At 35.3% G+C, this 72,089-nt stretch overlaps 1 non-coding gene across 1 annotated transcript; it reads left to right on the forward strand.

Annotated features, from left to right (window-relative positions):
* Nucleotides 1-26,051: 26,051 nt before the first annotated feature.
* Nucleotides 26,052-26,122, forward strand: LOC142875427 (small nucleolar RNA SNORD56). The gene has a single exon (XR_012922781.1). It is a non-coding gene; the product is annotated as a small nucleolar RNA SNORD56 (small nucleolar RNA).
* Nucleotides 26,123-72,089: the final 45,967 nt, after the last annotated feature.

A 72,089-nucleotide genomic window follows, 5' to 3' on the forward strand; every position in this document is an offset into this window, starting at 1 on the left:
GTATTTGTTTTATATACAATGTCTAAGAGGTTTTGTTGCACTTAGTGAAAGGAATGGAGAAAACTACATTTACTTTATTTTCACAAAAGTGGCAGTTTCATAATTTACATTATAAAGGTCACCCAGGTTTTTATGTGAGGAATAGACTATAATGGAAATAGAGCAAGAGAATACATACACTAGGCTACAGTAACTATTATACAAAAGAAGTTCTACAACTTGTTAGCTATAGCCTTTGGCAAGATTTTTGATCCTTTGACATATTAGCTAAACATATTACTTGATAAATTATTTGATATGTTTCAAAGGTGAAGGCAATGGGATTTTGTGACATATTAGTTGTAGAGAATGAAGGAAAGAGAAAATTGAGAGATAACTCCTGCATTTGAAACCAAATGGTGATGCTATTGACTGACTTGGAGATGACAGAGGCAAGAGTATGGAGAATCAAGAGCTCTATTGTAGATATAATGAATGTCAATATAAACATCGTTGAATATTGAATAAGCAGCTGGAGCCCAGGGCAGAGGTTGGGACTAGAGATACAAATCTGGGATTCATCAGCTTACAAAATATATAGTATTTATAGCCATACAACCAGATGAGTACAGGTAAAGAAGAGAAAATTATCTACCAGCCTGAGAATAAATGATGTTCCTTTGAGGTAGTTGTGGAAGAAAAGCAACAGAAATAAAATGATGTATTTGAAAAACCAGAAGCATTATCTATGAGAGAAGCCATAGTATTCTCACCTCTCAAGGTATCCATGGGTGTCGATAAGGGTCACATTGGAAAACCCTGAGCCACCAGAAAGCCTTCAAACTTTAAGGAATAAATCTCTCTCAGCACCCATGATCTGTTGAATAGTTCCATGCTGGACTCTGACATGCATCCCCTCCTTCTTCCCCCCACAATGATCTCAATATCAAGTTATAGTGAGCTCAGCTCATTGCCAAGCAAGCACTTTTCCTGAGGCAGCACTTAAAATATGCTAATAGGAATGTAAAAACACTAAATTTATTTTACATCCATAAGAGTCATGCTGGAATATTCATCTTCAGCTGTGGATCCTTATCTTAATGTTTAATTTAATGAAACCGAAGGCATCTGAATAAAAAGTTGAAAAATTTATAATAAACAACTGCATGTCAAGACAATTTATTACTGGTACACTATATGCCTGCAGATGTAATTTTATGCAGTTTAGATGCAAACATCTAGAACTATCTTTCATATCTATAAGGACTAACTATTCTGGCTTTCCTCTTCTCTTCAGGTGCTTTCCTGAGCCCTTTGTTCCCCATTCAGCTGTGAAAATTGGTAGGCACTGATACCCTCTTACAGCTGAGCCTTTAACTACAGATTTGACTTTTAAAGAGCCATCAAGCATAATTGATAAGGTAAAGAAAACCAACATACCTCAAGAAGTCTCCTCACTCCTGGGCAGATATAGAGTCCCAGGAAATACTCAGTAGGCTATCAGGCTATCCTTAGATATCACTCAGAAGTAATTGCTGGGAATTTTCAAAATATTCTCTTGATAAATAAACATCTTCAAAATTAGACTTCAACAGTGCTCTCCAAAATACATGAAACATTCCAGAAGAAAGTACCTTAAATATAATTACTCAATCTTTGGCAGAAAGTGAATGAAAACTTTTTAGCATTCAAGTTATGAAGTGTCAGGGATGAGTTTTGGATGAGGGGAGTATAATAGGCCCTAAACTCTTAAGGTCAATAAATGTCTAAAACCAAATTTGGAGTAATTGTGTTTCTGCCTTGCCCTGTTACTATAAGTGGATATGTCAGCTTAACACACCTAAAGTCATGCTTGAGCTGCATGGTTATTGTAATATTTAAAGGTTCCTGAAACTTTCACATATAAAATTAGCTTACAGAAAAGAAAGATTTTTCTTTTCTTTTAAAAGCTTTTTCTTTTCTTTCTTTTTAAAGCTTCTCAGAAAGAGTGGAAATATTATTGAATACTTGGGTTTTATTATATCCACCATGATAGATGAGATATGATAGAATTCTCAGCACTTAAATGTGCAGTATTTAATTGAAAGATAACTCTACTAAAAGTAATAGTTCAGTGACTTAGACAAATTATTTCAACTCTATTTGCCCTGTAATATTTGTTTATAAACTAAAAGTATTTTATAGAGGAGTCCTAAATCCTCTTTCTCCATTAAAATCAGAAAAAAATTGTATATAAAATAAAAGCTCTTAAGATACAAGACTTGAGATACCATTATCCCTTGAATTTTGTAGGCATATAACCTGCTATCTTAGTTTTCTTTTAATAGCACATATGGTAGATTACATTTCCAAAATGGCAGCAACAAGATTTCCCACTCCACTTGCACTTCTTACAATGTGTTGTAGGCATTTCTACAACAGGCCTGTAACATTCCTCCATAAGTTTTGGCAATGTGATTTATCTTAGAAGGGTTTCTCCACTTGAAGATCAAATATACATTCTTCTATATTGTCTTATAATAGTTTTATAATTTACTTTTAAATCTATTTTTTATTTATTTTGAGTTGTATAAATAAAAAGCAATACCTTATTATTTTTATAAAATGTGTACCAACTTATTTTCTTATTTGCTGAATATTCTCCCTGCTGATTTAAAATGTCTACCTTATATGTCAAATTCAGAAAGAGGTAAAGAGTTGGGGTGTTTCTAGGCTCTTTATTCCATTTATCTATTAGCTATTATCTTTTCAATTAATAATGGCTTGATTCCTATGTAATTACTATGGGTTTTTTCTAATGTGTTGATGTTAATAGGGCAAGTCCCCACCACTATTTTTTTTCCAATATTGTCTAGGCTATATTTTTACATTTATTTTTACTTATAAATTTCTTTCAGCTTTTTGAATTTGATGGGGAAAAATCCATGATTTCGAGTGGTTTGACTATAAATTTTAGATTTGCTGAGAATTGAGATATATATATAATAATAAATATTCTTATTTCCAGAAGAAACATTTCTATTGCTTTATGTATGCAGCTATCCTAAAACTTCTTAAATAACATTTTAGATATTTTAGAATGTTAAACCTAAGTTTCTTGGACATTATTTGTTGGTCTTAGGTACTTTATGGTTTTCTGTTTTTGTTGTTGCTATTAGGTATTTTTATTTGGACTTTTAATATTATATTTCCTAGTTTGTTAAGATCACATAAAGAAAAGTAATTATTTTTTATGATGCTATCTAGCCACCTTGTGAATAGGTTTATGAGTGCTGAAAGCTTGTCAGGTGATATCTTGGATTGTCTATGTGACAATTACAAAAATTATAAAGAGCACCTCCTCCCACCATGTGGTTCAAACACACTAATAAATATGGTTAACTTTCTGAGTGTATTTGTAGTGCAATGTTCATTGTGATGCACTTGTATGATTATTATAGATTTTACAAATTTTTATATTACAATCATTTGTATTCATTTACTCATTCATTCATTTTCCAACTCATGTATTCCAGTTCAGGGTCTTGGGTGATTGGAGCCTCTCCCAGTAGCTCAGGGGCAAGATGGGAACCAACCCTGGACAGGACACCACTCCATGGCAGAGGACACTCACACATAAACCCACACTCACTCAGACAGGAACTATTTAGACATGCCAATGAAACTAATGTGTACATCTTTGGGATGTGGAAGGAAACCATACCTGGAGAAAAACCATGCAGACATGGGGAAAGCATGAAAATACACAGACAATGGCTCTGGCCAGGAATCATTTTTTTTGTGTTATAATGAGGATTTGTTATACATAAATTCACTCTTCAGCTTCGGGAGCCATTCCTCTCTCCTTAGCTCATCTGTTTTGCTATTATGTGGATTAATCAATTTTTAATGTAATATAGCTGATTAACTTTTAGTTAGCAATATCCTCTTGCAACTCTCTGTGCTAAAATATACCATAATAAGAAAATCTTTTCTTTTTGTTCTAGACACTCTCTTTCTTTGGGTTTGAGTTCTGTTTATGGCCTTTGTTGTCTCCCTTTCATAGTGATGAATTTTCCTGCATACATGGTGAAATTTTATTATAAGTTCCCTTTTAAAGGTGAAATTCTCTGTTGGAATATCTCCTATAGTATTAATACTTCATTCTTTTCCTTTGCTGTATTACAATTCTACATTGCCCCAGCAATGAAATTTAATGCTGACTGGCAGAACAGCAATAGAAAAATAAGCTGTATTCTGTGATTCACATGCTGTCATCTTTAGCCTTCTGGAGAATGTGGCCTTAAAAATTAGATAAACAAGTAGAAAAGAATGTTCACTCTGCCTGGAAGGCAAAAATAAATAATTTCTTAGAGAATTTTAAGTAGAATATTACCACTACCAGATTCTAGTATAAAAATGGCAGCTCAAAAAAATCCTGCTTTAAGAGGAAAAAAACATTGTGAGGATATTTTGCTTTAGAAGGGAGGGTTTTATTTCAAGAGATCGTTTTTTTCTAGGCCATTCCATGCAAAAGAGTTTGGTAGGAATAATGTTGTCCATGACATTCAGAATCTTATCTCGTAACAATGTCATGGGCACTAAAATAATTTCAACATCAATTATTCTAAAATTAAATGATATTTAAATTTACAAGAGACACTGGATTAAGTGGCTTAACTTCTGTGAACTCCAAGTGACTTATTTGAAAACTGAGATCGATCACAGTAACATATACCTCACAAGGTTTTTGTGAAAATTAATTGGGTAAGTATATCTGATTTTATTTTATAAACCACAAAATCTTATAAAAAGTCACTTGTCACATGTGGCCCTCACTATGTAGCAGCCTACCCATATTATTATTATTAAGTGAATTTATAACTCATTAAATAAAATTTTGAAATTTGCTTTCACTTTTGTGTGTAATCATGTCTTTCTGTCTGATCCCTATTCCGTTTAGAGATGGATAGTTAAATATTCCCTTGATTCCCTTAATATCCCAATCCAAAGTTTCATGGGTAAATCATGTGTCTTTATTGTGCTTGAACATAAGAATCTCTTCGGTTGCTTGTTATGTGAATAATGTTTTCTAGGGTTTTCTCTGGAGATTCAGATTCAGTAGGGGTCCAGAAAATATGTTTTTAACAAGCACCCAGAGGGAAATCTATGCTCAATAATATTTGGAAATCATTGGCTTAAAGTGTGAGTTAAAAATGATTCTCTAACAAGAGCCAAATTCATCCAGTACTAACGACAAAAGATAAAAAGTTATAATCCAGTGATAAACTGTCCCAAATATGTATAGTTTTTTGTTTTCATAGTCTCATTCCAATAAAGAATAAGTCAAAGTGCTTAGCAGAAACTATTTGCAGGTCTCTAGTCTGTGTTCCATGTGTGTTAGCCCAGGTAGTTAAGACTAAATCCTATTTCCTAACACTTGAAAATAAGAAACATTTTCCTCCTTTGTGACATCTATTCCAATATTTTTTTCAAGGGTCCAAAGATCTGTTTTGTATCTGGCATAAATACTTAGCACACATAATTTGATTGTTAATAGATTAGCATTACCACTGAAATGCAAACAATTTTATCTTAAATCTTAAGTAAGCCTCCTACAATATCACAAAAATTATAAACTACCTTTTACATACTAAAGCTTATTTCCTGCTAAGAGGGGCCAAAAAGTTCAAAGAAAAGAAAAAAAAGTTGTAACTCTACATCCACCTAAAAATCTATGAAATATGCTGTCACTAATACACACATGGAGGCAGGAAGGATATGTTTTTTCAAGAGGAACATGATTAGCATGAATGCATCATGTTCAGATCTTCAGTAAAACAGAATAGCCAGGAAGGCCTAGAAAAATTATGCAGCCATTTACAAGATGTTTTTATTTACAATTCATGGACAGTGCACTTTGCAAAAAAAATGTCAGTTGAAGGTACACATTCATCTGCAAGATTGCCTTAAGGTACCGTCTGCAACAGTGATCACTAATGAATATGCAAAACATTTTTTAAGGTTCAAGGATTTTAGATAGGCTAGTGATAAACAACTTTCACTGCATTTGCTCTTAAGGACTTATTTGGAAGGCTAGAGCCACTGACATAGTGCCAGTCTTGCTGGCACAGGAAGAAAACTGCCTTAATTGTGTTCTCGTCCTGCTGAAATAGCAGTTATATTCAGACCCTTTCCCAATAGTAGCCTCTTCAATGGTTTGGCATGAACCAGCCATTCCAAGAATGAGTGTTTAAATCTTAGACTGATGAAAACTGGAAAGTAGACTGACTTATTATTAGGACATGTGGAAATGGTAGGAAACATTAAAATTAAAAATAGTGGGTGTGCACATATGAAGTTTCATTGTAGGATTTTGGTTACTGAATATTTGGTTTGTATTTTATTTCATTTTTTAAATTTTTTTTTTTTGAGACAGAGTCTCGCTCTGTTCCCCAGGCTAGAGTGAGAGCTGTAGTGTCAGTCTAGCTCACTGCAGCCTCAAACTTCTGGGCTCAAGTGATCCTCCCTCCCTCAGCCTCCCAAGTAGCTGGGACTACATGCGCGTGCCACTACATCCGGCTAATTTTTTGTTTCTATTTTTGGTTGCTCAGCTAAAGCTAAGTTTTTCTATTTTTAGCAGAAACTGGGTCTCACTCTTGCTCAGGCTGGTCTCCAACTCCTGACCTCAAGTAATCCTCCTGCCTGGGCCTCCTAGAGTGCTAGGATTACAGGAGTGAGCCACCACACCCAGCTTCATCTGTATTTTAATCATAAATCTTTTGTACAGTTAGATATAGAAATTTGCCATACACACGTTGAAAGATCCATGATTGTGGCCAGTACAGCTTATTGATTTTTTATAAACGGTTTTGTATTATGGTTTATAAAGCACATATGAAAAGTGCAAAAATATAAGCATACAGCTCAATGAATGATCACAAAGCAAATTCCTGTGTAACTATCATCAAGTCAACAAAGACAATTGCTAATCCTTCTTGTCCTCTCACAACCACTGCTGTTCCCCATCTCCTCAAAGGAAACCACTACCCTGCCTCCTAACACTATAGCTGAGCTTTGTGATACTCGAGATCAACGAAATTACAAGTATATAGTATACATTTATGTGTATCTGACTCTTACCCCAACACTGTAATTGTGAGATTCATCTTTGTTGTTAGGTGTTATAGTCCTTCATTTCTTTTTCAGTTTATGAATCAAACACATTTATTTATCTGTTCTACTATTTGATAGATATTTATGTTTTTCCTAAACAGGAAAACTATTATGCATGATGATGCTATGATGCTATGAATATTCATGTATGTGTCTTCTAAGACATACATAAACATTTTTCTGTTGGATATTTCTAGGATTAAAATTGTTGGATTATAGCATATGTAAAAGATCAGCTATAAGAAATACTGCATAGGAGGATTCCTATTTTTCCACATTCTCAGCAAACCCTAGTGATGTTGTCTTTTAGAATTTTATTTGTTCTGATGAATGCATAGTGGTTCCTAAAGTGCCTATGATCACCAATGAGATTGAGTTCCTTTTAATATGTTCATGTAGTTATTATTCAGACAGACTCTTTTGTGAACTTCCTATTCAAATATTTTATCTATTTTGCTATTAGGTTATCTGTCTTTATCTTATTGATTTGTAGAATTTTTTTTTATTCTAGCTGTGCATTCTTTGCTGGTTACTTGTATTTAAAATACATTCACTCTCTGGCTTAGCTTTTCACTTGTTTCTGGTGTTGTTTTATTAACAGATGTTTTTAATGTTAATACAGTCCAGTGTATCAATCTGTCCTTAATGGTTTGTGTTTGTGTGTATATGTGTGTGTCTTCTTTAACAACTCCAACGTCATGAATTGTTCTCCTATATTAACTTCTAGAAACTTCATTGATTTGCCTCTCAATTATGTGAGGTAGGGTTAATTTCATTTTTTTTCTTTTTACAAATAGAATCTATTTAAACAAGAACCATCTATTGAAAAGATAGTTCTTTCCTCATTTCTCTTTTACTTAAATCAAGTGTCCTTCCAAATAGAATTGCAATTCTGAGCTCTCAAATTTCTTCCACATGTCCATTTGCCTGTTTTGTACCAATTCCATACTTTCCTATTAGTATAGCTTTATCATATATTTTGATATCTGGTACAGCAAGTCTTACCACTGTTTTTATCAATAGTGCTTTGCTTATACTAGCATTTTGTATTTTTATTTAACATATATAATCAGTTTGTCAATCTCTAAAAAAAACCCATTGAAATTTTTATTAAGATTACACTAGATCTATAATCCATTGGTATAGAATAAATAACTTTAAAATGATTTAGCCCCTGGATTACTTGCCTTTTCTTCAATTTCTCCCACTATTTTTTACTGTAGAGCTCCGGAGTTTTTAATGTAATGGTCTCTCCCATTTTTACAGTTATTTCTATATATTTGGTATTTTTTTATGCTGACATATATGATAACTATTTTACTGTATTGTTTCTATATATGTGTTACTTTTACCTGTAAATATCATGATGTTTTTCTATGAAACTTACACCTAGCAAGTTTGCTGTATGGATTTATGAATTCTAGTAATTTATCCTATGAATTTTCTACATAAATAACCATATAATCTACAAGTAATGACAGTTTCATTTCTTCTTTTTCAATATTTATATTTTATTTATATATATATATATATATTTTTTTTGCCTAATTTCACTGACAAGGACCTCCTAGATAATAATTAACATCATTTTGCTCTTACCATTTTGAAAGGAAAAATTTTCAAAATTTCACAATTAGGTTGATATTTGCTGTAGAACTTTTAAAAATCTACTTTATAAACAAATGTTTTACTTTACCAAATGCTTTTTTAGAATCCATTAAGATAATTACAAATTTTTTCTTTTTTGTTTTGTTAGTGTAGCAAACTATATTCTTTTATCAATAATGTATTTTTAATAATTTTATTGAGATATAATATACATGCCATAAAATTCATCCATTTAAAATATACAGTTCAATGATTCTTAGTGTATTTACAGAATTGGGCAACCATTACCATAATATAATTTTAGAACATTTTTATCACCTCAATAAGAAAGCTCATGCCCATTAGCATTCACTCCTCACCCTCACCTGCCCATCCCTAAACAATCACTATGCTACTTTCTATTTCAATAGAGTTTCCAATTCAGGTCATTTCAAATAAATAGAATCATACAATATGTGGTCTTCTGTGACTGACTTCTTTAATTTAGCATAATTTTTTTAGTTTTACCCACATTATAACATGTATCAGTACTTTATTCTTTTTTATTCTTTTTTACATGTATCAGTACTTTTATTCTACTTTATTTCTTTATTCTTTTTTACACAATAGTACCTCATTTCATGAACATAACACATTTTGTTTATACATTCATCAATTGATGGGCATTTCAGTTGTCATCACTTTTTGCTAGAAACATAAGAAACTGATTCCTGTTGGGAACCTCTGATATATAGGAAAACTAATTAACTTCTGTATATTTTTAAGCCAAAAAAAACCAAGCAATTTTCTCATTGGTTTTCTTAATTTGATTATAAATTATTTTCTTTCTACTATATTTTTTGAGTCTTCTGAGTTTTCTTTTCTTTCTCTTCTCTTTTTATTTTTCCTGTCTTCTGTCAGACTAAGTTTTCTTTCCTTTCTGCTACTCCTTTCTGGTATTGATCTGTATAGGGAGTTTAAGTAAATTGCCCAAGGCCACTTAGTTTGTAAGTAACAGAGGTGGAATGTGAACCTGAGCAATGTGACTCTAAAATCAATGTTTTTAAACTACCCTCTGGAACATTAACTAAGGAATAATTGACAAAAGTCTATGCCACCTGTAATATATCATTCATTAACAGCACATGTTTGAAATAAGAATGCATGAATATTAGTACTTCTCATAATGGCTTATAATGGCTAATTGAATCAGAAAGCTAAGATCAGGGAGCTAAGGCCAATCTTTTTTTTTTTTTTTTTTTTTTTTCTTAGAGGGCAACTTTCAGGCTGATAAGGCCAATCTTGAAGAAGCATTTTAATTGTAAAATCTTGATATTAACTTTGTACTGCATTTAAAAATTTCATTGTTTTTATCTTCAAACATTAAATTCAAATTTAATGTTATATTTAGACATTCCTTTCTTTAGATCTTCAAACATTACAGTATCCCAAAATACAGCTTTTGTAATCAAGAAGTCACAAAAATAAATACTCTAGAGTTGCCAAGCTTAACTGTAACAAATCTATGTATAGATTTTTATGTATACTCACACTTGCTCCAGGATCATGCACATACTCACTCCAATTTGGACTACCTGAACATTCCCCTTCACTGGCATTGGTCCCCCTGAAGGGGCATAACCCCTTATTCCTAAATTCTCACATGCATCAAACTGTTGAAATAGGTTTCTATGCGGCAAGAAAGCCAAGTAAATGACAGTGCTAAATAGGAGACCCAAGTACTCAAATAAGCCCAGCTCCAGCTTGATTTGACAGCCTCACTCTCCATGCAGTAATGTGAAATTCAACTCAAACTCAACCACCTCTATGGGAAGCTTCCAACTACACTATTTCCCCCAATTCTGTCTGCTCTGTGGCTCAATTCAGCTCTCAGATGACATACAGTCTTATAGTTTCAGATCCTTAGAGACCCAGGGAGATCAAGTATTGTCAAAGAAGTTGGGAATGTTGAGAAAACACACACTTGAGTTCCTCTTGGTAAAATAACACACAATGAACAAAAGGAGAAGGTTCAGTTGTGTAGAGCAATCTGCATCTGAGAGGTTGTGACTCCATTTGTGTCTATTACCTTTCTATTCTTCAGCCTTCCAATTTAAAACAGCACCATTTCCAGCCAATATGCTTGAAGAAAAACTCATGCACTTATTTAAAATAATTTCCAGATATATTTATTGCTCTAAAATATTCAAAAAGATTTATTTCCTTTCTTTCAGAATATTAAATCTCTATTTTATGTACAATCAGGTATTTCAGATACATTTTGGTGCATGTTTGGCACAATTTTGAATATTCATATTATCTGACAAGCCACTTATTAGAGTTTTCATAAAAATGCTTTTTAATCTCCTACACAACAGCATAAATCCCAAGTCTTTTATATGAATTCACTAAAGTTGTATTCGAATAGAGTAATTATCCTTAAGTATATATGTTTAGAATATATATTTTTATGTATTAAAGCTGGAAGGTTCTGATTGCCTTTATTTTGATAGTGAGTTATGAATCCTCTACATTTAAGAGAAAATGTGTTTTCAAGCCCCAAAGCCAGAAATCTTTTTAAAACATATTGAAAATGAAGTCCAATTTCCCAGGTCTATCTAGTATACAGTACTTTGTAAAATAAATACTCCAAAGTGGTTTGACTTCATAATAGCAATTGTTTAAAAACTGCCCCCAGGTTAGGCCTGGCATTGCATGTTTTGTCTAGTGGCCAATTATTATGGTCCCATTAATGCTCTAAAACACGGTCTATAATGGAAATGCCAACTTTGCTGTAGACATTTGAATGAAATATTGCAAATAAAGTATCCAGTTGATGTGCAGTTTCTCCTATGAAAGTCAATGATTTCTATTTGCCAATAGATTTTGAAAACATATATGAGCAACAAGATTGATATAAATGCTTAGGGACTACAACTAAAAGTATTATTAACTTCCTTATAATCCAATCTTTCATTATATGGATGCATTTGCTGACTAGTTCATTATGAGTTACATCAGAAAGTAACATAGCTCCCCTAACTCAGTGACATATGATATACTATAATTATTTTTCAAGGGCTTTTGTATACTTACCCTGTGATTCTTTGGTGGACATTTTAAACTATAATTTATAAAGGAAACAGAATTTGAAATAGTTCATTTAATGAAGAAATGTGGGAATGCCAAGAGCACCATGATGTCAGAAGCTTACTGACCCACTCCAAATGCTGACCAGTAAAAAGAGTATATTGTGGCACCTTCCCCAACAACCTTCCCCAGGGCCAAGGCAAAAGAAACAGGAAGATTTCTGGGGAAACAACATCGTATGCAACTTAAGCTTACCTCTTCTAATACTCTGTTCTGTCTTTTCCAAAGTGACAAGATCAAGCTGTATATGTGCATGGAAGGTATCTTCAGGCATCCTCAAACTACAGCCCATGGGCCACATGTGGGTGGTTTTGCCCGTTTCTATTTTTACTGCAAAATAAGATATGTGCAGTGTATGTAGAAATTTGTTCATAGTTTTTTTTAAACTATAGTCTGGACCTCCAATGGTCTGAGGGACAGTCAACTCCCCCCCTGTTTAAAGAGTTTGAGGACCCCTGATCTAAGTAATACCAGTAAGTCAGGAGCACTCTTTCATTTATATTGTGTTATAATCAAAGTGCATAGGCTTAAAATTCTGAGGAATCATATACCTAATATATGTATTGCTATGTGCTACAAACTGTCACATAAAGAAACAGCATTAACTGCATTTTTAACTCTTTCCTGAAAACGTTCTTTTTATATAGAACATGTTTGAAATCAAGTTATCATTTCTTCCCCCAAAAATTGTCAATCGAGAAGAATTTATTCAGCATCAAATATATTGTAGTTACTGTGGAGGTGTAAAAAAGAGTGAATATGTGTGATCTCTACCACTAAAGAATCATACCTGGTTGGTTAAAAAAGACATACAAATGTAATTAGAAAATAATTAAAGTCAGTGTATTGAGACATACAGAATGTTTTCAAACTATACTTGCTATAGGAATTTAGCAAGGAATGGAAGACTTTGGTCCCAGACTGTCATTACAGGAAGTATGAATGTTAGATTCCTTGGTGGAAAAGCCAGAAGGTAATGTATGTGGAGGGGAGACAGTTTGGGAAATGGTACAGAATGGGAATGTGTATGCAGGAGAGAGGCACTAACTCATGTTGAAGTAGACAGCTTCAGGAATAAGATGTTTAGGATAGTTTCTAGTTGATAGTGTCACATGTCACATGAGAATCTGTAGGGACAAACAAACTACCAAAAGGATTAAAATAGGAAAATGACAAAATAAACTTTGTGGTAGATTAATCTGGAGGCAGAAACTAATGATTCCATTGGGCACTTCAAATGTGTACAACACTGAAAAAGAGGGCAGGCTCTGAAGTGAGTGTGGCTGCACTGGACTCCTAGCTCCTCCATTTCCACCTCTGTGATCCCGGAGAGATTTCTGGTGCTATGGTTTTCTCATCTAAAATTTTGGCATAACAAAGTATCTAGTTCACCAGGTTATTGTGAAAATAAAATGGACTAATACAGGTTAAAAGCTTGCAATGAATTTGGACCATCATAACCACTCAATAAAAGATCACTATTATTAAGAATTACATGTATATGTTGCATATGTGCAAATATACAATATTGTACAGTAATTCTCCTATCTGTAAAAATTATCATCTTCAGGACAGAAATTATGAAATTTTCAAAACTATATCCACAGTAGTTTGCAAGGTGTAAATCATAGGATAGGCACGCATGCAACAAATATATCCTGGAGAGGGAGGGATGGGTAGATACTGGGCATTGATTATTAAGCTCTCAAGAGAAAAGTTCATGAAGGGAACAAGATTGCATCAACCTTATTCTGACTAGAATAATTCTGACTAGAAATCCTCTATTCTGACTAGAATAAGGTTGATGCAATCTCCTCAAAACTTTGAGAAATGTGTTGAGCCAATGTTTACAATGTGTTTCAAGGAAATGTGTGGAAAATTCCTGAAATTAGGCACAAAAGCCAACTGACAACTTAATCATGCTTGGTCTCGCCAAACACAGGAAATTTAAGAGGAGTCAGTAAAGCTGAAAAGATAAACTGGAAAAAGGGTTCTTCAAAGAGAGAAGAGATTGAATGTTCCAAACACACACACACACACACACACACACACATACACACATACATACATAAAAGCAGAGACACAGAGGTTTACAGGTGGGAGAGAGGAGTAATGGGGACGGTTAAAATGAGAAGAGAAGAGAGGCTTCACCTCCTCCTCCACAAAAATTAGAGCTGTGCTCCGTGTGACCCATGTATTTCAGAGATGTGATCAAATAACACATAGCTATGTGTGCATCTAGATTAACAGGCCACATCTAGATTCAAACCAGGTCTGTTGGGTGAAAACAACAAGGACATGAAAATTAGGAGGAGCAGCATGGGTAAGAGGGGGCCCACTTCTGAAAAGCTCTTTGCACTCATGATCTTACTGTTTAAACCTTGAGTTGATAGAATAAGGAAGGAGAAAGCAATTCAAAATCTAAGGAGCTTTGCAGCATGGCTGAGAGGAGAGCTGGTCGGCTTGATGTGCCAATGGCTTAAATCTAGTAAATTTTGTTTACTTCTGATTCAATTTCTTAGAAGAACTTAGGCTGAGAGTTCTTGCAAGACAGTCAGTACATGAAAACAAAAGAATGGTGAGTGATTCAGTGTAAGAGAACTTTGCAGTAAAATCACAAACTAAAAACAATTCCTAAGAATTTTTAATATTGAACTTCTGCAGTAGTATTGATTAGCCCAGAAATTACCTATGTATACAATGTGACAAATATGCAACAGAAATTATGTTGCAAAGACATGACTGAGATAGCAAACTAATCACTATATAGATGCTCCAAATTATGGCCTCATAGGCACTGTATTTGCAACTGATTCCTTAAAGAGGTAAGAGAGTCTCTGGTGGTGATGGCTGATTGGGAACAGAGAAGTTTGAACATGTCCTCATTTAAATCCTCTAATGTCATCTCCTCAGTGAGGCTTTCCCAAGCACCCCTATAGAAAACAGATGCCCAGCACTCACTCTCTATCACAGAATGTATGTATGCATAAATTTATAAAGTTTACTTATTGTTTTACTTGTTTACTTTCTTTTTCATCAAATGGAATGTAATTTTATGAGACAGAGGGTAATAACTATTTTGAGGGGCAGTAGGGCATTATGATTAAGAGCACAGATTTGAGGGCTAAATATGCTGAGTATGAACTTTGGCTCTGCCATGTACTAGAATAATAGCCTTGGATATACTGTTTAATCTCTCTATGTCTCCTCACCTGTAAAATAATTATAATAATAGGACTGATGCATCTTCAAATACATAACAAGGATCTATCGGTAGATACTAATCACTACAGATGGTCTGCAACTTACAATGGTTTGACTTACAATTTTTCAACATCACAATGGTGCAAGACCTATACACATTCAGTAGAAACCATACTTGAATTTTGTATTTTGATTTTTGCCCAGGTGAGTGATATGTGGTATGGTGCCCTTACATGAGATATTCCATAGTTTATTATAAAATTGGCTTTGTGTTAGATGGTTTTGCCCAATTGTAGGCTAATGTAAGTATTCTGAGCACATTTAACGTAGGCTAAGCTGAGCTATTATGTTCGGAAGGTTAGGTGTACTAAAAGCATTTTCAACTTAAGATATTTTCAACTTACGATATATTTGGGGGGTATAACCTTATTATAAGTCAAGGAGCATCTGTATATAAGCATAAATTTTTTTATTAATGTTTACCACTTTATTCAATGCCTAGAGCAAGAAACGAATGAATGATTATTCAGATACACATATGCACACATACACATGGAACATTGTGTACTATCTTTAAACCCAGCACTGTATTTGGCACTGTGGGGGACCAGTGTTTCTGCTTAATTCAGTGCTTCCCCAACCTGTGGTCCTCAGAGTTACTAAAAAACGTCTTCAAATCCATGCTACACTAGGTATAGTTAATTGATTGAATAAATTTTTCTTGCATTTGACTATTTTTTTAATATGCTTAATTGCAATTAATAAAGCATAAATGTGTTTAAAACCACTACTGAGTTCAATGGAACCATTATTGTTTTGCAGTTCCTCTGCAACTGATTCAAAAAATACAACTATATCTCTTGGGATTCTGTAAAATTTGACATTTGAAAGGAAACCTTATACTTGGAAAGGTTGAGAACCACAGGTCTAGGTCATGCTACATCACTAAAATGTCATCTTTCCCTCCCTGAGCTCCCTGGCAAGTAGCAAAGGGCACTCAAGTCAAGAATATACAAACACCGGGGGTGCTCCTGCTAAGCCTCCTCTTCTAAAGGGCTCTGGGCATCATTGTCTGAGTTTGTCCACATTTGTGAATTCTGTTTCAGCAAAAAGGTCAGGCCTTTGACTAGAAAAAGCTTAAACCATTGTGGACAAAGATTTTAATATAGACAAATTGATAATAAGAGAAAGTAGTTGACCCCAAAGCTTACACGGTTGCAATGTTTCCAAATTACAGTGGTGTCTTTCTAAATATTTACCTTCATTTAGAGGCTTTCTAGTAGATGCTAAAATACTAGCAACTTCACCCACTAATCACCCATTATCACTATAGGCACATTCCAACATTTATGCAACAAATATATGTGTGTATCCTGCCATGGACACCAGAGGTGAAATGGTGAGCATGAGAAGTACTGTAAACCCATTGTGGAACTCCCATAGTAAGAGGAAAGCTCTCACATCCTATTAGATTCCAGTTTTCTGGAAATTTATGAATAAGGGATATACTATCAAGAAGACTTAAGTTCTGTTATCCACCCTCTTTTTGTCTGTGAGCACAATAATAAAAGTTAAGGCAGCAGCCCTTCAGTTACCTGTGTCGTGATCAGTGGTGGAGATAAGGCACAGGCAGGACAAGTTCAATGGGTTTATGAAATCCAATTTCATTTTCTTCTTCTGAAACCATAAAACCTCATTTCAAAATTACCCTTGCTATTAGGGCAGGGATGTGTGATTAATCTGTCTCATGGTGTTAATGGAATTAACAAGTGTAACTTACAGTCAAAACAAGTTAAAAGTGAATATATGTTCTCCACCCACTCCACTTCTCCTGAAACCATTTAAGATCTACTGCTAAATTCACGTGAGTAAAAAATAAACATTTCTGTGTTAAGTCGCTGTTACTTTCTGGCCTAATTTATTACCTGCCTAATACACAGTATATTATAAACAAGTTATTTTTCCAAATAAACTGAAGATTAGTCACTAAGGAAAATTGCATTGGCTTTTTTTTAAAATACTACATTCATATCTTATGATTGAGATCTTTGGAAAATTAAGTGCCTTCTGAATCTTAGTATATTTTTTTCCTGTAAAATGTATGGAATATCACATGCTCTGCAGGATTACTATGAAATTTAAGTTAAGTAACTACATGAATACATGGGGAAGGTATGCATATTTTCACACTCCTTCAGGTACATAAAGTGGTTCAGTGAATGCTAGTTTCTTCTGTTTTGGATTATTACTAATAAATACAATCAGACTATCAATTAATTAGATGCTTAAAATAATAGAATGTCAAGGAAAAAAAGGAACTTGAAAAACACCTAATTGAGTCCCTTATTTTACAAATGAGCAAACTGAAGTAGACAAGAAAGTAGCATTGCCTACAGTGACACATTCTTTCTTTTAGACTATCTGCTATTGAATTAGGTAAAGTAAAAAATTGTTCAGAAATTTAATAAATTACTGTCCTTTACCTTAGCTATCATAGCATCAAAATGTGGAATTTAGAGAGTTATTCATCTGCAAGTTTTATATTAAAATGGCTCCTCAGTCTTGCCCAACCGCACTGAAATTAGAAACACAGATGTTTCAAGCAGTGGTTAGGCATGGTGACAATGAAACAGTGTTCTTCTCTCTATGTAAAGCCAACTGGCTTGTGGATAAATTGCCTGTACAACTGTGGCCTCATTAGTGAATCAAGTAAGTTAATTTGTGCAAATAATGTAGCATAGAAGTTAAGACATTGGTGCTCACCAATACAGACTTTTATCTGAATCTCAGTTTCATATCTTCTAATTCTAAGGCCCTATGCAGTTTCATCCCTTTTCAGCTTTAGGACCCTAACTCTCAGTTTCCCCCTGTATGAAATCAAGATAAGACTGTTTTCTACATAGAATTTTTCTGAGTATTAAATTAGATAATGTTTGTAAAAATCACTTAGCACAGTGTCTGACATATAGTAAACACCCTACTAATGATAATTATGATGTGCAGAAAATCCATTCCTCTAAGTATAATCACACAGTAGATAAATCTGGGTATAAATATTCATACCCCCATATACATTATGAATGAAAACATATCACATCTTCAAAATAATTTATTTTGTCACCCCTATAGAAATATTATTACAATTGAATTACCACATTGACTTCCATAGTTGGAAAACATGAATGAAATATGGTATTATATAATATAGGTTTAAAAATTAGAATCTATATGTGAACTAAATTTTCAAAAATATTTTATGTTAGTGTAAACTCTTAAACCAATTCATTAAATGAAAATTTTTCCCTGCCTTCTTAAATACAGTATTTCCAAATGTCACATTTTATCATACTCGCAATTATCATGACTTCAACTATACATGCCGTATCTGTTCTTGATGTGGGATACAGAAAAGAAGGAGTGTGGATTCACCTGCTTTCTATATAAAGTAAATGATTAGCTGGCTTTGTGCTCATTTGTATTTTTCTTGTGAAATTAAAGTGAGTAATATTAAGCTGCCTAAGCTTCAGGGCAATAGAACACCACTAACTTTTTGAAGAATAAATTAATAGATTAAAGACTGAAGTAATCAGCCCTGAACTGTTTTACTCACCCTCCAGAAAATTATCTTTTTTGCTTATGCTTCCAGGATCTTTTGAATTGTCAGAACCATTCAAAACATTTCTTATGATTTCACCATGGATGTCATTTCTTATTGTCTTCATTGCTTCTCATACTACCCTCTCCAGGCCTGAACCAAATGAACAGACTTGACTGCATAATTGTGCATTAAAGTCTGGAATAACTCTCAATTCTGTAACAGGTGGGAGTTCAAGACGCTTTTCTGCCTACCAAGCTATTGTTTTCCCTACCCAATTCCTGGGCTGCTTTCATGGGACTGTGAAACAGTCTCACATCTTAATTTATACTCCAGTTTTCTGACTAGGGTGGGATTTTGTATCTGAGCTCCATCAATCACAACGGGGTTCTAAAACAATCCCAATTTCCCTAAGAGTGGAGCCCTTTGTCCCTTCTGTCAGCAACTGGCTAGAATCCTGCTGAAACCCAGATGGACTTACACACTCCAGAAGCCATGCAATTCCCATCCACCTGTCTCTGTGCAGCACTACTACTGGGAGACTCCCGCTCTGGGCCCCAACCACCTGATTCAAATCTTGGGATATCAATTCAAGCCCAGATGGAGAATAAATTTGCTCCATCAGTTTGGACCCTGAATCAAATTCCTACCACCTCACTTGGAAGCCAACTCTCCAGCTGAGCAAGTTTTCCTATTCCTGGCGCTGCCTGTTCCTAACTTACTTTTCCTGCAGGCCAAATAATTGGGGCCCATTGTGCCACATGACCTGTCCTACCAAGTTTATTACAATAAATACCTTTGGCAGCCTAATGCTTTCTTCTTTATCTCTGCCATTGTTCATTAACACAGTGCCAATGAAAAGTAACCTCGGGTATACCAAGTATTTTTCTGGGATATTTAGGGCTCATTTTCAAGTTTCTAATCCCTCACAAGCAAAATAATATAGGATTCTCTGTAATTATGACACTGAGTTAAAACAAACAAACAAACAAAAATATACCAAGAAGAAGGGGAAGCCCTTGCTGCTGGCTCTTCTCTCCCACCACATTTCTGGAGCTTGTGTGTTTGCACCACTCCCTAGCTCCTGGTCTTTCCTCTGGCTTTTTCTGCCCTGTCTTTTCCCACTGTTTCTATTGCTTCCACTCTCTGCTTGTCTTTTTTCTTTCCATCTTTATGCTGCAATGAACACTTTCATAATATAACTTTGCATACTTGAGAGTATATCTATAGGACAAATTCCCTGAACTAGAGTTGCTGGGACTGTTCAAAACTTTTTTAATCAGTACAGAGGAAGCAATTGGTGACACCCTAAGAAAACACTTTGCTTTCCATTCTCAGTTGAAAGTGCACAGATTTCTATACTATTGTAAGTTATATAAAGACTATGGTTGGCTGTGGGAGGGGTGACAAGCTGAGAGGGGTCTGAGGAATAAGAAAAGAAGGAAAAATAGAGAAAAGAGGTAGACAAAGAATTGGAAGTTTTTCAGGCAAATGAGAGGAACAGTTGGTGGGGAGGAAAAGATTTAAACTAAGCCCAACACAATGGCATTCACGTCCAAATTTAAAATTGTCTGCTGATTGTGGCTGAAAACCCACAACTCTTTTTTTTTTTTAATCTTATTTTCACTGTTATATTCTTCTCAGCCTGACATAATTACCTTTTGGGGTTTCATCAGCATTTGGTAAAATTACAACATCTCCAATTCAAAATGTTCTATTTCCCTCAGAAAGAAATCTAAAACCTTATTTTTTTAATATTTGGCATGTGGTTAGCTGTCAACTAATTTTTTTTCCTAAAGAATGACCTAATTAACCTAAGTATGTTACATTCCTATTATTGGATGTCCTATAACTGAAAGTCTTTAAAATCAGGCTTCATTTAATAATAAACTAGCATTAGAAATTATTATTCATTCATAATCCTAGCGTCTTGCCAAATCCACCCAAGTTTCCCTTTCACATAATAGCTGTCTGTTATTCTCATTCGATTTCACCCTGCAGCAGTTGATAGATTTCTTATCAGTCCACACGAGGGTAGACTTTGGACAAAAAAGAAAAGGAAGACTATCAAAGTAAGCATGCTGTGTCTTTCTTAAAGATAGTTTGTCTTTTGATTCCATGTTCACATAAGCAACTAAAAATTGTTGGCTGACACTCTTACAGGCAGTATGGTAAAATTGAGGGAAAGTAGCAGACTCCTTGATCTCAGTAACAATGGTGTGTGAGGAATGGTGCAATATGGATTCAGAAGAACAGATGGTACTTAGATTTTAGATTTTGAAGTTTGGTTGTATCATCTCAGCCAGGGAGATCAGGCATTAGCAAATTAAAAAGTAAGCAAATTATTAAGACTGCTTAATAAACCTGATGTCAATTGTTTAATTTACAATGAGAAACATACTTTTGAATGAAAGAATATTCTTCTCCATTAGCCAGGATAACCCCTGCCCAAAATGAAGGTGGCTTTTAAAAATAATTGTTTACTGAAATATAACGAAGTGAGCATGGCCTCAGAGTAAACGGGGGAAACATGATAAAAACAATAACATCTGCTCATTCTACTTCTTATTATACTCTACACCACAGCTGGAAAATTTCTTTCTGTAAAGTTTCACATGGTAAATATTTTCAGCAATACAAAAAGTACTCTCTGTCTCAGCTAGTCAACTCTGCTGGTGTGGTGTGACACAGCTATAGAAAAAGCAAGACAATAAATGGGCAAGGCTGTTTCCCAATAAAACTTTATATAAGAAACAGGCAGCAGGCCAGAGTTTGCCCTGGTCTACACTACATTCATGTACATGATCTATATGAGATTCTTCAAAACTCCCTGACCTAGCCGCTACCTATTTTATGGGTAAAGAAACTGAGGTTCAGAGAAATTAAGTGACTGACTGGAAGTGATACTAATGCTAATAAATTTCTCAAACCAGGGATTTATCTTTCAAATCTCATTCTATGACATCAAACATGGGTAGTTTGGAGTTTATTTTACCCAGACAGTGGTAAAATCTAATTAATTTTTCCTACTTCCAAATAAAGAATTTTCTTCTAATCTCTAGGACATTAGTGTCAATTGAGAGTGTTATTAGTTTCCCCTAAGAGTATAAGAGAAATGCCAACATTTTAATCCTCTAACTCAATTATTTGTTTAAACTCTATGGTTTCTACTAAAAGCAGGGTTTGAACATTTATTTTCAGTATGCTTCAGCTGCACAAAGAAAATAGTTTCTTAATTTTCTAAAACTGCATCTATCTTTTTCACAATCTCCAACCATGCTGGGTAGATTATTTTTTTTTTACTTCCCAATTAAAATATTTCCACCTCCTCTGGTTTCAACAATCCTTTTTGTCTGTTCAAAGTTAAACTCCTTGTTATGACTATTTCAAATTTGCCTCTTTCACATAATTTAATTTTTTGCAGGTAAGTTCTCAGTCTTTCCGATTTCATTTTCCCCTTACTTTTCTCAAGTTTATATGTATCAGGGGGATTGACCTTGTCCTAAGAGAAGTGGGTGAGGAAGACATGAGGGGATGGTGAATATATTTGTTCCCCTGTTCCATGAACTACCCCTGAGTCTCTACCATCTCTTGTGCAAAATACATGGACCAATCTGCTCCCCAGACTGGTGACTGCTAAGAGGCAACTGGCTCCACTAGACTTTTGGTGCAACATGCCAGCCCCTCTGCTAAAACCCACAGTACCACAGTGTTCACCCAGTCTCAAAGTCCTCATCTACAGGGGCCACTTTGTCCTGACCCCAGGCCTCTGCTATCCACCAGCAATTTCAATATCTCTTCATCACTTTACTGAATGATGCAAGAAATTCTGGGATTGCAGAATGCCCTAAAGACTATGCATCAAGCTGCCTTACAGCAAGGACATGTATAACCATCATGTGCCATGTTATCTGGCTAGACTTCCATTTGGACTTCCAGGGAAGTGAAGCATGACCAGCCCGAATGGACTCAGGCCCTCTCATACTCATGTGAATATATCCAAAGTCAACTCTTCTTCCTCTTTTCAAATTTAGGCAGATAATAATAGCCCTTACTCCAGTTATACTCCCTCTTCTCTCTGTCCTCCTCTGTATTCTCCCTACCAACTCCCAGGAATATAAGTAACAGATTCTTATATTCATTCTTATATTCTCTCTCTCTCTGTCTGTCTCTCTCTTTCTCTCTTCCCCCACCCCACTCATACCTCCTGATAAGGATCACGTGAAAATGGAACTCTGTGATCAAGTTTGATAGGTCTCACTCACATTATGCCTCATGAGGAGATAAAAGAATCTATAAAATACATTGTTAAACAAAGCCTGGCTTTCAAGACTGTTGTCTTCTGTAAACTTCTATTTGTAATATCAGAAGCTGAATATTAATTCAACTTTCTCTTTCATTTACCCTTCTGGCATTGTTCATATCATTCTAAGACAGATAGATGCCTAAAGCTAGCTAGGAAATTAAATGTGGATATACATCACACACACATACATGCACATGCACACACACAAAGATACATACATACATAAAGATCCATCTTAACATTTTGCAAATATAAACCAGAACGTTAGCAAGATGGCCTTGCATTCTTCCCCCTACCCCCACTAATAGGAACCAAAACAATGAATAAATAAAGATATATTTCAACTGCGGTGACTGAGGAAGTATGGTAGAGAGCAACAGGGGAGTGGTGACAAGTTTCCCTGGCTCTACCACACTGTCTCCCCCACCAGGATGGGCTTAGAATCAGGAGGACTTCTTCTTTATAGGGAAGAAGTAAGCTGGAGACCCCCAGTGGTCCCCATTGCCACCATAGATGCCAGAGGTTTTGCTACTAGAGAGTCTCCCAGGTCTCACAGGCCCAGAATCCAATTTGGAGAGTTAGTTGCCAGGAATCCACTGGCTACAAGAACAAGGGGGTTCTTAAGAACCCACTTGCACATCTCTGAGACTTAAGCTGATATAGCACAGGCCATCTAGAAATGGGACCCACTGCTAGAGTGCATGTTCCATGGGGTCCAGTAGCCACTGACTCTCCATCCCTGAGCCTCTACTGTCATTCCACCATGTTCACATAGGTGCCTGCAGTGCTGTGACCCTGGCTGATGGAGCCTAGGCCCAACAAAACAACTGAGACCACAGTGTCCAAACCCACACAGCACCCTACCCCACCAGCCAGTGGGGAGGTAGCTGTGTCTCCCCAGAGAGAACACCACACAACCAGCCAACCATCTGTGCCCATGGGCGCCTACACCTAACCCAATGGCCAGTCTAGTGGCAGCCCCACGTCTCCATAGAGAGCACCACACAACTCCCTGGCCCACCACACCTACATGTTCAAGGCCCAATAACCAGCCTGGCATTTATATTCCCAGCAAAACTATACCACCATTGTCATAAATTCCTAATGCCTAGTTCACTAAGGCAATCATAGACACTGCTAACAAGTATTACACCTAAAGACACTGTACAGACACCACATTAGTGAGTCCCTGTAGAACCAAAGCCAATGCATTATACCCAACCAATATCCTAGGATCCATCTACAGAAAAAAATCTCCCCTTACAAAAGCTACTTCATAAAACTGAAAAAGTGACTATTACACTAAATGTGCAGATATCAGCATAGGGACACAGTAAACATAAAAACCAAGAAACATTATATACCCCATTAGAACATAATACATCTCCAGTGATCAATCCCAAAGAAAAGAGGAAATGCTTCATGACATTGGGTTGGGCAAGGAATTTTGACTAACACCTTAAAAGCACAGGCAACAAAATAAAAAATAGACAACTGAGATTACTTCAAACTAAAAAGCTTTGGACAACAAAGGAAATGGTTAGCAGAGGGAAGAGACAACCTATATGATAGGAGAAAATATTTGCAAACTATATCTCTGATTATACTTCTGACAAGTGGTTAATATCCAGGAACTTAAACAACTCAACAGCAAATAATAATAATAATAGTGTGATTAAGAAATGGGCAAAAGATCTTAATAGACATTCCTCAAAAGAGGACATACAAATGACCAACATGCATATGAAAAAAATGCTGAACATCACTAATTGTCAGGGAAATGCAAATCAAAACCACAATGAGATACTATCTCACTCCAGTTAGAATAGCTACAATTAAGAAGACAAAAGAAAACAAGTATTGTTAAGGATGTAGAGAAAAGTGAGAAAAGGGAACACTTACAAACTGTTGTTTGAATTGTAAATTAGTACAGCCATTACAGAAAACATTATGGAGGGTCCTCAAAAAATTAAAAATAGAAGTACCTTATCATCTAGCAATCTCACTACTGGGTATATATTCAAAGAAAAGGAAATCAGAATGTCAAAGAGATATCTGTACTCCTTTGTTTACTGCAGCACTATTTATGATAGCCAAAATATTGGCTCAATTTAAGTGTCCAACAACAAATAAATAAAGATAATGTGTTAATATACAGAATGGAATACTATTCAGACATAAAAAGAATGAAATCCTGTCATTTATGACAATATGGATGGACGTGGAGAGCATGATATTAAGTGAAATTAGCCAGGTACCGAAAGACACATACTGCATGGTCTCACTCACATGTGGATATTATTAATAAAAAGAATTTAAAGAGATGATATCATAGATACAGAAGGCAAAACAGTGGTTACCAGAGACTGAAAGGGAGTGAGAGGAAGACAGGGAGAGGATGGTCATACAGAGTGTCATAATTGACATTGGAGACTCAGAAGGAAAAGAGTGAGAGCAGGGATGAAGGAGGAAAAGCTATCAGGTGCAATAAACACTATTCAGGTGATGAGTACACTAAAACCCAGACACCACTACTATACACTTAGACTGTGTAACTAAAAATCATTTGTGCCCCTAAATCTATTGCAATAAAAAATAGTTGATATTATAGCTGCAGAAAGTAGAATAGTGGTTATCAGAGACTAACGAGGGGAAAGAGGAGAAGGAGGGACCAGAGGAGAAGAAGGAAAGGGAGGGGAGGGGAAGCTGTGGAGAGGGTGGTCAATGGGTACAAAATTACAATAGATAGGAGGAATAAGTTTTGCTGTTCTATTGCACAGTAGGGTGACTATGGCTAATAGTAAGATATTTTAAATACCTAGAAGAGAGGTTTTTGACAGTTTTCACCACAAAGAAATGATAAATGTACAAGACGATGGGTATGCTATCTATCCTGATTTCATCTTTATATAACACACCAGGGCTATCCGGAAAGTATCCAGCCATGTAATATGAAAATTACATATTAACAATGGCTGGATACTTTCCAGAAAGCCCTCATATATATGTGTGGAAATGTCAAATTGTACGTCATAAATATGTACAATTACAATGTGTCAGTTAAAAAATAAAATGCTACAATGATGGTAGTATTTTTGATCAATAGCAGTTCATCTAGTGAGTATTGATACTTTGGGTCTGAGTGAAGCAGAGAAAAATAAATAAATAAAAATAAAAAATAAGATGTATATAAGCTATATTGCAATTTGTCATTATAGTATCTCTCAATATACTCACATATTTTTATAACATTAAATTCCCATATTCCTAAAACATTTTTCATTGCTTATAGTATAAGTTGTGGGCTTCCTGATGATCCAAAAATAAATACATTAAGCCATTTTCAAGTGGAGAATTGTACTGTAGAGAAACAAATCCTTTCATAATTCATGGACTTTTTTAACAGCAATAATAAAGAACTGCACATTTTTATCTCTTAAGTAGATTATACTTTGATCCTAGCCATCACTCCATAGAATTTTGCAGATAGATAAAGGGGGGAGAGTTCTTTAGAAACAATTATATAAGATAGCCAAAGTAGCAAAATAAGATGTACATTTGAAATCCCTAGATTAGAATATAGGCCACTGAATTAAACATGATACTTCTCAAAAACCTAACAAATCAAAATTTCAGGTCTTGGAGGGACAAGAGATCATGTTATCTTCTTTTCTTTCTAGAATCAAGACTGAAATAATTCCATCCTACTCATGGCTTCATAACCACCATCTTCTGTAATCTATTCCATCATTTGACTATTTTACAAGCAGAAAATTTATTTTATTTTAATTTTTCAAAGTGCTTTGCTAATAACATATTACCCTCATAATACTTTATTAAATGAGTAAGTTCCCATATATAGATAGAAATTACACACACACACACCCTACACACACACTGTAACATATGTCCAGAGCAGGCTATTATTTTACTATAAAGTTCTACTTCAGGAGTTATGTGACTATTCTATTCAAATCTGTGTTCTCTGCCATGTGGTAATAAGAGCTTTTCCCTAATTATATATCTAATTGAAATTTCCCCATAGATCCTTTTTTCCAACCCTTTGATCCTTTATGTGATATTTGAATCTTTCCAGCATTTCTACTCACTAGATGAAATTAACAGTCTCATAATGTCTTTTAATATTTCTTTATATTTTGCCCAAACACACTGGCTAATCCCTGATTTCATTTTCCTTTATTATGTCTTGCTTTCTTGCTTTTGATATGATTTTCTCAGACGATACATTAATTTCTATATTAAGTTATAAACTCTTGCCTTACATCATGTATACTACTGAGTTCACATCTTTCATTGTATCTTTTTTGTAGTTTATTATGTATGTATGTATGTATTTCAGAATATTATAGGGGGAAAATGTTTTGGTTACATGGATTGCTTTTGTGCTGCTTGAGTCAAAGTCATAGGTGTACCCATCAACCAGATAATATACATTTTGCCTGTTAGGTATGATTTCACCCACCACTCCTCGTCTCTCCTACCTGCATGATTTCCATTGTGTTTTACTATGCGCACATGAGTGTTGATCAGTAAGTTCCAATTTAAAAGTGAGTACATACATGGTGTTTGTTTTTCCATTCTTACAATACTTCACTTAGGAGGATGGTCTCCAGTTACATCCAGATTGTTGTGAAAGGTATGAATTCATTTTTTATGGCTTACTAGTACTCCATGATGTACATATACCACATTTTATTAATCCACTCATGAAATGATGGGCACTTTGATTGATTCCACATATTTGCAATTGTGAATTGTGCTGCAATAAAAAGTGTCTTTGTGATAAAATGATTTTTCCCCTTTGGATAAATACTCAGTAGTGGGATTGCTAGATCAGATGGTAGGTCTACTTTTAGTTCTTTGAGGAATCTCCAACTATTTTCCATAGAGGTTGTACTAGTTTGCAGTCCCACCAACAGTGTGTAAGTGTTCCTTTCTTTCTGCATTCACACCACCATCTATTGTTTTGGAACTTTTTGATAAAAGTCATTCTCACTGGGCTTAGATAATGTCTCTTTGTGGTTTTGATTTGCATCTCTTTGATCATTAGTAATGTTGAGCATTTTTTCATATGTTTATTAGTCATTAGTTTATCTTCTTTTGAAAAGCTTCTGTTATGTCTTTTGCTTTTTAATGGGGTTGTGTAATTTTTCTTGCTGGTTTTCTTAAGTTCTTTGTAGATTCTGGTTATTAGTCCTTTGTTATATGTATAGCATGCAAATATTTTCTCCTATTCTGTAAGTTGTCTATTTGCTCTGTTTTTTCCTTGGCTGTGCAGAAGCTTTTTTATTTGATTGGGTCCCATTTATTTATTTTCATTGTTGCTATGATTGCCTTTTGGGTCTTCTTTACAAATTATTTGCCTAGGCCAATATCTAGAAGAGTTTTTCCAATATTTTCTTCTAAAATTTTTATGGTTTAATGCCTTAGATTTAAATCTGTTATCCATCTTGAATTAATTTTTGTGAGTAGTGAGAGATAGGAATCCTGTTTCAATCTTCCATATGTGGCTATCTAATTTTCCCAACACCATTTATTGAATTGGGATTCTTTTCCCCTATGTATATTATTCTCTGCATTGTCAAAGATCATGTGGCAATGTGTGGATAGTTTAATATCTGGATTCTCTGTTCTGTTCCATTGGTCTGTTTCTATTTTTGTGCTAATACCATGCTATTTTGGTTACTATAGCGTTGTAGTAAAGCTTAATATAACCAACCTATTTTTAAATTCTGGAAACAAAAGACATTAACATTAAACTTAAACTATGGATTATAAAGTTGTTTCTGACTTAACTCAACTTATTATATGTGAATAATTCATGTTGTAACACACAATTGTTGAATCTTTATATAGAGAGTGGCATATCAAATATGCTATTTTTAAGACAATTGCCCCTTGGTCATGAAAAAAATAGAAATATTGTGTTAGCAAGTGTCACTTATTGGGTAGCTATGACTGCCTTAGTAAAAGTCCAAGAAGAACAGTAATTTTTCTGAAGCAATAACAGTTATATAGAGAGAAATTCTACTTTCTGGGGAATACTAAACACTTTTAATCCCCATTCTTCTTAATAAGATAACCGAAAACCCCTGCCCCTTCCATTATTCTTTCCATATTCCTTTTCAGGATCTAGGACTTATTTGGGAGGTAGACCAGCTTTTTTCCCACTTGTTGCTTAGAGTTCTTTGCACATCTCATACTAGTCCCATCCTTTCTGCCTTGTTAATCTCCTAAGACTAGTCAAGAAGACTAAGCTCTCATTTTAAGTGAACAATGGGTAAGCATTCATTAAAATCTCACGCATATTTGTATTCAACTCTTCTATGAAAGCACAGGTGAAGCCTATGTTTTCTACCACTAAGTTATCAGTGCCTAGCACAGTATCTGGCTGTGTAATACCCACATGCATATTTGTTAAGTGCTTCACATAGTGATGCTATTCACATGTAAAATGGTCTCCTATAATTTTTTATTATTTTTTTTATTTCAGCATATTATGGGGGTACAAATGTTAAGGTTATGTATATTGCCCATGCCCCCCCTTCCCCCTCGAGTCAGAGCTCCAAGCATGACCATCCCCCAAACGTTGCACATCTCACTCACTATGTTTGCATATACCCATCCTCTCCTCCCCCCTCCCACCTGCCCGACACCTGATATATGTTATTCCTATATCCCCACTTAGGTATTGATCCATTAATGCCAATTTGCTGGTGAGTACATGTGGTGCTTGTTTTTCCATTCTTGAGATACTTCACTTAGTAAATGGGTTCCAGCTCTAGATTAATTCCTTTGACTCATGTATATTAATACATAGACACATGCTACTTTTTAATAAAAGAAGATGTTTTTATTCATAACATTCTCCACATTCTCATTTATAAAACCTCTCCTACCTTTCCCTTGGAGATATGGTTTTATGAGCATCTAGGAAGGTCTTTCTGCCTTTTCACATCTGTTTTCTGATTCAAACTCTCACAGTTTCAATTTTCTCATCAACAAAATGGTGAGCAAATAAACAACCTCTTCCTCATAATATGACTATAAGGATTAAATGTAGCAATATATCCAAGAGTAGAATTACTCGAAAATCCCTGCCAGACATTCCCAATGCTCAATAAATATCAATTGCTTTTTTCTCCTTCTCTTTTTGTTCTTGCTACTGAAGGAAATGCCATCTACAACTATTTCATTAGGAAATGATGAGATTCTCCATTTAGACAAAGCCTTTCTCTACCTTAGAAAGTAACCAGACTTACAGGGTTGTGCTACACACAAATACCAGTTGTATAGGTCATGGAGAGCTGAAGTTGGTTCAATAAATCATGAAAAAATACAAAGTTTAACAAAGAAGAGTTTAATTGAAAACCGTAGTACTTCCATCTGCTCCAACATCTTTTATTGAGTCCTGATTATTATTGCCTGAAGGAGATAAGCTTTACACTACTCTGAATGAAGTGGGGTGTGACATTAATTGTTACATTTGAACTCTTACAGATTGGAAATTGTGCAGCTATACACATGCTATATAATAGCTTTCAGGTCCTACTTTTTTCTATTTTTCAGGAGATTATTCTATCTGGAGTGTTTTGATGTGTTATATTATTAAAAATAAATTTTGCACAGGATAATATGTTCCCTAGGACATTTTTTCATGTGAAAGAAAGGGATGCAATCACACCAATCTAGTAGAAGGCAAGATGTAGCTAGCATCTGCCTTCTTAAGTGCAGTGCCAAGCCAATCTGCAGGTAAATTACAGATCTGAAATTATTGTCTTTGTTTGGGAAAAGTTCCTCTTGTCATGAAAAAATTTCTGTTTTTGTAAGAACTGATCTCCTGAGATAAACATAAATTCAGAGGAAGGAGAATATGAACCAACATTTAGAAAGTAAGAGTTCGAGCACAAAATTCTAGCAGGAAGAACTCGTATTCATATTTAACAGACAAACTACTCATGGACATTAAGTGGAAGTGGCACAGCTAGCAAGTAGATGAACAGGGATTCAAACTCAGCTGGGGTTTTTTATCTTCCAAACATGGTTGATTTCACTTCTTTCTTTTTATGAGCAACAGACTCAGAAGACTGTTGCTATAATCAAATTAATAATGTAGAAGAAATGTGCTTTAAGCTGAAGGATGGAGGTGTCTAGAAAGTACATGGACACATCCTGAGCTAGGTTCTCCACCATTACAATGGAATGTTGTGAAAAGAAAATTGGATGAAATTCTAAGAACACTTTAGAAAGTTAAAATACTATAATGTACTTTAATTTCATTTATATTTATTTATAGCAAACAAATGAAGCAGAGAGCCACATGCCTTGAGACCCTCATTCCTTCCCTCTTACCTTATCTCTCACTTCTCTTCCATCTCTCTCATCATATGTTCCCATACACATGTACTTAAAGAATGTTAAGTCCTTAAAACAAATTCCTGAGAAAATGAAAAGAGAAGGTGAAAACAATGTTTAAAATCTTCAGAGAGGAAGGCAACTATAATTCATAGCTTAGTGCAGGGGTCTCAGAATTCTTTCAGAATTACAATGATATCATTATTTCTTTAATTTTATAAGAGCTTCTTAAGGGCAGAAGTGATATCTTAAGGTTTTTTGTATTTTCAGCAAGTAGTACAGTAAAGAAAATTGAATAAATGTTCATCATTGATAAAGAATATGTAGACACACATGTACAATGATTAACTGGTATTGAATTCCTTCCCCATAAGAACTTTATTGCATCCCTCTTTTGAGATACCTGAGGCAATTACAGTGAGTTTCAAAGCAGATTAAAAATTTCATATTTTGCAAGGGAAAACAAGAAGAATTAAAAATTCTAATTAAGAGGCCGGTCAGTAGGGAGAAATTAGATAATTACGGTGTCATCAAAGGAAAGGGATAAATTTTATTTCAAGAAGAAAATGGATACTGTCAATATCTACAATAAGGTCAAATACAATATGTAAGGAAAAGTTTCCAATGGATTAAGCTGTAGCCCAGTCTCACCTCAACACAATATGCAAAGGACTCTAAATGATCAGGACTTTGCTCTCATCACAAAACCAAGGGAACAGATTTCATTCTCTGGACTACAAAGAAAGCAATATTATACTTCAACAAGTAGCACAGTAAAGAAAATTAAATAAATATGTATCATTGATAGAGAATATATGGACACACACGTACAATGATTAATTGATATTGAATTCCTTCACTATAAGAACTTTGTTGCATCCCTCTTGTGAGATAACTGAGGCAATTACAGTGAGTTTCAAAGCAGATTAGAAATATCATATTTTGAAGGGGAAACAAGAAGAATTAAAAATTTTAATTAAGATACCAGTCATTATACTTCTCATAAAACCATAACCATATTAAAACCATTAAAACCATAACTATATTATACTTCATATAAAACCATAAGAGAATCATAAGAGGCCAGTTTTTACTTCAATCTCTACTCTTCCATACACAATATCTGGAACAAAATTCTTAAAAAATAAAAGGCAGAAAAGTCAAATCTAAGTAAAAATAATCTAATGGTACACATAGAAAACAAATAATAAGATGATGGATTATACCCAAATCCAATAATTGTGTTAGATGTACATGGGGGAAAATTCCAATTAATAGTCAGTCATTGTCAGACTGGATTAAAAAGTCAAGAACCAACTGAATGCTGTTTACACAAGACATGCTTTAAATTTATAGATTATAATAGGTTTAAAAAGGAAAAGATATCAAGGCAAACAATAATCATTAGAAAACTGAAGTAGTCATATTAATATACAAATTGGGCTTCAAGACAAAAAGTGATATAAGAAAAAGATTGATCATTGGTAAAAGGTTAACTTACCATGAAGAAATAACAATCCTAAAGATGTATACACCTAATAATACCACTTCAAAATATATGAAGCATCCATTGATAATACGGAGTATACTACTGCCAATGAACAAAGTAAGCATTCCATTTAACTACAAGTTTCAGCTGCTGCTAGGTGTTCTGGACTCCTTGTTTCCAGAGACTAGCAGGCAAGAAGAGGAGTTATCATATTGTCCAGGGTAATTAACTATGAACAGGATGAGAAGAAGAGGAAGTTTGCTTAATGGAAACATAGGAGAATACATATGGAATCCAAATTATCCACTTGGATGCCAACTGGTACTCTTTCACCCCACTGTATCTGTAAATATATATTTCTAGCAATTCTGGACTGAAAATGATTACTAAAGGTTCAGACCACTCTGAAAAAATGATTTGGGTCACACCAGCTGGTAAGCTACCAAGGTCTAACAAGATGATATCCAATGGCCAGGGGCTACCAGGAGGGAATTAATGTAATTTGCATGTAAGAAGTACATGAATTTGGAGAGGGGCAAGGGTGGAATGGTATGGATTGAATGATATTGTCACTTCTGAAATTCATGTTAAAACTTAAATTTCCAATGCAACAGATGTGGTCTTTGGGTGGGGACTAAGTCATGAGGACCCCAGCCCCATAAATGTAATTAACATCCTTAAAAAAGGACTTAAAGATTAAGAAAGTGCTCCCTCGCCCTTCCCCTTTCCACCACATAAGGACACAGCTAGAAAGCATCATCCTGGAAGCAGAAAGCAGCCCTCACCAGACACCAATGTCAGTGCCTTCACATTGGATTGCTCAGCCTCTGGAACTGTGAGAAATAAATTTTTGTTCTTTATAAGTTTCCCAGTAAGATATTTTATTATAGCAGCACAAACAGACTAAGACACTTAGTTAATCTAACTAGGGGTTTTAGTTAGATTACTTTGATCCTCTGAAGGTTTGCTGAAAATCACTGACATCTGGCAGATTAAGAAGAGAAAAGGCATATAAATTTATACAATGTGTATACATGGGAGCCTTCAAAACGAAGATCCAACCCCCTAATGGGGTGCAGAAGCTTATATACCATCTCCAGGATATAGAAAGAATGCGGGCTCAGAGCATGGCTAAAAACAAATTATGGTGGTAAATTAGGTTTTAATGGCAAATAGATTATGGGAAAGAAAGAAAAGGAGATTTAGCTACTAAAAGTGGTCTTGTTATATAGATGAAACATTATAGGCAGCAGCCCTCAGAGAGAATAAATAGCAAATGTTTCTTTTAGACCTTTAAAGGTGTCAGACTCTCAGTTACTCTTTCCTAGATATGAACAAGGGAAGCCTAGCTGCATTAATGCAAATTCTCTACAGATGCAAATTCCCCTGCAAAGGACAGCTTTGCAGGGCTACTTCTGTTTTCTGGCTCACTGAACAGCCATCTTAAAATATATCAAAGAAATATATTTGAGGGTAAAATATTTTGTTTACCTTCAGTTTTCAATTTTGTTGATCTTTTCAAATCATCACCTCTTAATTTTATTGATTCTTTTTCTATTATTCATCTATTAATTCTTTCCTGTATTTCTTCTCTAATTGTATTTATTGCCTTCCTTCTGCTAACTTTGAGCTTAGTTTGTTCTTCTTTTTCTATTCCTTGAGGTGTAAAGTTAGGTTGTTTATTTGAGAGATTTCTTTTTTCTTAAATTTTATTGTAATTATTATTAATGGGGAAAAGAGCTACAACTCTATAACATAATTTAAAGAGGTTTATTCTGTGCCAAATATGGGAAACCATGGTCTGGAGAACATGATCTCAAGAAGTCTTGAGAAAATGTTCCCAAGGAGGCCGGGTTACAGTTTGGATTTATATATCCATGGCGACAGGAGTTACAGGTAAAACCATACATCAATACATGGAAAGTATACATTGGGTTGGCCAGAAGAGGCAGAACATCTTGAAGCAGGGGCTTACAAGTTATAGGCTGGTTGTAGGGATTCTTTAGTTAGCACTTTGTTGAAATAAGTTAAGCTTTGACTAAAGTCTGCAAAAAGAAATGATTGAGTTAAGATAGGAAATCTGCTAGGTTGCTTGAGCTAAGATAAGGGGTCTTCCATCTGTCATGTGACGCTATACTGGAATCAGGTTGGAAAGTAAGGCACATTATACTGGCTTAAACTTGTTTAATGAGATTTAATCATTTGTAGGTATGACTCATCATGTCTCTTAGAAAGGAATTGCGCAAGAGGGAAAAAAATGTCAGACTTCAGTCCTCATCATCTAGCCCAAAATGTCAATCTTTCTTCTTCTTTAAAGTAGGTATTTATCCGTACAAACTTCCTTCTTAATACTGTTTTTGCTGCATCACATAATATTTGATATGTGGTATTTTAATTTTTGTTTGTTTTAAGGTATTTTCTAATTTTCCTTTTGACTTCTTCTTTGTCTCATCACTGGTTGTTCAAGAAGGTGTTGTTTAATTCCCATAGATTTGTGAATTTTTCAGTTTTCTTCTGACATTAATTTCTAATTTCATCCCATTGTAGTTGGAAAATATGCTTGGTATTATTTCAATCCTCTTAAGTTTTTTAGACTTGTTTTTGCCCTAATATATATCAGTCCTGGAGAATGTTTTGTGCACACTTGAGAAGAAGATTTATTCTGTTGCTGTTCAGTGGAATGTCCTGTATATGTTTCTTAGGTTCACTTGGTCTACAGTGTTGTTCAAGTCCTTTGCATCTTTAATAATTTTCTGTCTGTATGTTCTATTCATTATTGAAAGTAGGGTATTGAAACCCCCTATTAGAACTGTGATACTGTCTATTTTATCTTTCAGTTTTGTCAATGTTTGCCTCATATATTTGGTTGCTCTAATGTTTGTTACATATATATTATATTTTATAATTCTTTATCTTCTTGGTGAAATGAAGCTTTTATCATTTTATATATATATATATATATATATATATATATATATACATATAGTCTTTCTTTGACTCTTTTGACAGTTTCTGAATTAAAGTCTATTTTGTTTGATATAAGTATGACCACTACTTTTCTCTTTTGGTTTTCATTCGTATAGAGAATCTTTTTCCATCTTTTCAGTCTGCGTGGTTTTAAATCTAAAGTGATTCTCGTATAGACTGCACATAGTTGAGTCTTGGGTTTAAAAAAAATTCATTCAGCCACTCTATGTCTTTTGATTGGGGGATTTAATTCATTTACATTTAAAGTAATTATTGATAGGAAAGGACTTACTATCAACATTTTACTAATCATTTTCTGTCTTGTTGCTTTTTGATCCCTCTTTTCCTCTCTTGCTGTCTTAATTTATGTTTCATCAATTTTTGTGTAGTGACATGCTTTGATTCCTTTCTGATTTACTTTGTAAATCTTCTCTACATATTTTTTTGTGGTTACAAAAAGGCTTCCATAAACCATCTTATAGTTATAATAATCTATTTTAAGTGAACATTCGCTGATACTTTGTTTTGCATATTCAAGAGTAAGGGTAAAATGGAGACACTTTAAAGCAATCAAAGCTTGAGAGAATTTACCACATATACTCTCACTGAGTGAACCACTAAATTTTTAATAAGAAATAAATTGAATGAACAAGGAAAGAATGGATTGAAAAAAAAACACTGTGAACAAATAAATTGCCAAACTTTTGGGTCAATATGAACAAATACTGGCACTAAAACACACACACACACAAAAAGGATATAAAAACTAAATAAAAATCAAATGCTGGAAATAGCATGTAAAATGGTAGAAAGTAGTAGGAATTAAAGCTTTCTAAGTTCTATGTATTGTTCTGGAGAAGGACAGAAATATTGATTAAATTAGACTGCCAATTTAGGTATGCATGTCTTTATGATGATCAAAATATGTCTCTCAGGTCATAATACCAATAGGAACTAGATCTGTTCATTTCCCTTTTGCTTACCCTCAGTTCAGGAGTTTAAGAAAGTAGTAAGACACTAACTACAATCTGTATCTATTGTAACAAATTTACTACCAGTAAAGCTATGCCATGATTGCCTACCTCTTCAGAGAGCTATGAGCACTTCACTTATCCTTCCTACCAGAAGTTAAATGTCTCCTCCTGATCTCCCCCCACCTCTTCTTTTAAGCTTGATTCATAACTTTGTCTTTTTATTTCAAACCAAGTGGTATAGTATAATCACTAATGTGTATCTGAATCACCTAGAGAAAGCTTTCCAAAAAATATATACACTGGATTCGACATTTACATTCCAGATGTACTTATGCAATAGGACTGAGTTGAGTCCCAGGCAGAAATATTTTTTAACAGTTTCTTTCCATCCAAGTCATTCTGATAGACAGTCCATGATCATCAAATGAGATCTACTTGCATTTTCCAGGATACAGTGCAGCAAAATATCGTTTACAACAAGGCCCTTTCATGCACTGAATCTACCCTGAAAAATAACTTTCTACAGTAAAATCCCAATATATCTGCTTAGTCTATAATGTGTTACCTTTCAAAATTCCTTTTTTTTCTTATTTTACAGCAATATATGTTCATTAAAGAATAGTGAAAATATGAGAAAAGCATATAATTGTTCTTAATTTTAACTTTTTATATTTTTATTCTAATATGTATGTGTGTGTACATGTATATATTTGCTAAAAAAATTAATTTTATGTTCTATATACAGGTTTGTTCTTATCTTTCTTCATATAAGGTTATATTGTGGCCATTCTTCAATGCCTTTATAAAAATATTATAACACTTGAATTTTTGTTTTATATTTCATCATATAGATGTATTATGATTTACCTGCACAGTCTAAAATCTTTTAATAGTTTTCCATTTTCTACTAAGATAAATAATTATGTGAAGTTCTTCAGTGTAAATCTCTCCACTCATCTTTGATTATTCCTTATGAGAGAGTCTCAGGAATGGGATTAGTAGGGGTGAGCACTTTTAAGGCTCTTCATTCCAGATATGTTGTATTGAAAATCTGTTATTTATGTAGCATTTATTTCTTTATGAAGGATTACACTACCTGAGAAAATCTACACTCTTTTATGGACCATTATGAAATATGTGATCTAAGGATAGAATATTTTAATCTTCATAGAGTAGACAGTGATGGCAGAGAAGAGACCTAAACTCTTTTCCTTTCATTACAACTTACTTGTATGTGCCCTATAGCAATTCACTGAACTATTTTGTTGAAAAACTGCCTCAAGGTTCTACCGAGTGAAGAAGAACAGGAAGGTTACATTCACATTCTCTTGAAGACTGGACTGTGTGCTATAAAATCCAAGCAGACAAAACAAGATATAAAATGAAGAGTGGAATCTAACACACAAGAGTAAACAAGTGACTATATTACTTCAGGGGCAATATTGCATAGGATTACATCTAACAAATCTGTAGAAGTTTCCAAAAATTGAAACATCTTGTTGCCTTTTATAAGCAGGCATTTTCTTTCTGTTTTAACTCCTAAAACTTTTCATTTTAACAAAGCAAGTTCGCTTTATAAAGATAACATTGTTCCATAATTATTTTTTGTCTAATTATTTAAACATTTTTACATTATCTAATTTTTATATTTCCTTCTTCCTTTCTCAAATACTCATTTAAGTTTAGTATAGGACATGGTTTATTTTTAAAGCATCAACAGTAGAATGTCTTCTGAAGTTATGCTGATTTTGGTGGAAGCAGACAGGAGCCTATTTTAAATGAAACATCTCTTGCAGTTTTAAATTTTGTAGAAACTTCTGGCAATTTATAAAAATCATTTTTCTACAAATTTTTATGAGAAATTTATATGTGTCCAGCACTGTGTTATACAATAAAGATTCAGAAAATAATAAGACAGATGATGTCTCTGTAAGAGACATAATAGTATACAAATAATTACAGTACTATAGATAAGCACTACTAGACTTGAAGGAACATTCAACCTGGGGTAAAAATTACAGACTAAGCCTTGTAGTCAGGTCTGGAAAAACTTCTCAAAGGAGGTGACTTTTGAATAGACAAAAAAAGAGTAAGTCTTCACAGCCATGAAAAGAAGAAACACAGTAAAAGTAAAGGGGATAGCATGTTGCAATAAAAGAACACAGAATTATAGAATATGGTTGATACTATGAGTGGTCAGAAAACATCTCCCATTATGGAAGATTTCTTTACCAAAATACATTCTATCACTCTTCACTATCAAGTGTCACTTCTCTTTTTACTGTAATCCATAGGAGTTTATTAGAAATTGTTTTATTTGGTGCCTTTATACAGATATTTTGCATAACTCTCCCCAAACTAAAACTGATTTTTAAATGAAATTTAAAGAAAATATGAAAAAAAACTATTCATTGATTGTGATAGAACCAAGGGTTATGAGCCTTCAGGATTTGAAATGTTTGCCACAGGGATAAATAACTAAGCAAAACTTCAAGAAGCTGAAAGTACATAAAAGAGACAGTTTCCCAATAATTCAAACCCACTGTTAGGAGTAGCATTTCCAGGAGAGCTGAGCAGAGTACAGAAGAATCTGGAATTCTGCTCAGGTCTCAGTGAGTTTCTGATCAGGACTTTGATCTCTTTGGAGTGAGGCATGATACAAAATCAAACTAATTATTACTAACTTTTAACAACAAAAAAAATTATCTCAGAAAAATTTAAGGGCTAAACATTAAAATTTCAACCTACCCAAACAATATTCTTTGTTTTATGACTAGCAGCCTGCTAAATTAAAAAAAGAAAAATTAAAATGTTATGAGCAATTAACATCTCTCATATTTATGCAGTGTTTCTGTACAAATGTCTATTAAACATTAAGGCGTATAATGGCTGGCGGCACTCCAGGGCTCTGCAGAGCACACAGCACATCCGTAGCGCCCATTCATCTCCATCAGCAGAGGCTGCAATTCAGAGATAATCAAGTTCTTCTCCCCTTCTCTATCTGCAACTATTCCTTTCTTTTTTCTATTTTCCCCCTCTCCATTGAAAATCTAATTCAATGACTTAAAATTTATCTTCAGAAAAACTACATATAAAAAGAGATAAAAACTGCATTGGAAGATTTACTACAAGAGAATGCAATGTGGGAAGTGTCCACTGTTTTTCCTAGTATTTCCTGGAATGAAACATTCAGCAAAAAAAGGAGAATCTTATTATCTGTTCAGCAGAAGCTAGAGCAAAGACTAGCCTGCCAGATACAGAACTACAGAAAGTACAGTGGAAAGTTAGAAGGAAGTAGCACATTCCAGTAGTAATCTATATATACTCTCCAAGGGCAACTCTCCTCCCAAATGGCAAAAGCAAATTACTTAAAATTTTCAGAGTCAGGAAAACATCTGATATTTAACTGGAACTAACCATGTCCTCTATTTCATAGGTTGACACATTTATTCCTCATAACAACCTTGGAAATAGGAAATATTGTGTCTACTCTACAGATGAAGAAACTAACTACCAAGGAAATTATTAATAAGTTCAAAATGTAGCTAGTAACTGAAATTTGATCTCTATAGAATGCTAAAGCATATAATATTTTCCTTGTACTGAGCCCTTCACATGAGTTTCTCCATCTCAGCAATTCCTTTGACCCTTATTTTTCCCCACAGACTTATACCCAGCTGAAATCCACTACATCCAGATAGATTACTAATATGTACCCCATAAATACGTAAAAATCCAGTTTGTAATTCTATTACTCCCTTCTCTTCATCTAGGTCACAAGTCTATCCCATATAACTTGGACTTTTGATTAAGGTCTTAATTCAAATTTACTTAAAGGGAGGAGGCATACTCTTTCCCAGGTCACTCCAAGCCAGAGAGCCATCAGAAATGTGTTCAATGACGTGTATATTTAAGCTTGATTTTGCTACTTTAGTAATCTTTATCCAGTAGTTTCTTGCCATGAAAAATGTATGGTAATAATGCAACCCAATCCTTCCCTACATACTAGATATTCCCTTGAGCCCCACCCATTTCAAGTAACCCCAATTCCATTCCAATCAGACATTCACAATTAAGAAAGTGAAGAAGAGAAGTAGGCAGGTTATATAGTATTCAGTTGTTTGTTTTTTGTTAATATATAATGTTCATGAAGAATGTTGAGCCAAAAATATCGATTACTTGTTTTTGTTATAATATTAAAAATAGTTATCACTCATTGCACTATTTGTGTCAGAAGCTACTCTGTTTTCTATGAAGATATTCACTTAACTCTCACCACAACTCTATAAAGGTGGATGACATTTTTACCCACAATCGATCAAATGAAGAAAAGAATGCAAATATTTATTAATTTGTCTAAAGGTACAAAGTCAGTAACTATCACCACTTTCACCCTAGAAAGTCAAGCTCCAAATGTCAAGCCCTTAACCCTGCACTTGGTGGACCACACTAAATGGACTTTAGATGAGGAACCACAGATCACAATTCTGGCCTCAATCTTGCTTTTCTAGTCTCTCTTTCTTAAAACCTCTATGGGCAATATTAGATCTGCCTCATGCATGTCTTAGGAATCATTTTAATGCAAATATTTAAGATACGGTATCAGCTTCAAAGTACTTAAGATAACCACTCCAGAAGAAAGTAGAATATATCTAATTCAACAAATGTTTGCATGCAGTCCTACAGTCAGTGCTGTGTGCCCCAAGAAATATTTGTTCTTTGAAATCTTCTTAATGCTTCCATAGTACTGTGCACTTACTTTTATTATTATTATACTAATCACACTGTCTTTGATTTATTTTCTCATTTACCTATCTTCCCATACTGACAGAGGATGGAATTTGAGGTTTACTTGTTCTTGTATCTCTACAGGCTGGCCTGACAATATCAGGTACTAGTAAAGTGTTTTTTAAGTGACTAAACGGTAACCCATACACTTGAGGAGTTAACATTATAGTACCAAACATAATAATAGCCTCGGCATTGCTATTTCAAAATTAAATCCTCTTAAAATGTAATTTAACACACTGATGTTTCAAAGATTATAACTAAGGGTTTTCTGAAACTATGCTGAAATTATTATTCTCCAATAGTGAAAACAATTCACATTCCAGATTTTTAATTCAAATGGTTTTACTGTGATATCTTAGAAGGCAAAATATTTCTGTTGGTAGTTTACATCCTATGAATTTCAAAAATAAGTTTTTAAAGTCAAGAACTGGGATAAATTGCTTTAGTTTCTTTGAACTTACAAACTATATTATTATAACCAGATATGCATTTGTTTATAAGTAAATATACTGTAATTTCCTAATGATATTTTAGAAATTTTCTCTTAGAAATTAGGTAAGTTTTCACTGGTATCTTTCTGAGGAAATACTGCTATAGGATTTAGGCCATGAGCGCTTTAATCAGAATAAACTTCTTCTGTGCTTTGGCTAGCCACTCCTGTGACTTCTCACAACCCTAAAACATCTAAAGACTCAAGATTAAATCAGTATGAGTTGATATACATGCGTGCCACTGCCATGTGCCAGGAACTGGCAGTGATTTTTAAATGGATGCTTCATTCAGAAGAACTGCCTCTTGCTTTCTGCTTTCTGTCATCCACTGTGGAATCTGATTACACACAATACTCAGTGTCTCAATGCTATCTTTTGATTTCTCAGCTACAGTAGCTTTGTGGGTAGGTGGATGATTTTTCTTCTGCATCCTTGAAAAGAATTGTAGTTTTAAGATAATATAAAAACAATTCAAGGAGCAGTGGAAATGTTTTTAAAAGTAATGGACTAGGATGCCATCAAGACAGATGGGTTCTAATCTTGGTCTGCTGGTACCTAGCTGTGTAGCCTCTCTGTGTCACAGCTCACTTCCTCATAAACAGAGAGGGTTCCAGGATTTACTCACTCATTCATTCCAGATAAATATTATACACTGGCCATATATGAGACATGCTAACCTCCATAAATGATGCAAGTAGCCTTCAGATTGCTAATAGAAGTAACTACTTCTTTTAGGAATTGAGTTCCAGAGACCCAGAAATTTCTGAATCTTGTCCTGGCAACCACCTATTCTTTCTAAGCCATTGTCAAGGGAATTATACATACAGGAAGTAACAAATAAGAACCAAAGTTTAATTTTGGTAATAAGTCAATAATGTTAATAATCTCTGAAACTTTTGATCACTTGCTATATGCTGGGACTCATTCTAAGCATTCAACATACATTAACATATTTGATTCTCAAACAAACCTACAAGAAAATTTCCATTAAAATCTTCATTTTTCATAAAAGAAAACTATCAAAGAGAGTCAAAAGAAACTGAGTCAAATAACAAATAAATGGCAAATCTCAGATTTTAACCAAGGATTTGAATCCAGGGCCTGTGTTCTTAATACTTCCTCATATCTCCTCTTTAAACAGTATCTGGGCCCAATAATTCAATCCAGCATTTCATTATAAAAGCTGAACTACAGAAAATAACTTATCCCTTGGTGTCCACCCTATGACACTAAACTTTGTGTCTGAGTAGAGAATACCATTTTTGAAATTGACCCTCCTAACCCCAAGCAAAGACCACTACCTTCAGGGTTGCCTACACAACAGGACAGATATGTTGCACCTGTAAAAACCAATGACGACAGTGTTGTCCCTCTCTTCCAGTTCCCTCTGGAACTCTCAGGCTTTCAAACAACATTCCTATTCTCTGCCATTAGCTTGCACCACACACTGCCTAGAATGGTAACTAATAGAATCCTCGGCTGTCGTTTTTTGTTAGAAATTCATCTCTTCTTCCACATTGTGTCTAGACAAGACCCAAATCGAGCCTGTGTTTTGTGCATCTTTGTGAGCGTGTGTTCTCTGTGAAAAGGCATGCTCATATGAGAAAACATAAACTTCTCTAAATACTCCTTCAATAACTAGAAGGTTCTTAATTCAACTAATTATGATCTACATGGATCTACATGCTGCAAAGAAGAATAGAATCAAAACAGTTGGTTGGGTTTACAGAATGGGGCCCTGGCTCAATTGCCTATCCCCTATATTCACAGAGGTGGTGATAATCAAAAAGAGAGTAAAAGAACTACAAATAGCAAGAACTGACCAGGGTCCATCATTCCACTCAGCTGTTAAGAAGAGAATAGAGCATAACTACCTGAGCTTTAGCAAAGTGGTCTACTCACTTGTTATATATGATTCAGTGAATAATCTTCTCTCATGAAGATGGATATAGGAAGAGGTAAGTAGAAATGGAAGCTTCTGAATACATAGAGAAGAATGGAACTATTTCTTTCCCATATATATATATAGAAAATATTCTTTTTATCAAAAAAATTTCCTTTCTGTGTTTTCTTTTATCCTCACAAAAGTGGTATAATAATGAATGAGAAGTTACCATTATCCTCATTTTCATATGACAAAATTGTGGAAGATATTTCCAAATGGCTTAGTTCAAGATATACATGCCCTGTCACATACATAAACCAGCATATGCTTTAGCCATAATTCCTAAAACTGGCCTGATATTAGGTTATTTTTGTTCTGTACTTAAACCTATGGATATTTAGGAATAGTCTCTTTAATTTGGATTCTTTCTCTCATTAATACATTCAATGCAGCTAAAGACAACTAATAAAATTGATAAATCTGAATATGTTTGCCCCCTTATTTCATACTTGAGGACATTTTTCCAGAATTTTACTGTGGATTTGAAGTCTGATGGATTCAGCTCACAGCAGAAACTTTGTGTTTTGGGGGCTACCTTTTATCTGACCTACAATAGGAAAGATTACCATCATGAATTGATTTTTTGTAAGAGGTGAAAGGTGGGGATCCAGTTTCAACCTTCTGCATGTAGTTATCCAGTTTTCCTAGCACCATTTACTGAAAAGAGATTCTTTTCCTCAGTATTTTTGTATGCTTTGTCAAAGATTAGATGACAATATGCTCATGGTTTCATTTCTGGGTTCTCAGTCCTGTTCCAAAGGTCTATATCTCTGTTCTTGTGCCAGTACTATGCTGTTTTGTTTGTTTGTTTGTTTGTTTGTTTTTTAAGACAGAGTCTCACTCTGTTGCCTGAGCTAGAGGGCCATGGTGTCAGCCTAGCTCACGGCAACCTCAAATTCCTGGGCTCAAGCCATCCTTCTGTCTCAGCCTCCTGAGTAACTGGGACTACAGGCATGCGCCACCATACCCAGCTAATTTTTTCTATATATTTTTAGTTGGCCAATTAATTTCTTTCTATTTTTAGTAGAGATGGGGTCTTGCTCTTGCTCAGGCTGGTCTCGAACTCCTGAGCTCAAACAATCTGTCCACCTCAGCCTCTCAGCCTGTGCTAGGATTACAGGCGTGAGCGACCGCACCCAGCCTATGCTGTTTTGCTTATTATAGTCTCGTGAAGTCTGGTAGACTGATACCTCCCAGTTTGTTCTTTTCATTGGGAGTTGAGAGGGTGAGGGTGGGTAAACTAAAAAGTAATAGCTGGGGGAAGGACACCCCTTTAATCCTGACTTGGGTGAGGCAAAGTCATAACATGTAACCAAAATGTTTGTTCCCCCATAATATCCTGAAATCTAAAAAAGAGACACACTCAAATACATACCATGTATATATATACATACACATTGTGTATTTTATGTGTATATGTACATACACATACACATATGAATGTCTTTTTCCTTTTTTTTGTCCACCACCTATGTTTTCTACAAGAACTTTTTCTTAACAGAAGGCTTAATTTACTAAAAAAAGGAAAAAAAAACAGGGAAGATTGCCATTGCCATTGAAGAGAGAGGAGATAAGAATGTCCATTCTTATTTAATTTTGTATTATTACTCAAAATGTACCCTCTATGTCCAAAAATAGAAGCTTCCAAATTGAACTGACTTCTAGATTTCTTTCCTATCAATTATTTTCAGTCATCATCTTTAGAACCACATGAGACTCATCAAAATATAGTTTATCACTCGAGCCATTGCTGCTTTAGAATTCTATTATACAAAAGCTCTCTGGTATAGTGATATAAATTGTCTAAAGATATTAATGACTGTAAATGTGGCTACATTGCAGTGGATGTACAATATTATGCTCAATTAAGGATGACCCAATACTGGAAAAAGCATTTTTTCAACACTTAGTTGACTCAGACTTGGACCCGTGTCCCAAGCAAACATCATATTCTCCTTTATACATTAGAGAGCACATAAAACATCTTAGGGATATTTTTACACTGTTCAAAAGAAGAATGGAGACAGTATTTTTGTGTCCACCACAGTACCCAGTGTTCCTGGTAAATGTAATATTTATCCAAAGGACCAAACTAAAACCTAATGACATTTTTGACTCCTCTATCTCCTTTATGACTCACAACCAACTGATTAACTTTTTCTCTCCCACATACACATGCTCATAGACACACACACACACACATACACACACACATTTTCATCCTCATTGTTACAGCAACTCACTCCCTCATCACCTTGTTCTATCATCCAAAAATAATTTATTGACCACTTCACTATATCGTACCAAATAACATGCTAGTTATTGGGCGTACAAAACAATGAAATGAAAAAACCACAAATCAAAGATTTCACGTCTATCACAAGTAGATATAAAAACTGATGCCTAATCAAACAATTAGAGATAGCATGTTAAATATCCTAGAAATGTGTAATAACAGAAATCCAATTTTTCTTGACAGAGTCAGATGTATATATGTGGTTTTGAAGGCCTCATTTGAGAGGTAGATGAGAAGCAAGGAAGAGTATGTCAAGGAGAGGGAATCGTATGTATAAGGAAATGAGATGCTAAAGATCAAGGCACATTGAAAGATTCAAGTAGCTCAGCATTCCTGAAACAGAGGTATGTGATAATCCCTTAAGTGGTGTTTTCAGCAGCAGTATCTTCTCAATCGAACCCTTCCTCACAGGGGTACCATTTATTTTTCTAAAACATACATCTGGTCCTGTGATGCAAGTGCTCAAAAAAATCATGGATCCCTACTACCTACAGTATAAGACAAAAACTCTGTAGCCAAATATTCATAGCTCATGCTGGAAACAGGACAACAGACACAGCATATTGGCAGTGATGCCAATAGGAGGATTTTGAGTCAGCTATTTTAACATGATGATTTTAAAATTTCCCCCAGAAAATGGTCACATCAAAACATAACAGCACTTTTTTTATTTAGTTACACTAATCATTCTCAGGTGCTTGTTATAAACCAAGGATTCTTATAAATGCTTCAAATATACCAAGGACCAAAACAGATAAAGATCCATATCCTGTGTACCTTAAATTCTAGTGAAATGAGATGAGACAATAAAAGTAAACTATAAGAAAGGAAATTAATTCATTATAATATAATAAGCACAATCAAGAAGAAAGTGAAAAGTAAAGAGAATCAAGTATGCTAAGTTTAGAAAATGGGATAGTGGGAAATTTTTTATATGGTTATCAGGATGGAATTCATGAAGAAAGGAACACATGAACAAAGACTTCGTGTTGCTAAGAAAGTTAACCATGAAGATATCAGAGGAAGAGTGTTCCTGGCAAAAGAAATTGCCAATCCAAGGGCTCTTTAAGCAGAAAAAGGCCATGACATGTTCAAGGAAAAACAATAAGACAAACTATGGCTGGAATAGAGAAACTGAGGCAAAGAATAGCATAAGATGCAGGCATAGAGTCTAATATGAAAAAGCAGATTATTTGGAAACTTGGAGGATATTGAAAAGATGTTACCTTTTATTCTGAGTGAAATAAGAAACTATTGCAGGGCATTGAGCAGAATAACATGACCTGATTTACATTTTCAAGGCATCACTCTAGCTACTGTCTTCAGAATACACTGAAGTGAAAAAGGGAAAGAACAGGAAGCAAAGTTAAGTAGCTGTTGCATTCATTGGAGAGAAAGATGATGGTGGGTCAGAACAAGGTGGCATCAATAAAAATGATAAGATGTGGTCAGATTCTGATACAGTTTTAAGGCAGAAATAACAGAATCTCCTAACAGATTGAATGAAGATTGTAAGAGCAAGAACAATAAAGTATAACTCCAATATTTTCTCTATTTTCATTTTTTTGTTGTTTTTGGTCTGAAAAAAGAAAACTGGGAGTTGTCATCAAATTTATGGGAAGACTGCAGATGTAGCAATCTGTAGGGGTAGATTTCACATTAAATGTAAATAATCTAAAGACTAACAAAAAAGCAGATATTGTCAGATTGGGTAAGAAAGCAAGACCCACCCACATGGTGTCCACAAGAAATCCACCTTAAATATATATATATATAAAAGATAAAAGGATACAAAAAGTGACTCTATGATAACACTAATCAAAAGATAGCAGAAGTGGCTATATTGCTAAGACACAAAGTAGATTTCAAAGCACAGAATACTGCCTGAGATAAAGAGATCATTTCATAATGATAAATGGGTCAAATCATCAAGAGGACCTAAAAACTCTAAATTTTTATGCTTCTAATAGCAAAGTTTCAAAATGCATAAAGCAAATACTGACATAACTTCAAAGAGAAATAGACCAATCCACAGTTATAGTCAGAGAATTCAATAGCCCTCTAATGATTAATAGAACAAGGAGACTCAAAATCAGTAAAAATGTAATATACTTGAACAACACTATCAATCATCTTGATCTAATTTTCATTGAGAAAACACTTACCCCTATTACATCAGAATACACATTCTTCTAAGTATACAGGTCTATTTCCCAGAGCAGGCCATATTCTGGGCCATAAATTAATTCTCAATAAATTTAAGAGAATTAAATTTATATAAAGTATATTCTCTGATCATAATGGAATTAAATTAGAAATTTAACAGAATAACAGAATTTTTCCAAATACTTGTTAATTGAATAACATAGTTGTAAATAACATAAGTTTCAAAGAATAAATCAAAAGGCAGTTAGAAAGCATTCTGAACTGAATGAAGATAAAACATTAAAATTTGTAGATGCCACTAAAGCAATACTTAGAGGGAAAGTTACAGCCCTAAAGCACAAATCAGAAGAAAGCTATTAAATTAGTATCAGCTTCTACCTAAGAACATAGAAAATGAAGAGCAAAATGAACTTGAAGCAACCAGAAGAAAGAAAACATAAAGATTAGAGCATAAATCAGTAAAGTAGAAGACAGAAAAACAACAGAGAATATTAACAAAACAAAAACTCAGTCTTTGAATTAATAAAATTAATCTACTTCTAGCCATACTGATCAGGGAGAATATACAAATTACAAATATCAGGAATGAAAGAGGTAACAAACTATACATTTACTGTTATTGAGGACATAATGTGGAAATATTTTTATAATTTTATACCAATAAACTCAATAACTTCGATTGAATAAAAAATACCTTGAAGACAAACTACCAAATCTTACCCAAGAAGAAATAGGTATTCTGAATAGTCTTATATTTATTTTAAAAAATAAATAAATCTGTTGTTGAAGATCTTCTCACAAAGAATACTCCAGAACAGATGCTTCATTGGTGAATTCTACCAAATATTTGCTAAAGAAATAATACCACTTTTACATGAATCATACACAAATTGAAGGAAAGTCAATACTTCCTAACTCATTCTATGAGGCCAGTTTTACACTGACACCAAAACTAGACAAATTATGAGAAAAGAAAATTACAGACCAATGCCCTTCACAAATATGGATACAATAATTCACAGATACAATAATTAACAGATACAATAATTAACAGATACAATAATTCTTAACACAATATTCGCAAATTACATCCAGCAAGATATAAAAAGACTAATATAATCAAGTAAGCTTTTCAGATATGCTAGGTTGATTTAATCATTCAGAAGTCAATCAGTGTAATTCACTAGAGCAATAAACTAAAATGGAAAAACCATATGATCATCTCACTACATACAAAAAAAAGCATTTGACAAAATACAACATGGATTCTTGATAAAAAGTCTCACCAAACTAGAAATAAAAGGGAATTTGCTCAACTTGATTAAGGGCATCTACAAAAGATTTACAGCTAACATCATACTAAATGGTGAAAGACTGCTTGCTGTCCTTCTAAGAATAGGAAGGAGGTTCTATCCAATGTGATAAGGCAAATAAATAAATAAATGGCATCCAAGCTGGGTGGATTACAGCTCACACCTGTAATTTCAGCATTTTGGAAGGCCTAGACAGGAGGATCACTTGAGGCTAGGAATTCAAGACCAGCCTGGGAAATATATTGAGACCTGTGTCTACAAAATATGAAAAACAAAATTAGCTGGGCTTAGTAGTGCATGCCTGTAGCCCCAGCTACTTGGAAGGCTAAGGCAAGAAGGATCACTTGAGCCCAGGAGTTCAAATCTGCAGTGAGCTATGATCATGTCACTGCACTCCAGCCTGGATGACAGATCAAGACCCTATTTCCAAAAAAAAAATTTTTTTATAGGCACTTGGCAACTATATTGGAAAGAAAAAAAAATAAAATTTTTGTCATGAGTTACAGATGATATGATCATCTTCACACAAAATGTGATAAAATCTGCAAAAAAAAGGTACTAAAGCTAATGAGTGAGTTTAACAAGTTTGTAAGAGTTGAGATCAAGATGCAAAAATCAATTTTATCTTTATATACAAGCAATAAACAATTGGGTATTGAAAACAATCATTTAAATACAAAACATATGAAATACTTAGGAATAAAGCTAACAAAAATTTGTAGTATCTATACACTGAAAACTACAAAACATTTCTGAGAAAAATTAAAGAAAGCCTATATAAACAAAGATAAACCATATTCATGGGTTAGAAAATTCAACATTTTTAGGATATCAATTTCCTTTAAAAATATCCATAGATTCAGTGCAAGCCCAATTAAAACCTCAGCAGGCTTATTTTGTAGAAATTGACAAGATGAATGGATAAAGAAATTTTGGTATAGCCACACATAGAATACTATTTAGCAATATAAAGGAATGAACTATTGATATACATAACAACGTCGACGAATATGTTGAGTTTAGAATGCCAAACTAGAGTACATACTATGGTATTCCATTCATATAAAATTTTAGAAAATTAAATATACTTTGAAGTGACAGAAAGCAAAACAATGGTTGCCTGAGGATAAGAGAATGAGTAGGAAGAAGGGAGGTATTTCGGTGGGACATGAGGAAACTTTTGAAAGTGAGGGATATCTTTATTATTTTAAATAATGGTAATGGTTTCATTGGTGGTAATAGTTTCCATGGTATCATTCATAGTAATGGTTTCATGATGTCTACATATGCCAGAACTTACCAGTTTTTGCATTTCAAATATATTAATAGTTCAAATAGCTGGTTTTTAAAAAAAAAAGACTGTAGATAATTGCTGAAGATGTCAAGTTGAAAGAGAATCAAATAGAGGGGCATGCATGGACTCTGGTATACAAGGGGAAAGATTGTCTTTATGTCAGATCCCAGATTCAAGCACAAAGGTAAACAATGCAGTTGCAAAAGCTGGGAGGTGAGTAGATGCAGTGTAGGAGTCTTTAGAAGTTCTCTTTGAGGTGTTTCTACTTTCTCAGTGAAATAGGAAGTGATATCATTAGCTGGGATTGCAGATGGAGGAAAAGGTTTGGGGGATTTGAAGAAAAAGGAGAGAGTGTGAAATAGTAGTACAGGATTGTCCACCGTAGTCCACAAAAATTCAGTATGATTGCCAGATTGATGTTCATGGCCATAAATTTAAAGTGTGAGAATTCAGCATGTTTAGATATTTTTGTCCAGTAAATGGACAGGTGCAAATATGGAGTAGGCAAAGAGTTCTTTTAACTAGAGTTGTGGTTTTTTCCAAGCACATTCAATGAAGTGAAAGAGGAACAAAATAATTTAGCATATGTGCAAGAAGTGTCTAGAATGATTGCCCATAGAATTTGAACCTGGTCAGAGAGTGAAAGGCAAGAAATTAACATATTAGAGGGGCTATAATCATTGGTAAGGACATGATTTAGAGTAACATCATATGGGTGAGAGCTGACCTAGGGCAAAGAATATTTAACACTTTTAAAAATAATCTAAAGTAAAACATTTTAGAATTTTAGGTTGCATCAAAATATGTGACTAGGTGAACTTTTACATCTTAATATCCTACTCCCATCCCATTTCCACCTTTCTACCCCATCTTCCTCTCCCCACATACACACACAATGAGCTATTCATTCTTAACTACTCAGACTTTCCAAATCCATGATACACTTTCATTGGTCTGTCCCTCTGCTTATGCTACTCTGTTGGCCTGGAATTTCATTCTCTATGCCTTATCCTCTGGATATATTCTTACCTCGACCTAATTCATAGGCCCTCTTCTGTCTCAGATCGGATGCTCCATTCTTACGTTGCACCTTACTTCACACATACTGCTTCATCAGAACTTACCACATAACATGCTAGTTATTCATGTAATTGTCTTCCATGATAGACAATGAGTTCCTCAAAGTCAGGAAATGCTATTCAACTTTATAATACAAGGGCCTCAAGTACCAGGTCTTGTTCAATTAAATTGAACATAAGGTGAGCACTTTATAAGGTAAGTATTAAATACTTTTGAATAAGTGGTGTTGTCAAAAGCTAAATGCATATGAAGCTCATCCAAGTTTGCAAAATTATGACTCATATGCACTTTTATTAATAAATAGCTTATTCACATTTATAAACATATTATGAGAAAATAAGGCTTAAGAATTTTGTAAATGGAACCATTTATTTTATTTTACAATGATTAGTTTAGTTATCTCAGTTGTATAACTGGAGTTAGGAGCCTCAAACTGGCTTAATAAATATAGTCAGTTTCAGTGAAGAATTAAGAAATAAAACAGTACCCTATTTTCAAGGTGCCATAAGACTATGCACTTAAAAAGCACAGAGAAAGCAAAAGGTTAATTGGAATTTAAACCAAACCCTATTTTAGTAGACTAAATAAGTTTTTAATCAAAAGGTGGAATTCAGCATTAAACACTATAATAAATATGTGTTACCATCTGAAATCTTGGCTTGTAAAAGTATGGTAAATCAAGTGAACTTTATTAGAATACAAACTATGTTGCAGCATATAGGAACGCAGCTAGCCACAGTGCAAACAATCTGGTGAGGTGCAAGTTACAACATAATTCAAAACTTACCAGTCATGGAGTAAAAGCATATGTCATAGGCAATTTATCCAGCAGGATTAATTAATAACACAACATTAGCCCAAACCAGTTCAAGTATGTAGACATCCCAGGAGGTCACCTCAGATTTTAGAATTTGTTTAAAACTAAAATCAAGTACAAACCCTGATACAATCAAATGGTCATGGAATGACGATAAATCTAGGCCTTTCTGAGGTTTAATTTTCAAGTATAAGGTTTTATTTGAAAAATCTGTATTCGATCATTTATTTTGTTATTGCATTAACATGAAAGATAATGCATAATAATGTCAATAATTTGTCTGAAAGTCAGTAAAAAGAATTGCAAGCTGTCAACACTTTTAAAAGCTCCTGCCAGTCATACTGACAGAAGCAATTCACAGCCTTCTTTGCTGGACACTCACAGAATGTCCAAAATTGACATGCTAGGAAATTCTATTTTCTCTGAACTTACAGTTTATCCCAGAAAATTGGTGTTTCATATCACTGGGATAACAAAAAGCTGCAACTCCTTTACACTGCTTTCTCACCCTGAGCCATGTGACACAGATGCCATCTCTATCTTGAGAAAGGCTCCGAGAAGGAAATAAGGGGATGTTCATGTCCTTCTTAAGTAGAGAGAAACAAAAAGTTTGCTTTTTCCTCTCATGAAAGATCCCCCTCCCAGTCAGGGGCTTTACCAGCACTGTATTTCCCACAAATGTGAAGTTCTGTACATTCTTTTAGCCCATCTACAAAGCTAAAACTTCTCACCAAGCCAATAAGCATTATCATTAAGTGACATCTATGAAGTCCTAGGTTTGCATAACTGTGTGTAGAAAATTTATAATACAATCTAAAGGCAGTTCTCTCCAGAATTACACTTACATATTAAATTTTTAAGTCACAGAAGGAATCATATAGAGGTGACAACTGTGCAATTATCTGCGCAGTTGCTGCAATCACCAGCAAGAACAATAGCCATGAATACACAGTGTGACCAAAATACCCAGAATTCAGTACCAATAGTTTTATGTAAAAGAGTGAAAACACACTGTCTTCCATTTGCCTGTAATTTATAGAAGAATGTGGTAACCAAAGGAAACTGAATTTGAGATGTTCACAACATGCCAAATTAACACTCAAAAGGGCCTGGGTTCTTATAACCTCTAACCCACTCTGTGCATGCTACAGCCTTTACCTCTTTCCTTTGGGTTCAACATCATATTAATGTTACTTCCTACTGATGATTTTTATTCAAAGTGATGGTAACCATCATGTTACCAGTGTATACTGCATAATTTAAGGCTGTGGCATTAGCAGTTCCAACAAAAAGTGACTGTTGTTTCCAGAATTCTGCTAAAAATGAACACACAAAAGTAATTTCCCTTGTTCCTTTAGTGTAAACAGTCAAGCTACAGCCTAGAAAGAAATCTTGTCAAGGAACTTACTGTTGTCATAAAATGAAAGCATTGCACTAATAATATATTTTGACATATCAGAAGAGCAGCTCAGCACCATTCCCACCCAGGATGGGCAGGTTCCACAACGCCAGCAGTGAAATTGATAGAGGCAGGCTTCACAGGCCAACAAGCTCAGCCAACAACAAGCTTGCCATGTGCAGTGGCAGGGGATTGACACTTTCCACAGCTGCTTAGAGTCACTAGAAGTAGGAGTGTGAAAAAAATGGAAGAACAGACCCCTTTCATCCTATTACAGTTTGTAATTCCTTTTTTTTTTTTTTTTCATTAAAACAGGGTCTCACCCAGGCTGGAGTACAGTGGCGTGAAAATAGCCAACTGTAGTCTCAAACTCCTGGGCCCAGCGATCCTCCCACCTCAGCCTTCTAAGTAGCAGGGACTACAGGCACAGGTCACCAAGTCCAGCTAATTTGGGGAGGGAGTAACATTGAGGGGGTCTATCTTGCCCACACTGGTATGAACTCCTGGCTTCAAGCGATCCTCTCACCTTAGCCTCCCAAATTGCTGGGATTACAGGTGTGAGACACTGCCCACCAGCTTGCTAATTCTTGGCAGATATTTTGATTTCCTGCTTCTGTCTCTGCCCAGGAATGCCTAAACTCTGAACAACGTAATTTTTCCCTGACTATGATCTTCCTTTGGACAGCAAAGAATCTTAGATGGAGGATTTGGGCCCCTCTAAATTAAGGTGATTTAAATTGCTTTTAAACATGTATGGTAAAAAGGTATGAGTACTTATATAAATATACCCCCAATTGTTTTATTTTTGCTGCAGGGAGATCTTGAAAAATTAAAATTATCCGTGTGGAAACACCATAGCAGTGGAAAGTTTTCCTGAAGAAAAGCAAGTATCTACCTACATCACACTTAAATTACCCGAAACTACCCTTTTTGCCAAATTGAAGAATAATAGATTTGAATTCAGTTATCCTAGCAGTAAACATGGTTCTTTAATTGGCTTCTTAAAAGTCTTATTAACATTTTATTGCAACACAGGTTGAACCTCATTTTTATGAATATTTCATAATGAAAACTATGCCTCATATAATTTCTTTTTTCTACTTTGTAGCAGTTGGTAAATTGAGTTCAACACCTTCAACAATCTAGCAATTATTCTGCTGCCATACTTCACGTAGACACTGCAGAGCAAGATGGAAGAGGGTATTAGGAAGCCAGAATCACAAATAGGTCTACTTCTGGAAGAGTTTAAATCATTATTAACCTCCAAACTCATCAGTAAAAAAGAAAAAAAAGTCTTTCCAAAGTGTAATGATACAAATAAAGCTCAAGAACATGTTACTCACCTAATAACCAGAATTAAATAAGTAATTTAGTTTAATTCAAATCAAAAACATCTGTAGGGCCACTGTGAACAAGACACTCAAAGGAGGAGACAATGTGCCTTAATAAGCTGTCACGAGTAACAAGAAAACAAGATTCTGAGAGATTTAATTGGAGTAGAGAAGAACCATTTAAAAAGTGAGAGAGTGTATTTTTGGAACAAGAAAAGTGGCATGGAGGATTTGACATTGGTAATAAAATTTGGCACAAAGGGTTCTTCTAGAGATTGGTTAATCTGTCATTTATCTCTCAAAAATAAACATGAAGAGGAGGTCACTAATATGAATAAAGTAAAATTTTGTAGTCCATATAATCATTTGGGCAAAGAGCATGAAGAATCATTTAATTCTTATATTTGATCTTCCTCTTTCTATATCTCCTACTAATTAACCTGGCATATAGTGTTTATTTGTTTAATGTACCTGAATGTAGTTAAGTATCTAAATATATGTTTATACATAGAGTTAATCAGTCAGTACCAATTTGATGGTAACAGGTGGAGCCCATTATTCTGATCTTGTGTCACCTCACTTTGGATAATGGACTTAAGCTCAACCCAGGATAATATAAGTGATGCTAGCTCACTGTGGTTTCTTAGAATTGAGTAATATCCCATTGTAAACATATACCAAATTTTAATAATCCACTCATGAATTGACGGACACTTGGGTTGTTTCCACGTCCTTGAAATAGTGAATTGTGCTGCCATAAACATTCAGGTGTGCAGATGTCTTTATAGCTATGGTGCTCAAAGTGTGGTGTTCACCAGGGATTCAGGGGCTGGGAAGCGGGTAGTCCCACAACTGAGGGATGTGGTGAGTATTGTTGAGGGGAAGCACATACCTCTAACCCTTGCTAGGGAGAGACAAAGATATGAAATGTGACCAAAATGTTAAAAAAAGAAAAAAACATTTATCGTTGTTGGGCAGGTGGGAGGGGTGAGGAGGGGATGGGTATTTACATACATAGTGAGTGCCATGCACATCATCCAAGGGATGGACACGCTTGAAGCTCTAACTTGAGGGGGGAGGGGAGGCAAGGGCAATGTACGTAACCTTAATGTTTGTACCCCCATAATATGCTGAAATAAAAAATAAATAAATAAAATGAAAAAAATATATGTTGATACATTTATACTATACAACATCATGCAGTAATTTTAAAAATGGGGAGATTTACATGTAGTTAGATAAAATAAATTTCCAGAATATATGTTGAATGAAAATTTCAGCTGTAGAATGTTGCATACAGTATGATATTATATATGCCAAAAACACTAAGGAGAATTATAGTTTGTGAAATTCTATTTATCTAAATTCTAAACCCCTAAAATAACTCTGAAAAATTGGCATAGACCAACCCAAGGGAGACTTTTTTTTAAGTTTTCAAGGTAGAATCCACCCCCAGGAATGGTATAACTCTGAAAGACAGACAACAACTTGTACAAGGAGGCAAAGACTCCAGGATGGTAGTGGTATTCAGTCTCTCTATCTCAGCACAGTACCCAGGAGCGGCCTAGGAGGCCGGGGCTGTTCCCGCTATACCCTTGGCATTCGGCTTGGCTCCCACCAGGCACTGTAAGGGACCTTGGCAATACTCACTGAGGAACTCTGAGAGACTGTGAACTTCCTGTCTTGAATCTGCCATTTCATTCCCACAACTTTCAAGTACACTGGCCATCATGTACCCAAAGTATGTTTTACTAAAAAAATTAAAAGCTACTGATATCAAACAGCAGGGAAAGAAAATGTCTAAAAATACACTTACAGACCAGTAATTAATTTATCTCTAATCTGACCCACTGCTGTGGTCCCTCACCCAGGATCTCATGTCCACTGTTGTCCCCTGTAACAGTCTTCTCAGGTTGCCATAACAAAATCCCACAGACTGGGTGGCCTAAACAACAGAAAGTTATTTTCTCACAGTTTTGGATGCTGGAAGTCCAAAATCAAAGTATAGGCAAGTTTTATTTTTGAGGTCTCTCTTTTTGGCTTGCAAGTGGCCACCTTATCACTGTGTCCTCACATGGCCTCTTCTCTGTGCATGTACCATAGAGAGGCAGAGAGAGAATCACATGCGCTCTGGTGTCTCTTCCTTTTTGCAAGGATACCAGTCCTATTAGATTAGGGCTACACCCTCAGGACCTCATTTAACTTTTCTTATCTCTTTATAGGCCCTATCTTCAAACATGGTCACATTTGGAGTTAGGGGTCCAGCATATGAATTTTGAGGGGACACAATTCAATCCATAACATCCTCTTCCACTTTAATCTCCATACTGCAGCCAAAAATTACTTTAAATATGAAAATTTGATCGTGATCTCCTTCAAAAATCGTCTTTAATAAAACCATTGATATTTTGTTCATTCTGGCCTCTGCTTATCTCACCAACCTCTTTGTGTATGTTTCCACTACATTGACCTCCTTTAAATTCCTCAAACCTCATGTTTCTGTTTATGTCAGGTCCTTTGTTCCATTCCTGTATTGCTCTGCCTTCCCTCTGCTCCTGGAAAGCATTCTCTAGCTCCCAAATACTCATAAATATGTAAGATCCTCCTCGAATAGTCGACCATAATGTCCTATACATTTTATTCACTACAATCATCTGTTTTATTATATATTTGCATAACCAGTTGATTAATGTCTGCTTTTATTACTAAACCACAGGCAACACGAGGGCAGCAATGATATCCCCTGTGCTCATCCTTATATCCACTTTGCTCATCATCGTCCACAGCATCTTGCATTATGTCCACAAGATAGTAGGAGTAGGTAATAAATACTTGTTCGGTGAATAAACAAATATAACCAGAGTTTCCTAAATGCACTTGAGAAAGATTGCAAGGGCTACTTATAAGTATTTTGTTGGACCAGTATTATGCAGAACATACTTGAGGAAACATGCTAATAGTCTACACTTCTCTGGGATAAAGGTATGTCCTGGAAGATAAATTCATAGGAAATTGTACTCAAATCTAGAATCGGGAAGGTCACATATCTGTGGAAATGAATAAACAGAAATCAGAATTCTGATTAAGGCAGTTTTAGACTGTCCTTGAAAATTTTCACATGGATTCTTAAGGGACCTCTTCTCCTCTTTTTCTTCTATAAATTGGTTACTCTGAATCAAAGTCCTATTTCTCAGGTACAGGGTGTGGTTCAAAATTAGTTATATGGTTTTTTTGGCTCTAACAATAAATTATGATCTGATTGTAATGAGTACAGATGTGTGTAGTTATGGTGGATGAAGGTGCATGTGAGTGATTTCCAGGCTTCACATATAAAATCTCCTCTCATTGGAGTAAAGGAAATTTACAAACAAAAGATTTTCTGGGAATTATAATTTGTGCATTAAATAGTGGTTTTTACAAGCTAACCTCAAAAGTCCCACCATCTCTGAGATATTAAAGGTTCTACCTTTTCATGCTTAAGAATTAACACCTAAAATAGGTAAACTCTTAAGATCCAAGAGAAGTGTCATCAAGGATGCCTTTGGACAACAAAGGTACTAGAAAACCTGTTCACCTAAATGCAAGAGGATGAAGGTGCTGTCATTAATATTGGTAAACTGATTGTCTAATTCCAGAATGCTAACACCAATTCTATTAATATTGGTAAACTGATTATCTAATTCCAGAATGCTAACGCCAATTCTATTTCTCAAAATTACCTAGAGATTCACGTAAAAGATAATAGAGACTAAAGTCAATGTAAAAGTAAGTCATTTGTACCAATTCATGTTATATTGCTGTCCCATATGGGATTAGGTAGTAAAGAGGTCTGGAGCTAAAGATCACAAAACCTGATTAATTTGTTTTTCTAAACTCAGAATAATTTGTATTCAGTTGATTATACAGTTTGCTTTTATATAATCCACCAGAAAAGGGCTCACTAAGCAAATGAATATCATATACAAGATTACAGAGATAATGTTTATCCTTCTTAAGTCAAACTGTTCAAGTACTTAAAATCATTTGCATATAAGCAATTAATATGCTCAATACAAGAGATGCTTATGTATTCATTAGAGTAATTCCTGTGGGACCTACTTGGCAAAGCTCTGGGTGTGATTAAACATAAATTACATTATACATAGATGATAGAATACAAGCAGCAAACATTTAGAACAGTTCTGCTTATTGGTAGCAGGTTATTTCATTTTATTCTTTCTAACTTCTTCATAGGTAGATGCAGATGTACTAGTCATTACATCAGATACAATATGTTTCATATATTTCTGAAAAATAAACTTCAGTTGTCTCTAAATACCCCTTAATTTAGAACTTTCATGTATTCTTCCTGGCCTTTCTCTACTTATTCTGTACTAGTCTTCCAATGAATGCAACCACCACAGCAGTGTGAGATGAAGCAGGCACTGCAGGAGCAGCCTGCAAAGGAATGAGTCCTCACCCAGCCATCACCTGTTCAACAAACAAGTCAGGCCAGCCATTTGGTGGGTCTAACAGTCCCAAGTGAGCCCTCAGCAATGAGAAGACCCTAAAGACAGGACTCACATGAAAAGTGTGATCTACCTTGTTGCAAACGTTGTCTTAAAAGAAAGACTCGATGCTTAGTATAACTTAAACTCTAATGAAAAATCCTCAATGTATTCTAATTAAAGAAGAGAAATGACAGGCATGAAAATACATGGCAAAGACTGAAAAAAAATCATTGGAGATCTTGAAACAAAAGCAGAAAGTAGGCCTCAAACTAAGTACATGCCAAGGCAGCTATTGGGCATTTCAATTTCTGCAGTGATGTACATTTTGACAAATTAAGTGAGATATCAAGTCAAAAGAGCCTGACACGATGTCTGGCTCATATTTCATTGTTCAAAACCATTTCTTCTCTTTTTGGGCATTGCCTCAGAGTGAATTTTCTGGAAAACAACAATAACACTATGTATTCGCCATTCTCTTTTTTGTCTTCCTTCTTTCCTCCTTTCCTTCCTTCCTTCCCTTCTTCTTCTCTCTCCTTATCTCCCCTTTTTCCTTCCTCCCTCAATACATCAGGATATCAGGGATGTAGTATATATCCCTGGAATTAAAAGTTTTCTGGCATTTATAGTATGTATAAAGATGAATCAAAGGCCCATAAAGATGAGGTTTTATGTCAGAAAAGAGAATAGACTCAATGAAAAGTGTGTCATAGGCTCATGCCTGTAATCCTAACACTCTGGGAGGCCGAGGCGGGTGGATTGCTCGAGGTCAGGAGTTCGAAACCATCCTGAGCAAGGGCAAGACCCCGTCTCTACTATAAATAGAAAGAAATTAATTGGTCAACTAATATATATAGAAGAAATTAGCCAGGCATCATCATGCCCATAGTGCGCATGTCCATGCACATGCCGGTAGTCCCAGCTACTCGGGAGGCTGAGGCAGCAGGATTGCTTGAACCCAGGAGTTTGAGGTTGCTGTGAGCTAGGCTGATGCCATGGCACTCACTCTAGCCTGGGCAAGAAACCAAGACTCTGTCTAAAAAGAAAGAAAGAAAGAAAGAAAAGTGTGTCATAAATAGAATTTGTGGAAATAACTTGCAAGTTATAAATGCAAGCACTATCATCCCCATCCAGAGAGTATTCAATATATGCCTACTGATAAATAATTCCTAAGTGTTCACTAAACTTTTAATATCTTTCCTGTCACTTATCACTAACAGATGCTATGGGGCATTTTGTGTAAGATTTAATAAAGTTGATGCTCATTAAGAATCAATTAAAATGCAAGCTGCCTGCAGGTCGACTTCTTCCCTAGGTGGGGAGGACAGCAAGCTCTCCCGAAACCAAGTATGTCTCTGTGTTGATGAAACAATTCTCAGAAGTTGTGAGTAACTCAAGATACCATGCACAAATGCTACAGAACACCAATTGGATCTTCCAAACAGTATACTATGCCACCTCTCATACAGCTAGCCGTCACTGCTCCTTTCCCCTAAACATACTACGATCATAATGACAATGCTGATATTTTTAAAAAATTATTTATTTTTATTTATTTAAAGAAAAAAAAATAATGTTGCTACATTACTTACATATAATTCTTACCACAAAATTATATCCCATGACTACATACAAATGACAACCAGGGGAAACAATAAAAAACTGTGTTCTTGGTCAGAATGTTCACTACTAGTAAACAAACAACCTAAAAGTAGAGGAGCTTAGGCAACACAAGCACTGTGAAGTGAGTGTAAATCATCATTGCTAAGTTACAGGCTCCTCAACTAACAGCTGCATAGCACCTGACATTCCCAAAACACTTTTATATCATTCTCGAATTTAATATCAAAACAAACCTATAAAGTTGTATTTTATTATTTTTGGCAATTCATATCAGGGAAATGGAAGCTGAAAGAGGACATATGATGTGTTCAATCCCATGGGGCCAAGCAGAGGCAAAGCTGGGCTCAAACCCAGTCCTTCTGGCTCCAGATACTCTGCTTTCCTGTCCAAATGTACAAGCTGCCTCTTTACATTTCCGTAGGACTTGAGAAACTGTAAAATAATTTCAGGCCCTGTGCAAGTTCAGTGCTCTGCAGAATAAAGAGTTTAGTGCTCTCAGAATTCCAGGTTGAGAATTTTGAATGGGTCCACTCAGCATATGAACGTCAGTGGTAATGCCTTCCCTTTGGTTTCAATTCCTCTGCACAGAAATCTAAGAATATCAATTTTATCTGCAGCCCATAATACTTAGGGCCTATATTTAAAATCCAAAGTGTTCTGCTCCTCCAGGCCAAGTTCAAGCGCTACACTTGTAGCAATGAAGATTCTGAGGCCTGACCCCAGCTCTATGAAATTAGAATTAGCTCTATGAAATCTGCACTTTCACAAAGTCCCCAGGTGATCCATATGCACATTAAATTTTGAGAAGCATCACTCTCAATGGAATTTGTATTCTAGTAGATTCTAGTTCCTATCACCATTGGAAGTTTGGGACGGTAGAACTAATATCACCTACTAATATCCCATGGTCACTAGATCCACCTCTAGATTTGGGTTACTCATTTCAAACTCACACATAGGTCAGTATATTTCCCTCTGAAGGGAATAAGAACACAGTGGTCAGTCAGAACAAATAAAAAGACAAGCAGAGCTGAAGGTAGGTGACTTGACATTTTCTGCAAAAGAGTGTTGAAGATAGAGCATTAGAGAATTAGCAGAGTGTTCTAATATATTAGAAGTATCTTTGTTCAGAAACAATAGTTTATTGGTCAATTAATAATCCCTTTATGAGCAAAGGAGTGAAGTTCTACAGTTGGTACCAGTCTTAGTCCTAAAGATAAGTGTGGGCTAATCTGTGAGTATTAGCAAAGTGTACTATATAAGTCATCTGGAAGCTTTAATCCATGCTGATAACTCTGCTCCTGGAACTTACTTTAGAAGTACTGTATATCTAATTATGATATCCATTTTAGATGCATATTATTCTGAAATGATAGTTTGCCCAAGGAAACAAATGGTAGCAGCTTGTATCAAGTTTCAAAAGTTTTTATCAGTAATATATAACTAGAAGTTAGCAGTAGTTTTGGAGATTTGTTCTCAGAATCATAGGACTATGTAGTTGGGAATGAGGTATGAATAGATATCTCACATTGTGAGGAAGCTGTGACTAACCAGGTAGAGCACCAGGACCAAATCAGCGTATCTTTGGGAATTGATAAAATCTAGTGTCAACATTAGATTGAACATCAATAAACCGGAGAGTCAAAAAGGAAGGATGTTACAGTTAACTTCCTGTATCTGTGACAATTAGATCCCTAATAATGACCTACCTGGTATCTTAGGCCATTTTATTAGCAATAACTGAAATTCACTCTAACATTTTGATCATGTAAACAGTATGACCCAAATAAAACAAAATTCTTCTTAAATTATAAGATAGAAGCTCCTTTAAAAAAAATTAAGCAGATATGAAGAAAACCAAAGTCCCAGGAAGAAGTCCTGATTTATAATAGGCCATTAATAAATGTTTGTTTAAATATTTTGAATGAAAAATCAATGAATCAATGAAGGCAGTAATCATCACTACTTCCACCCCAGGTTTCTATCTAGAGTCCTCCTTTCTGCTCAGATATTGAGGGTGTTTTGCTTTGCCGTGATGCAACAGCAGCAACGAGATTCACCAAAGTCAATAACATGGAAAAATTGTTATCTTCCAAGCATTTCTGCTGGAATACATAGCATCCACAGAATGTACGATATAAAAAAATTGAAGCCAGTTTTAGAGAACTGAAATGGAATCTGTAATGCAGAAAATTGAAAAGTAAATTTATAATTGTCACAAAACTTTCAACAGTGCAGCAAAGCATGTGCCCTGAAAGAAAGAAACAAAGCTTTTTCTGTAATTGAAGGAAGGATTGCAAGCCAGGGCACAAAAATGGATCCTTATACAGCAGAAAGAGGAATATTGGTTATTGGTAGAACTATATAGTCTTCCAGGGACACATCCACACACAATTATCAAGGTTATCAGCAATGTTATCACCTTAGAAAATGTGAGATCCATATCCACATATACCCATTCATTTCAAAACCCTATATAAATCTTCCAAGAGCCAGCACAAAGTCAGGATTAGAAAACTGTTAATATTAATATATTAATATTATTGATTGAGAATTTATATTCTCATTTATTGAGAATAAATGAGAATTTATTTATTGAGAATTTATTGAGAATCTGGTAGTATAAAGCACTCAGGAATATCAGTGGTAGAAGATATCTGCATTTGCTATAAAAGCAGCCATATTCATGAGTACTTCATGTTCCATTTAAATCACTTTTGAAATTACATTTTGTCAGAGAAAATGATCTCCTCACTACCACTTACACATTTTCACAGGAATCCAGCTCTTATCAGTCAAAGGATATTCCTTGTTAAATAAAAAATAATTAGTTCCTTTTCTAAAATGAATGCAATAATTCAAAAGAATAGTAGCCATCATCTTTTGGGGGAAAAAATGAACTAGGAAAAGTAAAGTCTCTCAGAACTTTCAACACAGATATCATGAATGTTGTGGGCTTTAGTAACAGGTTAGAGTTGAAAAGGGAGATGAAGCTGACCTGAATTTACCAGAAAGAAGAAATCGGAGCACTGAGTGTTTCCATATTCCAAAAGAGAACAATTATGAAGGTCATAAATTATGGTAAATGCATAGCTCTACTGCAATCACATAAAAGCATAAAAAATTACCAAATTAGAGCAAATTCATGTTTCATCCAGTACATCATTCAGTTTCTAAAAGTGGTAGCTAGTAAATGCTGAACTCAACTGAAAAGAGAGTAAACCCCTATCCCTAAGGTTATATATTATATATTTATATTTATCTCAAGTAGCGAAAATGGTCTTATTCTGATGTTAATCATCCCCAAAGTAGGGTTTTGTGTCACAGCAAACATTTTTGTAAGGAAAATTATTCATAAATCTGTTAGTAGTAGATCCAGTCTATCCAGTGTAGATCTGCAAATCAATAGTCAAAATAAAATTTTTTTTCACATTGTATGTTGTAAAGGCATGGAAAAGGAAAAAAAGGGAAGAAAGATGGAGAAATGGAAGTGAGGAAGGAGGGGAAAACAAGGGGCATTTATGAGTGCTCCTTGAATTTCTAAATTAAATTCACAAATAAAAATTTTCAAAATAAATAGCAACCAAAATAATTGTTAACAAAAGTGAAATAGTTCCTCTTAAATAGTCAGCTTATTATTTTTTCTAAGCTTAATTCTAACACTCAGAAGTATAGTGGCAGAAGACATAAACTTGAAATGAAAATATGCCTTTATTAGATGTATAAAGGTGAAGCACATTACAGCAAGAAGAGATGACATTGCTGAAAGAAGTAACTTTGAAGTGATCAGGAAAAATGAACAGGGGAGGAGAAGAAAAGAATTGGAAGAAATGGAGCAGGAAGAACATTATTTCGTGTAAATTAAAATTAAATGTAAAAGGATGACAGTAGCTCTGATCTTGTCAGGCTGAGGTATTTTGGTGGCAGACAGTAATATGAGAATTATAAGCAATTTTCATCCACAGGTCTGCAAGTACTCACATTATTCCTCTCTTACGATTGTTAATCAGAGGTTTTTCATGGAGAAAAATAAATTCTAAAATATCAGTTTCATGAATCTCTGCCAAAATCAGGAGCAGTTCGTGCCCGCCAATGACAGACAGTCAGACGGTCCCTGTGAGCCACAGGTAAAATTATGCAATGACTGTTTTGTCATTGATGACACCCCCATTTGATAATACTCTTCCTGGAGCCCCTCTTTCAGACTGAAAGAAGATCGTTCCCTTTTCCAGGCTGTCTCTCTGATTCAGTTACTGTCCCTTGTCCCCTGCTCTGCCCAGGGTACCGCCCCTGCCTCTTCATGTCCCATGCTGCTGTCTCTCACCCCAGGTTGTCCAGGCCATGCCCAAATCCCTTCCCCACCCTCCAACTCTCCTTCCCTAGGTCCACACGCAGAATGGTCTGCGTCCATCTCCTCTCCTCTGTTAATCGTGGACACACAGTGCTTGCTATGTACTAGGCATGTTTACATACATTAATATATTGAGAATATTTAGGCCTCAAAACCATCCTAACCACTTAGTACTATTATGATCCTCATTTTATCAATGAAGAATCTGAGCATGGAGAGAATAAGTGACTTGCCGAGTCACACAATTAGGAAAGGATCTGAATTCAGGACAGTCTGGACCCAGGATCTTCTCTCATGACATTCTATTAACCTGTTTTTTTGTTGTTGTTTCCCCCAATATATTCATTGACTCAACAACCATTTATTTTAGTATTACTATGTGCCAGTTACTGTGCTAGGAGCTGGGGGGTATATCAATGAATAAAGGAGATGCAACACATTTTCTTGGGTAACTAGCAGTCAGTTTGGAGGGATAAACAAAGAAATAGTATATTATCACTGCTGAGAAAGTGCTCTGAAGGTAAAAAATTAAGTCTGATGAGAAAGAATATAAAAATAATAGAAAAGATGCTCATGTATGGCCAAAGGCTGAGAAGTAGACAGCCACAGAGTGGACAGGAGGACTGAGCAACCAGGGAGAAGGATGAGCAGGGGCACAGACCCTGAGGCAGAAAAAAAATCTTCCCATGTCTGAGAACTTAAAGGAAGGTTGTGTGGCTATAGCAAGGTAAAGGAGAAGATAAATAGGATTACATTAGAAAAGAAATAAATCAAGCCATGCAAAACACTTTAGTCTATGTAAGTTTTCATTTTGTGCAAAGTACAATGGAAAGCCATTAATGGAATTTTAAGCTACAGAGTGATGTGATCAGACTTACACTTTTAAAAACCACCTCTTGTCTACTCTGTGGAAAATGGATTGGAGGAGCCAGAGTAGATAAGGAGAGATACAGAAGGCTGTTGAAATAGAATTATCTAGAAATGGTGATGGCCAGGTGTTCATGCTGGAGATGGTGACCGGCAGTCACATTCAGGAAGTGTTTTCAAAGCTGAGCCGACAGGCTTGGTTTTGGAGTAGATGCAGGGATCCAAGAAAGGCATAAGGTGATGACTCCCATGGTGGTTGGGGGCTGCTTTCTGAGATGGGAAAGACTGGAAGAGAAACACTTAAAATCAAGAGTTTAGTTTTGAATGTGTCATATATACTTGGACTTGAGCCTCCATCCTTATGTATAATCAAAATATGACTTGACTAGCCCCAGAATGGGAAGCATTAACAGAACTCTCAGAAACATTGTGGAATCTGAGAGAAAAGGAAACATATTATCTTCCTAGGTGGGGACTCTGAATGAGGGAGTAAGTCCTAGAATTCCCAGCCCTATACAAGCTCCTACCCAGGTGTTGCTGCGATAGATCAAAGTTTGTTTCTGTACCAGAGAGGGCCTGAGGCAGCCAAACGAATACATCCTTTGCCCAGACAGCAAAGGCATGGGGAAGCCTAATCTCCCTGGCCCCTAGAATAGTGCAGAACTTAGATGAAAGGGGATCCCTGAAGGGTCTTGTGGTCATAACACAGGTCCCCTTCCCCAACTGCCTGCTGCACAGAGCTTTGCAGCCAGTCACCTGATGGTAACACAGACACCTCAAATGATGGCAGCAGAGAGTGACACCAAAGGCCAGAGACTAGACAGGATGAGTGACATCCCAGTTTGTGGATGACCCTATGGAGAAAAGATAGCTTGAACCAGATGCCAGAACACAGGTGCCACTTGGAGGAGAAGGTAGGGAGAGGATAAATTTGGAATGAACTCAGTTGACATCTAAAACAATAGAATGAAGATGATTAAGTTTATCAAGAAACTATTACAATTATGTGTTTTGGAGAATGTGGACTGCTGAGTTTTAAAATGTAATTATATTTATTCAAACACCTAAGTAAATTTACTTGTAAATCTGTACTGACTACAACTATAAGGATTCATTGGCCATTATCCTTCAAACCCTTCACAACCTTCTGGGAGTTTCTGTGAAATTTTCACATAGGTTCATGAATGACTCTAACACTGCTGTTCAGCTTCTTCAAGTACTACCCCTAGTTGCATTAATAGGGTTGGATTCTCTAAGAAAGGATCTTGAAGTAGGGCTGCTCAGACCTTGATATCATGCAATGGCTTGGGTCCAGTAGCTCTTCACTTTGTGCTAAAAGAATCCCCCCTCTGCCAACACACCTACAGCCACCAGAGGACTCAGATATGTGTCTATAGGACTTATGCTGAGACACAAATGTGAGAAACAGAAAATATGCTTCTGTACTCAAACAGTAAGTCTTCATTACTAGATCAAAATCAAGTTTCCTTAAGAATAAATTCTCTCACAAAGAAGACTCATGGTTCCCCTAGAGAGAAACTGCTAGCAGGACCATCAGAATATCAGTCATAATCATTTGTCTAAATCTCTCTTTGACACAAGCTAAGACACCACCTACCCAAATTAACTGACATGAGTCTTAGAAATTTTAGGCCAGGTGGGAAGGAGACCAGCACCCGGTTGAGCCATTTAGAGAAAAAAGAATTTTGGTGCAACTAGATTCTTATGGCGACCTTCCCATCACAGAGTTCGCAGCAAGTGTCAGCAGAGCCATTATGAAGGTAAACTTTGCCAGTAATGACATGCTCTGAAAGCTTGTCTATCAACTGACTCTTGAATAAGCAGATGGCATCTGTTCTTGGGTTCTCCTCTTCCTCCTCCTTTTTCTTCTTCTTCTTGCCTCTAACTCTTATAGAATTTAGGTGGTAGCTTAAATATCACTTTTGCATTCATTCATTTACTCAAAAAATATTTACAGAGAGCTATTAAGTGTCAAAGCCTATTCCGAGGTTGTTGGCAAAACATCAGAAAAAAAGACAGAGACAAAGAAGATCATTGAGCTGACATTCTAACAGGGTTTGAGGGGAGATAGAAAACACAAAAATAAATAATCACATGCTCTGGTTAAAATAATATAGAGTGATCTGATGGAGAAAAAATAGGGAACTATATAGTTCTTTCTGTAGTCTTAGCAGAATCTAACTATATAATTGGAATTATTATGCCTCCAGAATTAGTTGATTACTTGCATCATTCTACTCTTCGCAATCTGAGTTGGTTTGATCCACGTGCAATTGTAATACTGGTATCACTAACAGTTATTCATTTAACTCTATTTAAACTCACCTCTGCCATGAGACATATTTGACAGTGTGATGTATGGAATAGTACAGTGGGTTAGAAAGGGTACAAGGCTTCAAAGCAGGGACATGAGGGATCCAATCCCTGGTCCACATCTTGCTATCTCCGTGCTCTTGGGCAAGTCACTTGACTTCATGAAACCTCATCTTACCCATCTGTGAAATGGGATAGGAACACTTAACTCAAAGTTTTATTATACAGATCAAAATAATAATAAAGTTAAATAATATATGTTTACATGCTTTGGTTTAGGAGTCTCAACACACTGAACTACAAACCTGGAATTGTACTGCCATTTTCCCAAATAATACCTATCTAAAGTCCCCTTTCATCCTCTTTCCATCTTAGTGCAAGCTCTTACAGATCTCAGCCCATGCTTATTAATTCAGCTTTCATTAAGATTGTTTCATGGTCTATTCAGATTTCTTCCTCTTCCACAAAAGAAGGACACAGTGCTGGCTGGAAATGTTTGAGGTGGGAAGGAAGGAGTGTGGTCTCCAGAGAATGCCTTGCATCTAAGCTTCAGTGCCAGTAAGAAAAGACAGGGAGACATCTGGTCACTTGAGGGATAGCAATGCCTGGTGAGAAGCCTACCATTCCAACTCTTTTAATTGTTGCTGTTCCTCGGTTGAACACTGACTACTTGTCAATTTCACCTTTGAAAGATATACACAGGTGTTGGCTCTTTACTGGTTCTTGGGAGGGCACTTTCAGCCTCCTTCTTCGCGGCCCCTTGGCTAGGAGATCAAGATGAAGCTAACGCTATTCTTTCTTGCCTTAAGACCAGTCACAGCAGCAGGGTACTTGCAACACTCCCTAAATCACTGCCAGAATTAGTGGCGTTTTTCCAACTCATAGGAAACTCACATACCCTTACTAAACATAGGGCAAAGGGCTGAGCCAGTTATTCCATTCACAGCTCTGTCATCTCTCTCTTGCCCTTTTATTCAAGCCCAAGAATATCAGACAGTATGTCAGCTCATGGTTCAGAAAGAAGAAGGTCATCAGTTGTAGACCTTTTGGAGAGGAAAAAATTCAAGCATTCACTACCAATATCTACTGCAATGAACTGAATGTCTGTGTCCCCCAGAATTCATATGTTGCAATCCTAACCCCCAATATATGATATTAGAAGGTCGGTCTTTGAGGGGTTAAGATCATGAGAGTGGAGGCTTCATGCATGGGATTAATGCCATTATCAAAGAATCCTAGAAAGTTTTCTCATCTTCTTTCCATGATGTGCAGATACAATGAGAACTCAGCAGTCTACAACTAAGAGGAGGGTCCTCACCAAACCCAACCAGGCTGGAACCCTGATCTCAGACTCTAGCTTCCAGAACGGTTAGAAATAGATTCTGTGTTTCATAAGCCACCCAGTCTAGGGTAGTTTGTTATAGCAGCCCAAACGGACTCAGACACACCCAAAATACCAATGTCAAAGCCTCCATTTGAGGCTTTCAAGACATCCTATCACTTTTAAGATTAACACCAAAATCCTTAGAGGTACCTGATTACTGCAGAATATCTGACCCAGACCAGTGTTCCAGATCTCTCCCAGGCCTTTCCCAGCCCTGCTATCTCTATTTCCACCCCACCATCTTCTTTAAGATCAAACATGCCAGGCTACTCCTCAACTCAGTATAAACATAAACAAAGAGCACTCAAGACAGAATTCTAAGGAACACCAGTATTTTGTGGTAGGTTGAAAGGAGAAGATGACAAAGGAAAGAGAGGAGAAATATCCAGTTAGGTAAGAAGAAAAATAGAAAATATGTTACAGCAAAAGCAAAGTAAGGAATATATTTCAAAGTAAAATCAGAGGTTATCTGGATTAAATGCTACTAAAATGAAGTTCAAGAATTGGTTTCTAAATTTGCTCTGCTAGAAGATACTAGAAGCCTTGAAATAAATGTTCTGGTAGAGTTGTGAGGGCAGAAGATAGATTGAAGTACCAGAAAGGTGGATGGGAAAGGGAGAATGAGATGATCTTTAAGATAATCATACTTGATAGTAGGAATAACATTTATCAGCACTTAATTATTTTAATTTAAAGTAGGCTTACTGTTTGCCAGGCACTATGCTAAGCACTTTGCAAGCATTTTCTCATTAAATCTTCACAGTAACACTATTAGATAAGGAAACCGAAATTTAGAGGGATTAAGTAAATTGCCCATCGATAGCTAAAACTGAAAAATGATCCCTAAATATATCCAGGTCCTAATCCCTGGAGCCTATAGTGTTACCTTATTTGGCAAAAGGGACTTTACAGATGTGACTACGGATCTTGAAATGGAGATATCAACCTGGGTTATCTGGATGGGTCCTAAATATGGTCAAAAGTGTCCCAAGAGGAAAATAGAGGGAGATTTGATACAGAAGAGTGGAAACAATGTCTTGGCCACAGCAGAGAGAGAAATTTAAAGACACTATACTCCTGTCTACCAAGGGAGGAGTGGAGAGCCCAACAATACAACAAATGAGGTTCCATAAACTGAAAAAGGCAAGGAGACAGGTTCTGCTAGAGTCTTCAGAAGGAACACAGCTCTGAGATTAAAACACCTTAATTTCATCCAGGGAACTGGTTTCAGACTTCTGACCTCTAGAACTATAAGAGAATCAATATGGGTTATTTTAAGCCACCAAATTTGTGGTAATTTGTTACAGAAGCCTTTGGATACTAACACACAAGTAGTCC

The sequence above is a fragment of the Microcebus murinus genome, chromosome 1 (assembly GCF_040939455.1).
Source record: "Microcebus murinus isolate Inina chromosome 1, M.murinus_Inina_mat1.0, whole genome shotgun sequence".
Lineage (NCBI taxonomy): Eukaryota > Metazoa > Chordata > Mammalia > Primates > Cheirogaleidae > Microcebus > Microcebus murinus.